The sequence below is a fragment of the Amblyomma americanum genome, chromosome 6 (assembly GCF_052857255.1).
Source record: "Amblyomma americanum isolate KBUSLIRL-KWMA chromosome 6, ASM5285725v1, whole genome shotgun sequence".
In the NCBI taxonomy this organism is placed as follows: domain Eukaryota; kingdom Metazoa; phylum Arthropoda; class Arachnida; order Ixodida; family Ixodidae; genus Amblyomma; species Amblyomma americanum.
Window position 1 is genome coordinate 143,265,401 of NC_135502.1, and position 72,089 is coordinate 143,337,489.

General features: G+C 45.1%; 2 long non-coding RNA genes across 6 annotated transcripts; one reads left to right on the plus strand and one right to left on the minus strand.

Moving 5' to 3' along the window:
• The first annotated feature begins 18,107 nt into the window (after positions 1–18,107).
• Positions 18,108–31,748, plus strand: LOC144095012 (uncharacterized). Of its 3 annotated transcripts, XR_013306661.1 has the most exons (8): positions 18,108–18,919; positions 19,326–19,396; positions 22,950–23,056; positions 23,186–23,366; positions 25,649–25,762; positions 26,005–26,160; positions 29,888–29,995; positions 31,677–31,748. It is a non-coding gene; the product is annotated as an uncharacterized LOC144095012 (long non-coding RNA). The 3 variants fall into 3 exon arrangements; XR_013306660.1 differs by lacking the exon at positions 18,108–18,919 and having other exon boundaries at positions 18,927–19,396; XR_013306662.1 differs by lacking the exon at positions 18,108–18,919 and having other exon boundaries at positions 18,927–19,396; positions 26,046–26,160.
• A 2,824-nt stretch (positions 31,749–34,572) lies between these two features.
• On the minus strand, positions 34,573–51,085 carry LOC144094126 (uncharacterized). Of its 3 annotated transcripts, XR_013306414.1 has the most exons (8): positions 47,405–51,085; positions 46,928–46,998; positions 43,264–43,370; positions 42,954–43,134; positions 40,558–40,671; positions 40,160–40,315; positions 36,326–36,433; positions 34,573–34,644 (listed from the first exon to the last, which is right to left on the minus strand). It is a non-coding gene; the product is annotated as an uncharacterized LOC144094126 (long non-coding RNA). The 3 variants fall into 3 exon arrangements; XR_013306415.1 differs by lacking the exon at positions 47,405–51,085 and having other exon boundaries at positions 40,160–40,274; positions 46,928–47,397; XR_013306413.1 differs by lacking the exon at positions 47,405–51,085 and having other exon boundaries at positions 46,928–47,397.
• Positions 51,086–72,089: the final 21,004 nt, after the last annotated feature.

The following is a 72,089-nucleotide window of genomic DNA, read 5'->3' on the forward strand; positions in this document are numbered from 1 at the left end:
CAGAAATAATCAAATTATTGCAGACTCGTGCTAAACTCGCGCGGCTGAAACTCATGTTCCAACTAATTAAACGACATCTAAAACTATTCACTACACACTATATTTCCCTTTACGAAGCAAGATCAACGCGACATAAACATTCACATGTGTTAAGTGAGCATCATTTTCATACTAACTACTTCAATACTCATTTTCCCCATTAGTAATTGAGAATGAAACAGCCTTACTCCATCCATTACTGATAGGTCACCGCTGGCAAAATTTAACATTGATGTTGATAGTACTTGGCGGTATTGACAAGTCACTTCAGGATTGCGTCTGTTCTTTACATTCTTTCTGCTTTTTCATGTACTTTTCTGTTATTATTAAACCCATGGTTATGTATTTCTTTTTTATGTTTAAACATTTCATTCCACCTATACAGAGTTACCAAACAATACAAATACTACGTTAATGTCATTGCAGTGAACGTTCCTAACATTTATTGCTTACCTATTGTCTGTATATTCTAAAAAGTAGCATTTTTTCCACATTTTGTTATTCTTTATATGTAGCTACCCACGCTAGCATTATTTCATGTACAATATCACTGTTTACGTCAAAGTTTTCTTGCATTCGTGTTTTACCATATGTAGTTTTTTATTAACATGCGGACTAGTTCATTGTTCCGATTAATACTAGACCGCTACCTTGTTGACTTAACTATATGCCCTCCTGCCACAATCCCAATTGGGATTAGCAGTGTGTATAAATAAATAAAAATTTATAAATAAGCATGAAGTTTTATCTCAGCGGGAGGTTAATGCAGCTTTCTCCGGAGCAAGCGTAATTTACCTTCTGGCTTGCAACAGGTGGTATCTATATGAGGACGACAGCTTAGGTTATTTATGATTAGTGTACTTACTCGTGTATCAGCCGCCCTCATTTATAGCCCGCACTCCCACTTCCGGCCGCAAGAAGAAAAAAAATTAAAACGCGCTAAAAACACGCAGAGTCGCACAAAGTGCTTCAAAACAGCGCCAGTTTGTTTTTCCCACACCGCATCTATTATCATCTTCGTTGCGTAACATATTTCCGCGACTTTCTGTTTCCGGTCTTCTCGGTGCCTTGCCCAGCGCCATTTGCTCTTTGTTATCTGGTGCTTCGTTAGGAAGCGTGTTTACCGTTTGCGTAACACGCTGTGTTGCTTGTGCAGTCGTGTGGCCAGCTGCGTGCTTTTGAACGCGAACAAAAAGCAATGGGAAAGTGCAGGCAGTCCTACGCTGCAGGCTTCAAACTTCAAGTTGCAAACTTCGCTGAGGAACACAGTAAATGGGAGGTCGGGCGCAAGTTTGACGTCGACGAAAAGTGTGTTCGTTGCTAATGTATGCAGATGCAAGCCCTCGCCGAAACTACCCGAATCCGGAAGGCTTTACCTGGGAAACAGAGCAAGTTCCCAAAAATTGAAGCAAACCTCGCCGAGTACGTTCGCACTACTAGCAGCAACGGCTTCACGGTGTCTACAGAAACGATCCGCATGAAAGCAATCGCTATCTCTCAGCACATGAACATTCGACCTGCAGATTTCAAAGCTAGTCGAGGGTGGCTTCAGTGTTTTATAAAACGGCACCAACTCTCCATCCGTGGTCGAACGACATTGTTTCAGAAGCTACCAGCCGAAAACGAACAGCAAATAATGAAGTTTTATCACTTTGTCAATGCACTTCGGAGGGAGCATGAATGAGTACGACCTCTTACTGAATGGTAGGGCTGATCAGACCCCTGTCCGGTTCGATGCCCCTCAAAATCACAAGGTGGAAGCAAAAGGGGCAAAAAGTGTCTCCGCGCGCACTACTGGCACCGAACGGCAATGTGCACAGTGAAGCTTCGCATTGCCGCTGATGGAAGGAAGCTTCCACCCTACGTTCTCTTTAAGAGAATAACTCTGCCAAGAGAGGAGGTCCCCCTTGTATCGTAGTCCGGGGGCAAGAAAAAGGTTGGATGTCCGACGAATTGGTCACAGACTGGCTGAAAAAAAAAGTGTGGCATTACTGACCAGGAGGCCTACTACGCCGCAAAGCTCTTCTTGTGCTCGACAGCTTCAGAGGGCACCTAACAGACCAAATGAAGACTCGGCTGACAGACTGCCGAACGGATTTGGCCGTAATTTCTGGTGGCCTGACAAGCGTGCTGCAGCCTCAAGATGTTTGCGCTAACCAGTCATTCAAGACTGAATTTCGGTGTTGCTACACCATGTGGATGGCCGTGGCCAACCACGAAACAGCTCCGACAGGGCGGCTGATGCGAGAGCTCTCCTGCAAGTGTGCGCTTGAATTCTGCGCGCGTGGCGTTCGTTGTCAGCGAGCACAATCTCAAAGAGCTTTAGAGTTACGGGGCTGTCAAACGCCATGGACGGCACAGAGGACGACCAGCTCTGGGAGCACGCAATGAGGCGAGCTCGTCCGCAGCGGTGAGAGTGGCGATGAGCTGAGCCTGTCCGACGGCGATCAGCGCGAAAGCGGTGATTGTTGGTGAAATTTATTGTTCATATCTGTCGCCAGCTTTTTAACTACCTCACACAGTAGTGGCAGGGGCACCCCAGTGTGTATATATGTAGCTATAGGCCTGATTCGTGTATAACCCACACCTGATAACATTTGGTGAAAAAAATGTGCGACTTATGCACGAGTATATACGGTATTGAACCTAAATACTTAACTTGCACCGCATGTAATTATTTCAGTTCCGTCTAGCGATTGTGAAGTTTTTAACTTTTTTTATTTGTGAATGTGATGCTTACAGGTTTAGTTGCACTAAGTTTCATACTCCAGCGTAAACGCCACGTCTTAGTAATTTATTTTATCGACTCATTTAAGGGTAGGTGAAGAGGTTTTAGAATTCGACGAGTTTAAAGGGGTGGAACGTGTGAAACTTGGAGGTAACGCATGCGAAGTATGTTTGTGCTAGGATTTGAAATGGTGACGTAATGGCAGAATAAACCCGCATTGGTGGACAGGCTTCTCTGCAGTGCGCAGTGATGGGCAGAGGCCGCAACGATGACGTCACTTGGGGCGGCGCTCCGTTTCCAGATAATAAACGGTTGTTTCAAGCAATTAAACCAACGCCGCCGACGGTGAAGCCCACGACGCATTGTTTGGCAGTGTTGGAAGGCTTACTGCGGCTCGTAGGCGAAGGTAGCGGACATCCCAAATTTCGGCAACAAGGACGTCATTGCGAGTTTCTCTGCATTTCTCTAAATATAATGTAGACGGCAAGATTTTCATCATGATGATGATGATGAGTTATTTGTTAAAAGGCAGCTTGGCATCTTTCCTTTTTTGTTTTGATATGAAATGCTGTGTCATCGGCTTTAAGGTTTCCTTGTTGATTCACCTGGCCTCAAGTATTGTTACATGTTATACTTTAGATTGCTCTCTCCTGTGTATATCTACATAAGTGAATGACAAAAGTAGTCGTGCGCCTGGATTCCCGCCTAAAAAAGCCTTTGTTTTCACTTCCTTGAAAAAAAAACTGCGCCTGTGGTGTCCGGTTCTTTTCTTTACCTCCTCTCCTTGCCCTTTTGCGCAGTTTCTAACCTTCCTGGGATATGAACGAACTGGCCTGCAAGAACATTCTTCTAGGAAGCACACTGCGGAACACAACTCCCCCTCATAGCTTCTCGATGCCCAAACAGTCGCAATGAAACCGTTAAAAGTACTGTAAGTAGTCAGAACATCACTTCTTCTGCTACGTGGAAAACAAAATATCTGCTGCCTGTTTTGAGTTCAGTAACAAGATATCAGTCGCCACGCATCCGCACAGAAACGACACTACAGGGATCTCGATCTCAGTATTGAATCTGCAACTGAGAGAGCGATGTTCCATACCATAGCCGAAAATTCCTTAATTTAGATATAAAATGGCCCCTTTCCAGCAGTTTGGACTATTCCTGCTTTTCTCCCTGCGTCATTTAATAATATTTGTCAATATTTATTGCCTTTCCTCGAAAATAATGAAGACTGGAGTAGAAGCGATGTGGAAAATGGTAATCGTTGCGCGTGTTGGTCTCTTTTTTTTTTTTTTATCCCCGCCACGCATGTTACAAGCAGCGACAAGTGGTGGTATGTTGGCCACCATTATTACATAAGGCTAGATAGTTAACAGGAACTGATGTTCGGAACATACTCAAGCTTATTCAATCGCAATGCAGCCCTTGATGGAAGAAACGGAAACAATAACATACGGAGGGCTCCTTAAGGCTGCTTACGTGCGCTGACGGCGAAATCATGAATGTCTCATTGTGAGTTTGTATGTCGTTGGTTGGAATCCCTATTGCGATCTAGCCTCCAACTTTACTAGGAGCTGTGTGTGCTATGTACAGCTACTTCTACGCTGAACGCTGTGCAACGAACGATTGCGTCACCGTTGTGAAACAAATCAGTGAAAGGCATACCAATAAAGGAACATGTGTTGTCGGTTGGAATCCCGGTCGCGATCTAGCCTCCAACTTGTTTAGCAGGTATGTGCTATGCACAAGGAGAAATCCTATGACATCATCCGGGACGATATATCACGAGCGGTTGTGTCACAATTCTCATACACGGAAGTCGGGACTGGCGCCACATGTAGTTCCGCCAGTTATGCTATATGAGCAAACGGCGTGCCAGTAATAAGGGAGTGGCTGCTCCTCCTATCTCTTGCGCATGCTGTCGCCGCTACGGTGGCTGGACAACGGCTGTTGCGACGACGTCTTTTTGGGACCATCTCTCGGCGTCAACGACAGTAGCCGACAAGTTTCGTCTAATGGGGCTAGTAGTGCCAAATATGCAGCTTTTGTCGAAAATATACACCCCAAGAGATTTAGTGTCTCACCCACGCACTGTCTTCTTTTGCATTGTCAGTGTCGCAAACCATTCGAAAGCGACAAAAAACTTCGTTCGCACCGTTGTGAAGCTTCGGACTTTCAGGGGTACTTGTGAACCGCAATACACGAAGTTCCATCAAACACATTCGGTTGTATATGTTTCACAAAGGGTGTACATAAGTACACCATGAGCTTGTATCTCTAACTGCAATTTTAGAACGCGAGTACACCAAGAGTTTGTATCTCTAACTGCAATTTCAGAACACATAGTGGTGTCAGCTCATCTAGAGGACGGTATTTAATCATACGTTGATGGTATTCGATTTCAAATTGGTCGGTCAGTTTTAAGCATGTCGACTTACTAACTTCATGAACAGGCAAAAAAAAAAACTCAGCATTGAATGTCGTGTAGGTGATGCTATTAAGGTAACCGGGATAGAGCGCTGAACATTGCCGATGCAACGGTACCGTCCGAAACGCATCACCGGAGCCAACGCAATAGTTGCGCCGAGTGCAACGGTGAGCGTAAAGAGGCCATATAGTATAGTATAAATAAAGAAGCAGTTACTAAATAGCGCCCACACAAGCACAACAGTAAGGCTGCAGAATAAAGCAATACGGTTTTCACTGAAGCTCTGTAGTTGACGAAAAATTCAGCCAGGACCAGAGATATAACCAGGGCTGGCGGCCTGTCCCAGGTAATCGCCTCAAGAAATAAGGCGCTACAAAACGCGCGGGGCGCCTGTATCGTCGCCTGTATCGTCGTCCTGTCTCGTCTCGTGTGTTTTGTAGCGCCTTATTTCTTGAAGTGTAACATGCATATCCAACTAGCCCAGCAAGGAACGTTACAGAGGCAATCGCTGTCTAAACTAAGCAAGCAAGGGCTGCTGCTGATGGCAGGGCGAGACCTAATCGATCAACAGCTCGAAGTGAAGCGTCGTTAGTCCAAAATGTTTAGGGGAAATCGATGTATTGGTCATCTGGAAGTGTGGCGAAAACACGTGAGAGGTAGCTGCCTACTTTGCGTTGTCGCAATGTTTAACGCAAAAGCGTTAGCACCTCCCCCCCCCCACCCCCCTCCCGACGGAAAAAAAAATTGTCATGTGCAATGCCGCCGACACCGAAGCCGATGCCAACGCAGGTGGCCGTTTGAAGCATCGGAAGCGGAGCGGCAGGCAACACCGGCCGTTCGGCAACCTAAGTGGGTTGTAATCACGTGACCTTGTGGGGGCATCACAACCTGTCCATCGGATTGTGAGAAAACCGACCCCCATGGCAGGTGGCAGTTAAATTAATGACTGGTGGCGAGAGGTTCCTCGGGAAGAACAACTGGGGTCGCACAAGCCCCACCGGTGGCAGCACTTGCCGTCGCAGAGCACTTGCACATAGCTTAACCGCTGCATCACTGTGCAAGGAGTGGCATGAAGATTCCAGTCAACTATGAATGTAAAAAGAGAATGCCTACTGCCTCATATATGGGCATTAAACTACTAGCGGTAACGCGTCACAGCTTTGAGGCCCAGCTTAAGTGTCCCTTCCGTTCTTTTGTTCAAGACAACCTAAACATCCGAGCTGTCAGCATGTAGCACATTAACAGGTGTAATTTATGGAACAACGAAGCAACGTAATGGGAGGCTCTGTCGATGTGTTCATGGCGCGGTGTAGCTCAGTGTTGGTCTACGTGTCGGCTTTGCCTCGCCATCATTTTGCAGTTGTTTTTAAAACAGGGAGCGCGTAAAACCTTTGTGCAGGGGCAGAGCAGAAATAACTGCAGTACTTTGAGCGTGCTCGAAGGCGGCCGTAAGGAAAGCCTTTTCGCACTGGCGTTGATTGCGTCGTTCTCTCCTTTTCTGCGTTTTCAGCTGAGATTTTGCTTTGCCCAAGATGTGATCGTTATGTTCAGCCAAAATTGCGGCTTGGCGTTAAAGTTACGGTAATCATCATCGCCATCATCATCACCATCATCACCGGGATGACTACACCCACTGCAGGGCAAAGACCTCTCCCATGTCTCTCCAATTAAACCTGTCCTGTGCCAGCTGCGCCCACCCTATGCCCGCGAACTTCTTAATGTCAACCGCCCACCTAACCTTCTGCCGGCCCCTGCTACGCTTGCCTGTTTCTTGGAATCCACTCTGTTACCCTTAATGACCAGCGATTGCCTTGCCTTCGCAATACATGCCCTGCCCAAGCCCATTTCTTCCTCTTGATTTCAACTAGGATGTCATTAACCTGCGTTTGTTTCCTCACCTACTCAGGCCGCTAACGGTCTGTTAACGTTACTCATAATTTTTCTAACCATAACTGAATCAGTTGTGCGCACCTTAAAGTTAACCCTTTTCGTTAGGCTCCACGTTACTGCCCATTAGGTCAGTACCGATAAGATACAGCTGTTGTATACTTGCTCTAATATCTGTGCAAGTTATTGAATTTCCTTGAAAGGTCGTCCACGCTTCCTTTTCCTTTTTGGGCCAATTTTTGGGCGAAATATCCCTGAATGGAACATAGATGAATTGGGGCCTAATATGCCAGCCACGAGGGAAAAAGGGCGGCGCGGGATGGGTCAAAAGCAGTATGAACCGCTTCAGCCTGAAGGCGTTTCTTTTTTTTTTTTCTTGACTCTATAGCGTCACCTCTATGTTGTCTAACGCATCACACGCTATTGAAGAAACGTTAGGATGTCCCGACGGGGGGAGCGCATCAAGGCATCTTTTCCGTCTACCACTTGGTTGCCGCACTAAGTTTGTGGCGCCATCTGGTCTGATTTAAGAAATACTTCAAAGCACCTATCGCTTGCAGCCATCACTAGAGGCCACTAGCGATATGCACGTGTAGTTTTGTTTAAAAGCAATATAGAGTGAATAAGCTAGCAGTATGTCAAGATGTCGCGAATAACTTCAGCTATCGTTGGTACAATTGCGCTTATCAGAAGTTTTTAGAATTTACATTTGTGCCTTTCCATTTGTGATGTTTGTGTACAAGCTGCATTTCTCCATCTGGTTCTAGGGGACTTTAATCGCTGGCTCAGTGCTTCGTTTTATGACCAGCAACTACGAATATCTGGCAACGACTGAATGAATGAAATAGTTCATTTTCTTAATTGTATTTTCAGCAATCTTTTGTTCATTGGCTTCACTGCCACTTGGCGTGAGACCGAGTAATTATCAACTCGTGCACGTAAGGGCATGGTGAATCTCTAGAGATCAAGCCAGCTTTGTAGCCATGGTGTTACCGGCTGTGCTGTCATCAATTAAAATCCGATAAGCAGTTTCAGCAGTTTACTTCTGCTTCTTCTGTGGAGCCCGTGCACTGCATGTTCGGTGCACTAGATCGGTTCGGCTATGTTCGTGTATAGGACGTAATTTGAGGATGGTGTTCGTTATACTGTCAGGGTGCACCCAGTGATGTTTCATGCTCAGCAGAGATTTGACATACAGAGGTTGAAAAATGCCTGTTTTGGGGATTTTTTTCCGTGATTATTTCGGAAAATTTGCATTTATCTCTGCAATCTATTAATTGCATTTTTTCCGTTTATCCATGGTCTTCATCGGAAATAATGAACGTAAAAGTGTAGATAGTAACCAAACACTACTCGTTTCTCGTGTTTGCGTGTTTCTGTTCTGTCATGGAGGACGGATTTTGGGCTGGGGTCACCTGCGAAAAAAACAAAGAGGATGGTTACTGTTCTGTAACGCAGTGTTCTGGAAGAGCTGTAGAGGTATTTTCCTTGCGCACAAATTTCCCTGAGAAATGGAAAACTGTCTGAATGATTTTACCTCAATGATTTTACCAATTGGCCGTGTTAGGGTCGCGGCATTTGGCTTTTAGCACTTCACGCAGTACTGGTGTTGGCACCAGAGGCGCTCAGTGGCTTCCTTTCTGAAAAAAACAAAACAAAAAAAGCAAGCAGTGTATGGCAGTCCCTGTTGTAAGAGAAATAGATGAAAACTTTTGCATTTGTGTTTAAAATATCCAGCAAGTGAACCAATTTCAGTTTCCGCAACGCAGAGAGGAAGCCTTACTTCATAAGTGTACAGACAAGGAGCCATGCCCTCGCTTACCATGGAGGAAGGAAAGCTCAGGAGAGTCCCTCGCTATCCAAGCTGCACGCCAAAAAGTGTGCCGGAAATCACGCGCTTTCTCAAGAACTACTGGGAGTCTGGCCGACGGCGCAGCCAATGGTAACGCTGGGCGCAGCTGCGTCGTCTGCTACATTCTCTCCTGCGCATGCTCAAGCGCGCCAAGACAGCGTCCAAGAATGGTGGAGCATGGGTGAGCGGCTTCAAAAAAGGCCGCCACCGTCTGGAAGACGTTGAAGTAACGAGCGTTAGCTTTATTGGCCTTGCGTAAAACGAATGTCTTTCAGCATCTAGCGGGGCCAGTGAAGAAAACCCTGAAAAGTATACCAACTTTTCCACCTAGCGGAGAGATCGACGCCTAGCGCCATATATCCGAGAAATTACGATGCATCTACCCGTTGTCGAGTTGCGCCGCCAGGTTGCGCCCCCTCGGGATACGTCCCAAACGGAACTTGCTTCATTTGGGGGGTCAAGGTGGTCCTAGAATTCGGCTTGTGGTGAAACATGGTAACGCTTCAATCAGTAATTGCATGTATACAATGTCTACCTAATATTTATGTGTGCGTTTATTTCTATACCACAACCCGTAGGGCTTCATTTGCCTACCAAATTCGGTATACAGCTGTGCCCGGATGGATGCCCCTTGTTGTCGGAGTATATATAGCGGAACGAATGTATGAGTTGTAGGCGGGCGGCGCTACAAGTCTTCTTTATTTTTATTCGAAAAGTGTGCCATGAGGCAAAACTTGAAAAAAAAGGGAAGGAATGCGGGAGATTAAAAGTTAAAAGGAGGGAAGACCCGTTGCGCTGAGGTAGTCGCAGAGGTTGCTGATGAAACGATTGTTCATAGTACACTTAACATAGTCATGTTCGCGGTTCCACCGTAGGCCCACCTCCCCGAGGAGCCGTTTGATAATAGCAGCCGTCGCTGGGCACGTCCACAAGTGCCGCACATTATAAATGTCCGGTGCAGAGATACAGTGAGGCCCCCTGTCAGTTGCAGGCAGATCTTTTGCACGCCACCGATGACGAGCAGATGTCTGAGCCGCCCCTGCTCGAATCCGGCGCATGGATACCTCCTCCTGCCGAGTAGACTACGGGGGAGAGGGTGCGAATACGGAGGAATTAGAGCGCGTGTTTGCTGGCGCAGAACTTCGGAATCGGAAACTTGGGACATGAACGGATCTGGGGGAAGAGGGGAAGGTGGCGAGTCATCTGATGTGTGAAGATGAGTCATTACATCCGCTTGAATATTATGTGGATCCTGAGCATGGCCGCGAATTCAGTGTATGCGCACAGGACATGCGCTACAAGTCTCAATGCGATATGTGCTGTTTTCTAGTTGCTGCCACAGATGGCGCTGTGATCTCACGGTGGTAGTGAAACCCCACGAAATCTCAAAACGTGATGAGCAGTTGCTGCCACAGATGGCGCTGTGATCTAAGGGTGGTAGCAAACGTAATGTGTAAGAGCGACCACTCTTGAAAATGTGACGTAACCGCCTCTCCTGAGTTCTTTGCTTTCTCCATGGCGCTTACCATGCAAGGTCAATTTACATAGTTCGCGAAGGCCGAGTTCGAAGGCGGTTCAGAGCCAAGCGCCTGTGAAATCAGTTGGGGCTGCGGAACTGAAGTGCCAAAATGACATTAATTGGAAAATACAAATGAGGGAGAAGTAATTGGTTATATATTAGTGGTCTGTAACCTATTAAAACACAACTCTACTTACGGTTTTAAAAAGGCTATAGTTGCCTAGATTTGGTAGGAAATTACGACGCCTTCTTTTAAAAGAAAATTTATGATATCGCATTCCATCACAGCAGCAGAGCAGCGGCTCTTACGCCACCCCCCTCGATTGTTCTGCGGCCTGCTTGGCGCTACATGCAGCGTTTCTCGTCAGGCTCCTGACTTCGTTGCTTGTGGCTGCACGCCTTTTATTAGCATTAATTTTGAAGTGCTTGGCTACTTTTTGTCCTCAGGCTACGCTCTCGTCGGCTACGTGTGCGCGCTTGTTTTTTGCTGTACGAGGCACAGTTCAACTCGTATGGTTTTGACTCTGCTGCCTTCGGAAAGACGGAATAGTTCGAGGCGACGAGCTCACAACACGCGTAGAACTAGTGTTCCGTTGAGAAGCGCCAGAGTGAGGACTGCTCCTCTGCCATCACATTAACACCGTAGTGTCTTACAGTCACTTTGGTACAGTGGTATTCCCTTGCCACTGAGTGACTATACCAGTCAGACAGGTGTGCTGTAACGCCTGTGTGAGAGGCGCCACGTGTGACTTTCGAACGGTCGCTTGTTAGTTTGTACGAAAGTGCATTTTACTTTGTGCATTCTGTTAAATTCCTGACACCTGCAGGGGTACTGAGTGATTGCGCTTTGTGTTGACTCTACTGAGTGAAATGCTGCATGGTAATTATTTCTGTTCGTGGTCAAGAAACGCTATGATCAGCGTGTGCTTGGCAGTAATTTGAAATATACCTATGTTTCATATCCCTTTAGATCCTGGGCACAGCTTTAATAATAGAAGAATCTGTAGCGCTGTCTCCGGCAAACACGAGGTGAAGGCCGCCTGGAACGTTTGCGGCACTAGCATTGTCAGTGACGACTAAAATTCCATCGCAGAGGGTGTTGTGCTGATTGAATTTTGTAGAAGTTTTAATAAAATAATAATTGGTTTTTGGGGAAAGAAAATGGCGCAGTATCTGTCTCATACATCGTTGGACACCTGAACCACGCCGTAAGGGAAGGGATAAAAGAGAGAGAGAGAGAAAAGAATACAGGAAGAAGAGGTGCCGTAGTGGAGGGCTCCGGAATAATTTCGACCACCTGGGGATCTTTAACGTGCACTGACATCGCACAGCACAAGGGCGCCTTAGCGTTTTTCCTCCACTTTAATGATATAAGTTTTAATGATAACTTTTAATGACCTGATATTGCCCATATTATCAGAGATCAGAGAATTGAGCGCTGTATGCCACATGTCGCGGTCGTTGCAAAATGTCCTCTCCAAGACGCTCAGATGCTCAGATGCTGTTTCTGCTAGTGTGTTAGGCACACATCGGTCATTAACGTGGTCACCTGTTTTATAGAGAGCTTCCTCGATAATATCCTGGAGCAAGTGCTTGCTTGAGAATTTCCTGTGACTGCGAGCTAACTATTCATATTTCTTTATTCTCGCGAACGATAAACTGGGCGACTTGGTATGGGTTCATGCTTAAGCAGTGGAGAAAACAAGACAAAAAGGAGACGGGCGATGACACGAGCACTGACTAACGAGTGGTTGTTTTATGCCCGGAGAAGTATATAAAGGCGCAAGGCACAGTGAACAATCCAAAAATAAAAAAACAGAGGAGCCCAAAAGCTACGGGCCTTGCCTTCCTTTCTCATGCTGTGAGCCTTGGCTTTGTTTCGTTCGGTCTACGTAGCTTTTCATAGTACTGCCGAGAATATCAGTCCTCTAGGTGTTCTAAAATACAGCCCTAATTTCAGCGGAAAAGTGCAGGGCCATTTACAGCACCCTCTTGTTATTTATGCAACACAGCTCGATCTCTGCTCGTGCAAAATTATTACGTGGGTTTGTTCAGCAGTGTCTTGTTGTGTCGCTATTCTCAATAGTCTGTGTTGTGCTTTTTTACGTAGTAAAATTTGACTTCGGTTGAAAATTCGCCCTATTGTCTCTCTTTATCTGAGCTACTCACTCAATCGGTACAATTCTGTCCCAAACGATTGCTCGCAAACTCTGGTGCTCAAGAACCGCTCCTAAACAAGGAGCTATAGCTATACTTTCTACTGTATGCCTAGGGCATTAAGACAAACAGTTGCGTCCCTAAACTCGTAAACACATTAAAATTCCGCACGGCTTCCGAGGCAAAGACGAAGGAAGGAGACAGACCGAGCGCTTACTGTGTTCAGATAGTCGTAGCCACTCCACGCTCGTCGTGTGTTCTTTCTTCGTCCTTGTCTGATGTGTCGCGCTGAATCTCAAGCCATTCGAGCATTTTCTTCTCGCCAGAAATGATGTTGCTATGACGTCACAATTTGTTTTTAATTATGTCGTTAATAATGAGTTGTCAACTCCTTTCGAAGAGGGCGCTGTCCCCGCACGTCAAGCCCCTATGTTTTGAGCGTCTGTGCAAGATACTCTCCTGCTCTACATCTACCTTATTTGTACCATGTGGAAACTAAAGATTTCTTGAGCTGGAAAGTGAGAATGCTGTTTTTGCGTTTATTTTAACGCGAGAGAGAGCAAGGTGGAGTAGCAAAAATACCTCACAACAAACGTTATATGCCTTAGTGCTCGCAGCGTGATTGATTGAAGAAAAACTAGTGTAAATCATTTGACAGGAATTTTTTTTTTAATTCTAAGATGTCCTGTTAAGTACATCGCTGTGGCCATATGCCATGCGGAGAAGTTAAGATTAGCTGTTTCACCTAAGTTGTGTCACACAAGCTGTTTCACCTAAGTTAAGCCAACGCTGAAAAAAAAAAAGGCGTTCACCAAAGATGCCTGAAGCCAACTTGCCTGTCGCGCTTTGGCGGAACTTAGAGTATAATTTCTAATATCTGCCTGGTTGCTTAATTCCAACCTTGCTTTTCAGATTGCATCAGCGCCGGTGTTTAGTGCGGTAGCACTCGTAATATCCATTCCCGGCATTTAGCCGTTGTGTGTTTGTTTCTTTGTATGTGGGCACCTCACAGAGTGGGCACCTTCCTGTACATGCAAGAGAAAAATTCTTTAAAACTGCCGGGCAAAGCAGTGATTCGGTGTAACGACGGAGCAGAGTGCGTTCCTCCGCCTTTGTAATGCCCTTACAGGGCTTAGGATAAACTGCGTGGTCGAATTGGTAAAGTTGAGTAATTGATTGGGTTTGCTGGATTTGCGTAGTTAGGCCAAATAAGTATCAGATGTGCTAATACTTCGGGTTTTACTTCGGCTCGGGTGTTTGGATGCATTGTTCACGGATGGCAGCTGTTCGAGTAGCGACAATGGACAAATGTTCATATACACGGAATTGGTTATTCTCTACTTTACATTCATTGATCACTGAGCATCTTCATGCCACTACTGCCGCTGTAGTGCAGTGGTTAAGCGATGTGCCACTGCCCTGCGATGCCAGGCGACTGCATCGGTGGGGCCTGTGAGATCCAGGTTAGCGTGCCTCGATGCGCGCGCCCCCTTTCGGCGCTCCGTCGAGGTTGGGGACAACCGCGTCGTCTAGCTGCTACGGCGTCTGACATATTTGTGCCCACTCTTTTCATTGCGCTTTTCGGAGCGCGCACTGGGGCTAAACGAGCGTCCTTGAAAGGAGGCTGCTTTGCGCACGGAGCGACGCGTATCAATATAAACGGAAGACGGGGGACTCAAATGAAAAAAAAAATATATTTTTGCCGAAGTCAAGCATCTCTGTGGCTACCTATCATAAGGCAGTTATTCTTCAGAAGCACACACACACACACACACGCACACATACAAACGATGCTAAAGTGTGGTATTTGAAATCTGTTTGCAACATCCAATACTATACCATATTTTCCAAAACCTGTTCATGCAATTTCGGCATTTTATCGGGCCTTAAAAATAATGATCGTGGTTATAGAAAACGAAGGGCGCCATAACTGTCTCTCTCTTTTAGGAGGACACTTCAACCGCGCCGTGGGCGAAGCTGTAGAATAGGGAGAGAGAGAAGTGCCGTACTGAAGGGCTTCGGAGTACTATCGACCACCTGGGGATAGTTGACGTTCGCTGACATCGCACAGCCCACAGCAGCATTTTGCCTCGATCGAAAGGTTGTCCCCGCAGTCGTGTTCGAACCCGGGTACTGCGGTTTAGTAGTCGTGCGCCTAAAGGGATACTGTATTAAGTTGCTACTTGCTGTGAAATCGCTGAAATTGGATTCAGAAGGTACGATTATATCAAGCTGCACTCTTTATAAAAGCGAAAGCTTTACTAGGGTATGTCGACAAGGTCGTGTCCGCAAAATCTGTCCGTCCTGTCCCCTCACGTATTTCATTTCATTTCTCCATTCTGCCTGCCATCCTTTATTTCCGCTGCCCCAGCTCAGGTGCTTCAGTATCGATGGCAGATGCCGGGGCTAGCAAAAATTTTTTTCTTCCTTTTTATTATTGTGTTAATAAAACCACTTACAACTACTACTTGTGAGGAACTTAGAAGAGGTAGCTGCAAACAAATGGCTGTAATCGAAAGAGGATGATGTGAGGATGCTGCGCATGGAAAAATTATGTCTATAGAGTGATTAGTCAATAAATTAGAGACAAAAATGCCCAAAAGGGGGCGGAACCGGGGTAACGTGCACTGTAAAAAAATTCCGTACCTATAACGTAGACTATGTACGTTTTAAATACAGAACCACTTCTGCTTTCAATGAAACGTAGGGAATGACCGTATAGTCAGTCCAGTATTGAAGGAAACGTCCGTGTTCCTCTGTAATCGTTGCAGGGAAAAATACTAAACATTCAATTTAAGGGATCAAAACTTAACACGACAGGACGGTTGACCCCATCGACTATGTGTTGCACCAAATGCACTAATAACTTGCTTAAAGGCAGCAAAAACAGAAGATGCTTATGATGTGACGCCACTTTTACACGATGAACTGCTGGCCCGCGGACTATAGGCATCACATGACATCCGATTTTTTATTTGTCTGGTTTACTCTTAGCCAACAATGTCCGCAAACTAGCATGGCGAACGACCGTGAGCATGTCTAATGTGATTAACACAATGAAGAGCCGAAGAAGGGTGATAACGCATTACGTTGCTTCAAGGTTGAGTGATTGGTACAAATTGTGAGCAACGTTAAATAACAAAGGCCTTAATTTGCTATAATGTTAAAAGCTGACTTGATGAAAATATTTTTCGCTACATTGCTAGCCACATGATAGAGTAACATTTAATAAAAATGTTACTGCAACATTTGCTTCCTGTGAGAAATGCTGCGTAATGAGGTCAACTGTTAGAAAACATTTAGACACAGACAATGGTTGGACAACTTCTCCAAAGTGAAACTGAACACCAGCTGAAAGTACATTGCAAACATGATGAAAGTGCACAATTTGAAAGCCGAATTTCCATCTGCCATTTGGTAAGGAAATAAACAACTGAGTAAACCAAAAGCATGGGCAAACAAATCTGTGAATGCAGTGCAATGTAGCAGTTACATCTTTGCTACACAACCATTAATCAAAAACACCAACTCCTTCATGGATAACAAAAGCACCGACACAACAACATATTGCTCAATGCAATGTTTAATTTAGCAGGTACCTATTGCCACCCATTCATGCCTGCTCTTCCTGCAGATAAATGAAACGCCACCAAAGAGCAGCCAGCAGCCATAATTGCTGCAGTGACAAGGAGGATGTGCACCATCGATGCTGTTCCCCCATCCTGAGTAGGAAATAATAGCAGTTTTTTCTGGAAATACTCTGAAAGCACGAATTTTCTATCCATCGTTTACTTAGCTTGCACTGACACGACCCATTGTGTACTCGGTACCTTTGACAAACAAGGGGCCAGCCGATAGGCACACAAGACTGTAGAACCTTGCTAACTTGCAAAAAATCAATGCACAAAAAGAAAAAGCTGACAAAAAAATGAGGAATACCTTATTTGCACTTTTTATACAATACTAAGAATGTGGCTAAGATATGGCATGAACATTGTTTTTTTCTGTTCACTTAGAAACTTTCCAGCCTGTGCTAGCATATTACTGTGATGTAAATAATGAAGCATGCCAGCACTGTACAATATGCTGTAACACTTATGAAATACTCCCCTTCAAGGCTACCGCATGCCTCTTACATGCGGTAAAGTTTAAATCTGCCAAACTAGCTAGTCTGCAAGATGAGACGCCAAGCCTCTGACATCTGGCGATGTGTACCTCCCATGTAATTAGAGTGATTGGAGATGCTCCTTTTTGATGGCATTTCAGTTGCTGGGTGTGGAAGGACCAGATATGAAGGGCAACAACTAGACACCAACTTTTTAAGCAACATCACAATAAGCAATGTGCCTTAGCTTTCCTTCTGTCCAAAAAGGAGTTTCATTTTCTATGTTCTGTGTACACACAACTGCTTGCATGTGCACATTTTGGCTTGCTGGGAGGTGCTTTCCTCTGTTAAACTACAGTTTTAACTCTGGCCTCAGTCTTCTGCGCCTTCTTAATTTTTTGCTAGCGTTCACCTTAAGTCGCGTACAAACTCACGCAGATTTCCACTCTTATACGTTTCCAGCTGTCACATCTTCTCTGCCTTCGTCATGTCCACCACTGCATCCAATGCCTTCAAGTCTGCTGTGTATAATCATTTTAATTAATCTGCCTACACATGTATTTATGTTAGTTGCTCTCCTCTCTTCGATGCCAATTGGCCCTGAGAGTAAATAAGTGAAATGGTAGTCTAATCTAGGTCTGAGCAATCACGCATTATGTTGAGTTTATTTTACCACGTTGGCCAGTAGAGAATGGAAGGAAAAAAAGCTGCTAAGTGGAGCTCTACATGCCTCTCGACCCCTACACTGGAAAGCAGAAGACACCAAGGCATACGTAATCACTAACGACAACAGAACATGACAAGTGTGAAGTAATTCAGTAACGTTCGTCACATTTACCACAGTGCATACTCGCTGCTCAGTAATTTATTACCTCATTAGACATTCTTCAAAGAGAGTGTACAATTATGTGTTTTGTTTGAACATGGCACCACAGTACAATGACAATCATTAACCTTGTGCCAACACAACATAAAATAAACTTCTGCCCAGTAAATGCACTGCTTACAGTGCCACCACGGCACCTGTTTAGAAAATAAGCTCAAAATATTAGTGACATTAAATTTGAGCAGACGGTAATCCCCCTACCCCCTCCCTAAAAAAAGAAAAATGGTGCTCTTCCGACGGTACGTTTGTACGCTGTAATATTTGCGAGTCCAACTACGTGTGAAAATCAGATATAGATAACGCCAAAGCATTCGGTTGAATGCGAGGCGCCAGGGCGCGGGCAAACAGTAATCGTCTTCAGGTATCCACTGGTGCCACGCCCTGAGGGCCACTGCTCGGCGAATACCATTCATGGCCACGTTCACATCCAACAAGCTTGTCACAAACATCACACAGGTGATGATGCAGCAGCAGTTCATCATTGCTAATGGCCAGTGCTGAATTTTTTGGCGTGGTGAACGGAATCATCCACCGAAACGCGCGTCGACTGTTACTCGCCAGATTCTTGCAGTCCCACGAGGGAGAGCAGCTTTTCCGTCGGCTTCAAGTCTCCTCTTTCGTGCAGGGCCACTGGCATTGTAACGCACATTCTGCATGATCGTTTTACTACGCACCGATGCCGCCCGGGACAGCGAGCTGTTGTATGTACACTCCAATGCAGCGTTCCGGCCACACACATACACACACACACATACTAAAGACACGCAACGCGCAGGACGCACGCAGCGAACACGGAAGAACAAAAACCCATTCCATAGCGCCTGTTCATTCAACTCCACACTGCGCTAACTGCGCACGTTTCCGACTGCGGGCTCGGCTAGCGCTTCGACTTCGCCATGGCTAGCCATGGCCAAGCTGCGCTGCCGCTGGTGGTAATAACGTTCATGCAACGAAAAGAAAAAAGAATATATCAAACGATTCAGGTTGTCAGCTAAAAAAGCTACCGTAAAATTAAATACATCTTATATGTTTTTGCCGTTGTGCGCCTTTGCGACATCAGCGACGTGAGCTTGAGCGCGAATACGCGAATGGCGCTATGAATTTCCCGTGTTGCTCCGTAAATTGCAAATGGCGCGGCTGCGCCGCTAACTTTTAGACATGCTTGCAGAGGTAGTCGGTGCGAACAGTTGGAAGTTCAGTCGACTGGAATTGCTCAAGGAAAGTCAGCGGCACTGCATTTTTATTGTTTCTGTGCATTGCGAGTGACTTTGGCGGCAGCCACTCGGCAACGTCTCCGGTTTGGCGAACTTGTGAGAAGGTGAGCCTTTGTTCTCAAATTTTGAAAGCGGTTTTTTGTTTGTATTGTAACCCTGCGTCTCGTCGCATGTTATGTTCACGATAACATCAGTACAACGTGCATGCGCTTTCTGTCTCTATTTAGAGTAATATTGGTCGATCAGCGTAAACCTTTGGATTCAATTAAGCACGAACTGTCCATGTTGGTACTGCGTGTCGAATGTGTTTTGAGATGATTCTGAGCGGGAGATGGTGTTCTGATAATTTGTGTACTACCAGATATAGTCTAGACATTTGAAACCATTTATCACACTGAAACAAAGTTGGAAAACTGTTTTGTGTTCATGCATCTGCTGTCCTTAAACTTGACTTTTCGGCAATCATTCGCATGGCTCCTTTGGATCTGGAAAATTGACTACTGTTGCCAGGGGTGCCTGGTAGCAGAGCTCCTGGGGACGCCCAGTGGGTCATTTGTTTGTCCAAGTGCCCAGTACCAAAGGTACCATTCCTGACATTTTTTCCCAGTCCATTGACCTCATATTCCTTGCAAAGATTACAGTATGTAATCAGGTAGTAAAAAAAGTGGTAACTTCTGCATATTTCAGAACAGTTCAGAGAAATGCACATGCAGCATCAGTATTCTCTCGGTAGAATTTCTGAGACCTGGATTCATTTCTTCTAGGACTGTGGCAAGCAGTAGGTCAACTGTACATAAATTTATTTTCCTCTGGTGCAAAGTAAAGAGTGCAAACGTCATAAGACAAGTCTCTAGTCTGTTTCATTCTCACTGCATTTGGCCAAAGCATAATATGAAATGCTGTATGTTTTATGCCCTAGTTTCCTTTACATTGAGCAGTAGATATTGACAGTGAATAGCAAGGCAACTCCACTCACTGACGGTTTTGCCTTCGGCAGCAAAACAGAGAATACCTTACCCCATGTGTTATCTCGACAGACTGAAAACTGCGATGGACAGCTGCGTCCACAGCTGCTATCACCTCGCAAGTGCTTGCGCTCGTAAGACACATAATAACTCTGGATTGCCATTAACATAGCCTTGCTCATTGCAGTTGCCGATAAACACCTCATAAGTGGTACTATTATGCACTCTTTTCTTTGGCACTATGTATGAGCTTCTGTTTTCGCGCTTTCTAGAAATAATGCATGCAGTTTTGAACTGCGAAAAGAGAATTTACGTTTAACTAGATTGTCATGTCAGTCTGTTACAGCCAAATTGTACATTGATGTCAGTGCTGGTGGTTTCTTTTCATTATTTTAGGAGAATGTTATAATTTTACCTATAGCAAATAATAGCCCTCACTAATTAGCTGATCTTGTCATGTCCAGTATTCTGATATGCTAAGCCACCAAAGCATGATTCAGAATGTTGTCAGAACTAAAGGCACTGAGTCTTTCGTGTCAGTAAAAAATGTGCTTTATACCCCTGTCACATGGCATTCCTCGAAGGCCTTTCCAGCAAAGGCACCATTTTTCACCAAAGGAGCGAAAGCTTAAAGGAGCAGCGATGCAGCTACACAGTGCAGCCCAAAGGTGAAAGTCGTTCAGGCTTAGCACCCACTGCTATACTCGAGGTGGCTGAAGTGAGTGTTCTAAAATTAAAGTGGTGTATTCTGTTCATTCGTTGAGCTTTGGCAATTTTTTATTCTGATTGCTTCCTTAAAAGTACTGCAACAGCTACTCTCATCAGCAGGAGCAGGTTTTGTACGTGTATTGCCTTGGCCTCCATGGGCGCTCGGTGTTGCCGCAACACTTTCACTGTCTTAAAATTTGAACATAAAACATAAACACCCGTACAAAAACCAAAGCCAGACACACCTTTCGTATTTGAAAAAAATGTTTTCAAACATTATTAGCTTATGTATTTTTTTTATTGCTTTTACTTTTTGACTTTGGATGGTACTGCGATCACAGCTTCTCGAATGCCGCGTCTTCGGGCTCCGAAGGTCTCGGTTGAGCGCCTTCGCCTCCAAGGCCCTTAGCGACAAAGGCGCAACATTTGTACCGGGTAGCTGCACTCCTTACGCCTTTGGATATGATTCTCAAAGGCCTTTGCGGTGCCCGTGTGACAGGGGTATTAGTGTGGTATGGCTGCTTGAACACCTGTCCCTGGTATCTCACAAACTGAATAAGGAAGGGAAAAGCCTCAGGGTGCTTGCCGACGTTTCGACAAGAGGACTTGTCTTTGTCTGGCAAAGTGTTCATCATTGGTGGGGTTTAAATTAGGTTTTCACTTCGAGGCGAAAGGCCTGTTGTGTGGGACGAGGGTGCGATATGGGAAGGGCGTTACGATTGGGAGCATGAACCTTGACCAGGCATGATAGCTGCTAAAGAAGATTAACCGGTTGACCTGCAGAACTGTGAAAACAAAAAAGCCCAATTCAGTAGAAACGAATCTCGGGGTATGGAGTGTGGATAGTGGGCTTGAATGGCTTTATGTCCAGCCACAACAGGTGGCTTGGTATGGCTGGCTGCCTTTTCCTGAAAAACTAGGATAAAGGAATTAAGGAGCATGGCAGAATAAAGTTCCAGGGGGGGGGGGCAAAATAATTTGAAGTAAAAAGAAAAAATGAGGGCAGGTTCGGAGAAAAGGCAAAACGAAGGGGGAGGGGGAGGAGTATGGCAGCCAAGGTTCCGAGAAGTGATGTCAGGAGGTGCAGGGCGTAAGGTTAAAGTATAACGATAAATTAAAGAAAGCAGGAAAGGAGGGGGAAAATGTGGGTTGGGAAACCTCTGACCATGTGCAAGGCATTTTCAAATAATTATGCCAATTCCGGAATGTACAGAGCTGGCCACATTTAGTGCAAACATGTGAGCGCATGGCCGCACTCTTTAGAGGTCCAATATGTGCGGCGGAGCCACTCATCGCTGCAAAATGGCGCAAGAGGAGATGCACCTGGATGTGGTGCTTCGTGTCATGTTACACTTCGATGTGTGGCCATGTCAGACACAGTGGCCCAAAGAGCACAGCCATGTGCTCGCGTGTTCGCACTAAGAGTGGACAACCCTGTACTTCATTCTAAGTTTCCTCTGTATATGTTGAACCCAGACGAAAACAAGTTGTCTTGTCGAAACGGCAAGCACCCTGAGATTTTTCCTTCCCTTGTTCACTTTTTGAGTGTCAAGAAACCATCTGCCTACTCTCTCTGTACCATGCACTCCACTTCTTGTACGGTTATCTTTGTATGTATACACCAGTGATAAATCATGAAGGAAATCAAGGGATTTGTATTTGTATTGCTTAACACTTACTTTAAAGCTGTATCATGAGGGTATAGTTGAAAATGTACTACGGGGGCTTGGTTGTGTGTCGTGACTGGTTTCGCTTTATCAGGGCTACTTGACAGCCACCATGAAACGCAGGCTTTTGAAAAGTCGTTCCTCATATAAAAGAGCGTTTCCACTGTTACCATGGAAATGTTATTTGCTAAAAACTTCAATCATTGCAGTTCAGGGATTGATATTTTTCAAATAACTAACCTGAAGTTCAAAACCTACAGAAGGAACTATAACTTTTTTCCTGCCTTAAAAACCCAGTACTTATTTGCCAGTTTCAGCAAGCAGAGGTCTGTTTCATGGCACATACTTTCCACTACCTTGCATGAAAATTGTGCAGTACAGGCCCACCATAAAACTAGGGGCATAGTATACTGCTTGTATGCAACTACTTTGGCGTTAGACCATGCATAGCATGGTCCTAAAGTTATTCTTTTCATTTGCAACTGGTTCATAAAAGGCCTATTCTGGCAAAAGGCATTTAGCAAAATTATCTTCCTCTGAATGCTTCTAAGGATAACTTTAGTTCATTCAGGAAAATATATATTGACAATATCTCTTGAAGGCATGATTGTCCATATTAGCTCTTGTTACCTCACAGTATTTAGTTTTGTGCCTCCAGCATCACTGACTTGCATCATATGTTAAATAGAGTAGTAAAAAGCTCGCTGTTAGTTTAAACCACAACTCATGATGGGGCTGTGCACTTTTTGTTGTGTTACATGAAATATACTTATGTATGAAACAATTTCTTTCAGCTGCACCTCACATGATTCAAATTCCATCAGAAGAAAGGCTGCAACACAACATTGCTCACTACCTGTTGCTTTCCCAGCACATAACATGCCATAACAGCACATAGCAGGTAAGATGTGAACAAAAACAGTGCATGTATATGTTCCACACATGCATTTTGTGTTCTACCAACACTATGATATGATTAACTATGTCATGTAAGAGAGAGCACACAAATCATTTTTTGTATATATTGCAGCATGGTTATTTCAAGTTTTAAACTGGCCATTGAAACGACCCATTGTATCACCGCTGGTTACCCGATGGCACTGGGGATCGAACTCCACACCTACCGCTTGCGAGGCAGATGCTCGGACCACTAGGCCACTCCTGCGGTCCCCCCACTGATGTTGCTTACACCAGGCGCTGTTAAAGCCCCGGTATGTATGTTAAATGCATTTTAGAAAACCATTCACTTCCAAAGTACCATTTCATCTTTATAGCAAAACCACAGTTCGCCTAGCTAGACAAACCTGCTGCATACAAGCCAGCAGAAGGGTTGCACATACATGCTTCATGGTGCATTATAACCTGATTTTGAGCAATGATCAAGGTAGGCAGATGGTCATTTCATTGAACACTTGCATGATACATTCGTAGAATCGAAAAGACAAGTACTATTGCAAAATCTTCAAACAGTGTTTATTCTCAGAGAAAACATATCATGAAAAAAGTGCTGGATTAGTTATGGTGCACCTTGTATGGGGAAAGGGGCTCCCACTTTGTGAAAGGCTTAATTTTGGAATAACGACAGCGTTTAAACTAGTTGGGTTACCATGTTTAGATAGTGGATGTGCTCAAAAAGACACTGGAAGTAAGCGCACTGTGTGGAAATCTCTTTCTGTATCCTTGTCTTTTCGAGCGCTTTCACGATCTAAACTTAATTTTGCAAGAGAGCAAGGAAAACAAATATTTAAATTCTGATAATTAAGGATAAAAGATCATGTTTCATTGTGTTGCTTAAAGTGTACATTGTATCACTATTGCTGTATTGCAGCACTTCTGTCGTGGCCTTGCATTGCAGCCTCTTGACTTTTGTTTATATAATAGGCAGTCCTTTTTTTCGTTCGATTGCAACACTTTAGGAGTTACTACAGAGTTGCGTGGTAGCGAACTCTTAGATTAACGGTTTGCATTATTACGCCCGCATAACTTGCTAAGTGTTTCACTGCAGTCTTGTTACTAGAACAGCCTCTTGAAAGTATTCAACCTGGTGGTCATTGAGGGTTACTGTTCACATATCAAAATGCCGGATCAGCTGTATACTCTTTACAGCTACCAGAACTATGGTACATTTCATGACATGCTGGCTGAAGAGTGCTGGAGCACCAGACTGGGGATTTGGATGAAACAATTTTCAAATGTGTGCTCGGTATCACGCTGCTTTGTTCCAGTTGTGGAGAGGTTTTCTTTTCATATTTGTTCTGTCAAACATATAAATTTTGGGCAATATGTTGTTGCCTTTATCTTGTGTTCTCTTTGTTGCTGAGGTTTAGTATTTTTGGCACAAGCACTCCACTCTATTACTTTTCAGTATAATTTAAAATTTGTAGGGCACGTCATGAAGAATAATAATTCTACTTGAATAATCTGCATGTGTTTATGTTCTCATTGTTGATATAAAAACTTAGGTGAGACAGCTTGTATTTTAGCTCTGGCTAGAATTTTTAGGAGAGCCTCAGTAACATAATCACATGACCAACACAAACTTGGTATTATTGTTTGTGCAATGAAAAACAGTTTTAAAATAGTTATTAACAGCTGTCAGTGTAGGACTGGCCTAAAATGTTTTGTGCTCTATGTAGCTCTTCTCTGAGGCAGGATTAATTCATCTGCACCTGCAGCCTGATACCGCCAAGATACCAATTCTTGGGTGAACTTATGATTTTTTTTCACTGAGCAAACTTGCATCATCTTGAAGCATGGAACTTGAGCTGATTCTTAACAGCTCTAGTGTAGCCAATTTCATTATCCTCATTGCTTAGTTTACATTCACCTCAGGACAATGGCCTTTTCCAGTTTAATTATCTGTGTCCTGCACCAGTACATGCCACACTATCAGAAATCACCTAATCTTATCTAGTGAGCTTATAATCAGCTATCTCCTGCTATATTTTCCTTAGGGTGAAATTCATTTTGTTGCGATACAATGCACAAGCTGTTTCCTGGCGTGGTGCTCAGCTTATCTGGAATGAAATGCTTGGGAAATGGGTCTCTGATTTCACCTTGAGTAGACGAAATAACGTGTGCTAAGGCACTCTTTGGCCACAGATGCCCTTGTGCCATTAAAATCCATCAAATTCATTATGTTGCCCTAAGATACCATTGGTGATTCATTCTCTGCATTGTATGCCCTGGCCAGATCCATTTTCTTCTTTTAATTTCTGCCAGAATATTAACAACTTCCTTGTTCATCCCTGTTATGGTTTCACTCGGTCAGTTGTTCTATTAATAATTATAATCACTTTATTGAAAACATATTTTGGGCTAAATGGCATCAAGTTTTCCACTCTGCATAATGATATATATGTTTGGTCTTGTATGTCTGTACTTGTGTGGTAATGTTTATTTTGTGCTCACTGTCTAAACAACCTTATTTGCCTATGATATCCTAAGCCCTTCTATACCTATTTTCCTTCCCCCTGGCTCTTTTTCTTTTCAGTCATTCCTCCTCTTTCCTTTACACCGGCCATTGGTCACAAGGCTGCTGTGGGAACGACACTCAGCACTGGGCCCTTTTTTTTCATGGAACCTGCACTGCTACTATTAGCACATAGTACGTTATCAGTATTTTTGTGATACTGCATTTATTGTTATTTATGAAGTAGTTGGCTAAGGCAATGGTAGCAGTGTTGGATATTGTAATATATTCAGCATATATCTCACTTGCAACATATCAGTGTGTTCACTATTACACTACCCTCTATTTCTTTCAGTTCAGTTATTTGGCTATAGATATATTGTGCTGCTTTCCTAGTTTAGTCCACTCAAACTAAAACTTTGTTCTTTGTGTCACAGGTAGAATCTACAATGATTGCTGCTCTGTGTCTTGTAAGCAGGAGGCAGTGTTCAATGGAGCCATGAACTTTCCTTGGAATTGAAAAGCCTTTGCCGTATTATGCGCTGAACCACGAGTGTGAAGAGGAAAATGTCATGCCTTGGATTTCTGCAGAGGTGAGCCATTGCGGTGAATCCACCAGCGCGAAAGACAGGGATGAGAAAGGAGACAAGACAGGTGCTGACTCGCGACTATAGTTTATTGGCGTGAACAGGGAATATATAAAAAGCCAAGCAATACCATAAACCATGTAGTTACAGATAAGCATACAGGACAACATGAGTCAAAAATCGCCCTCAACATTTCCCTGATCGAGGTAGTCCAACTCATTGTGTGTTAACTCGATAGACAAAACACACATTCTTCACGGAGTCTTAAGATGTGTCTATCCTCGATAATCTCCCATTTAATCTCTCTGAATTTACTGCCAAAATGCGTGTTGCCAAAAGGAAAGGGTAGCAGACTTCACATCCCGTGCAGTGTACAGCAGAGTTACCCCAACCACCTAGCCAAGCCCCTACCCTCTTGTGTTCCTGTAGTCTTACATTCATACACCTTCCAGTTGCACTACGTAAACCAGACTACAAGATAATAATATTTGATACCACATTCATTTTACAAGGTACATATACATTTCACTCTACACGTGTACTTTTCTCGAGCCACATTCACAGAATTATTCTTAAAATTTTACATGCTTTAGACAACGTATTAGGGGCCGAGAAAGCCACTTTTACATCATACCTTCTGGCCACATTTTTCAAATTTTGCGACAATTTATGTACATACGGTAACACAACTGGTCTTTTGGCATCTCGCTGGCTGGCCCCAGCCAGATTGTGCCGGTCGCCGCAAAACTGTCTCAGCTTCTTTAACAATTTATCATATGCTCTTGCAGTAACAAGGTTTGGAAATCCTGCGTTCGTTAACCTTAAAATCTGCTCTTGGAAACTAGTCGTCATGCTGTGAAAGCATAATTTCATCAATTCTGAGCCCGCGCTAGAAAGTGCAATGCTATCTTTCACTAGCTTGGAATGGTCGACATGTAGCCAGGTAGCAGCTTAACACTCGCCAGCACACATGAAGTGTGCTGAACATCAAGGTAAGGTCCAGAAACCACAGCTCTTTTTCTTGGGACATTTGCTCCAAGGTAAACCTGAGATAAAGGCCTTGCTCCTTAAACAACTTGAGAAGATGTACAGGTCCCGAACTATCACAACCTTTATAAAAGACCAGAAAATCATCGACATAGCAAAAGATTTTTCCCCCAGCCCATGCACATTCTAGACAATTATTCTATCCACCCTACTCAAGAAAATATTGCTTAGCACAAGGTCAACCTTTGAACCACTACATATTCGAGACTTTAGAACACATACCGCACTGCACTACTCTACAAACATGCTCTTCAAATAAATGCTATTCAATAACATGCTCTTCAGATAAATTTCAGAAAAGGATTCATGCAAAATTATCTCTGGTTATTTGCAAAAGCATCTGTCTACTTCGCATCTTGAAGATCCATTTCTTGTACTCAATTCGCAGTGTGGTTGAGTATCTTAAGAATGACAATCCAGCGGATTGTCTTGTGATTAGTGTCGATGTAGAACTATTTTATTCTATCCCGTATGAAGATCTTGTGAAAAGCTTATGAATGTGTATATCGGAGCACAACGATGAGCTCGTGTTTAGGAATGGGTGTGTAACATAAGTCTTTTTTGGCACTTGCCTCCTTTTATTTGAAGTGAAGAGCATGTTTGTGGAGTATGGCAGTGCGGCATATGTTCAAAAGTCTGCTAAATGTATCGATTCGAAGGTTGCCCCTGTGCTAAGCAATATTCTCTTAAGCAGGGTGGAAGGAATGATTGCCAAGAAATTGCATGGGCTGGGGGAAATCTTTCGCTACGTCTATGATTTTCTGGTATTTTACAAAGGTTGTGATTGTGTGGGACCTGTACATATTGTGAACTTGTTTAAGGAGCAAGGCCTTTGTCTTAAGTTTACCTTGGTGAAAATGTCCCAACAAAAAGAGCTGCGGTTTCTGAACCTTACCTTGATGTTCTGCACACGCCATGTGTGCTAGCGATATTCACCCAGGAGTGTTAAGCAGCTACTTGACTGTTGGTCGAACGATTCTAAGCTAGTGAAAGATAGCAATGCGTCGTCAAGTCTAGGCTCGGTATTGGTGAAGCCATGCTTTTACAGCGTGACAACTGGTTTCCAAGAGAAGATTTTAAGGCTAATGAAAGCATGATTTCCCAACCATGCTATTGCAGAAGCGTGCGATAAATTGTTAAAGCTGAGCATATAAGATTGGGCAAGTTGGTCTGACATGCTAAAGATAAGAATGGCGCAGCATCAAGTAACGAGGACAACAGGAGAGCACACCCACGCACAAGTGCCATCCTTGGAGCGGATGCAGAATCTAAGAGCGTGTACTTGACATTCAGCGTTGGCAGCCAAGGATCGGGCTCGTTCAATCTTTAGCGTTCAAATCCGTGTTTCCTCGTTTCCTTGACTGTCAACGCTGAATGTCAAGCACGCGCTCTTGGATTTTGTATCTGCTCCAGGGTTGGCACTTGTGTGTGGGTGTGCTGTCCTGCTTTCCTCGTTACTTGATGCTGTGCCATTCTTCCCTTTAGCATGTTTAAAGCTGAAACCCCTTCGCAGGGACTGGCATGATCAGGCTGGGGCCAGCCAGTGAGATGCCAAAAGACTGACTGTGTCGTTGCAGATTGTTGCAAAATTTGAAAACTGTGGCCAGAAGGTATGACGTAAAAATGGTGTGTTCGGCCCCTAATAAGTTGTCTACAATCTGTAAAATTGTTAATAATTTTGTGAATTTCGTTAGGGAAAAGCACATGTGTCGAGTGAAACGTGGCAACATATATGTGCCTTGCAACCATTGCATGCATTGCATACCATTATCATGTGGTTGGGTTTATGTTGGTGAAACTGGAATGTGTATCAATGTAAGACTACAGGAGCATGAGAGGTATTTGGATATTGGTAGGGGTTGTAACTTATCTGCATATTACAAGGGATGTGAAGGCTGCTAGCCATTCCTTTCGGCAACACGCATTTTGACACTACGTTCACAGCAGATTAACCAGAAAATTATCGAGGTTAGACACATCTTATGACTCGGTGACGAATGTGTGAGTGTGCTGCCCATAGCGTTAACATGCAGCGGGTTGGACTGTCTAGATGAGAGGAATGTTAAGGGCAATCTTTTACTTATGTTGTGATGTAGCTTATGTGTAATTGTGTAGTTTGTGGCGTGTGGCTTTTCTGTATATACACTGTTCACTTCAATAAACTTCAGTTGCGAGTCAGTGCCTGTTTTGTTTCTTTTCTCGTCCCTGTCTCGTGCTGATAGATTCAAGTACTTGTAGAGTAGATTCACTGAATTGTGTACTTGCAGAGGCTTGTGAAAAAACGAGAGGAATTTTCTTTCCTTTATGCGGAATGGAAGGTTGAAATTTTTTACTTAAATGTTTGCAGCATTAAATTCTATTCGGAAAGGTAAAACCCACTTTATTGTACATTTTGTGTGCAATGGTGCCGGTGGCTGCATGCAACTGAAAACATTCGTCCAGGTTATCTAGCTAGCGTCCTTCTTCCTTGTGCCACATTTTCTGAAATAATATTTTGTCAGATTTATTTCAATCAGAATTTCTAAGAACATATTGGTGATCACATAATTTGGTGATCACATATGACATAATTCAAAGCGTGATCATTGGTATTTTTTAGTCTGGGGCAGTACAATGAGAAGTACATAGTATATAGTAAAATTAAATATGACCAGTCTAACATAAACAAAACTACTTTTTTTTAAAGGAAAATTTTGCTACCGAAGTGCTGGAGTGACATGGCATTATGAAGACGTGGACAGTGTGCTGTATTCATGATGGCACGAGAACTTGCGTACAGTGCTTCAGGTAACTGGTGAGTACCTTGGTTCTGTGCTTCTGCTAATGTAGCCAAATTATGTTTTTAATCTAAGAGCGTATCTGAAAACTTAAGCAAAACTTGAGTAGTATTTAGATATTCTTGCACCAGATACCACTGTGGGAATTAGTTATTAATGATGTGTCTCACATGTACCCTTGTCTGCTGAATATAGTCAGCATGGCTTTCGAGCTGAGTGCCTCCGACGTATGAAAAAAAAATGGCCACTGGGCTGCTCCACAACGCGTGGAGCAGCCCAGTGTAGCACATTCAGGCTTCATGGAGTGGAGAATGAAGGCAGTAAATAATTTAAGAGTAGAAAACACAGCACAAACCACAGGACCAGGAAACTGACAGGACACACCGACCCTGATGACACTCTTTGCATGAAGGGTGTTATAAAGTTGCCTGTCATGTAGAGCAAGATGGAGGTCGCACAGGACGGGTGTTAAATATGAGTTGATGCAGACACCTGTCATTACGTAGTACTCACTGTAGAACTCGAGCAAGAAGCAAAGGTAACAGCTGAGCATGGCCTCTCTTGTGCTTTCCTCTGCAAGCAATCTAGAATTGCACTTAGAAATCTTTTATGCTTTCTCTTGACATATACATCATTGCTGCATGTGGCGAGGAAAAGTACATACCCTTGATGTCAAGTGACAGTGAACTCACAGGGCTGGTAACAGCTCACTGAGGTGTTGTGGTATGTCTACAGGGCACCTCATGAGAACAAAGAGCCCTTGAAGAAATTCTCTCAAAGTTTGTTGCCACATGGACCTCTTCGTAATCAATGACTCTAAAAGGCAAGCCTTCCTTTAGTGTCACAAAAAAAGGCCTAGGACATGAGTCTTTTTGCTTCTCCATTAGTGCCAAAATGTTTGCTAGCGAGATCTTTCGCAGATATATAATTATTTCACAAAATGTCAAGAAGGAGACTGAAGCTGCACCAAGCAGTACCAGTAAAAAACTTATCACAGCTGTTCAAAAAGCAGAAAGACTCATGCCTTCATCCTTATTTTGCATCAGACACATGAGGACACTTCGTCTTTCTGGGTCATCATTTTAAAAAGGTTCACATGGCAACGGCCTTTGGTTAAATTTCTGCCAAGAGCCCTTTTTTTGAAACTTGAGCATCCGTTCCTTGTGAGGCACACTGCAGAGATATTGGAATGCCATAATAAAAAGCGTCATAATCTGCCGCAACGGGCATGCCCGGGGACTTTCACTTCGTCTTGTCTTGCCTATAACAAATTGAATGGACGATAAATTCGGCAAGCGTCTCCCACCTTTTTCAGATGTTACCAATGTTCCTTGCTCGCTAAGTTGTGCATTTAGTACTATGTACAGAAAGGCAGCTGCATTGAATTGCATCTGGCCCCCATCCTGAGCTACTTTCTATTTGCACAAAATGATAAGCAACTGTAAAGACTTTCATGCGCACAGTGCCGCCCGGGAAAGCGCATTTTGTCTGCTTCTTTCTGGACCTGTGGTTTTTACTGTTTACTGTTATGAGAAATGAATTTTGGGCAATAAATTATAACGGGTTGGTTCTCGGTGAATGGCTTTTGAAAGCTTCTACGAAAGCCGATTGTTCAATAGCGGATGGTTGAAATGTATTTGTGAAATTTATATTTGGTGTTGTGTGACCACTAAATGAGGATTTTTTTATGCTTTTCAGATGGATCCGACAGCAATGTGCAGATTTACAATGTGTGTATTTTGCCATGAAAATAAAACGTATGTACTTGTACTCACCCAAACACTTACCACTCTTTCATTCTAAGCTGCATTCTTTGTACGTATGCACTACATAATATGCGTAAAGGAAAGCCTTGTACATAATACTTATTTCTTCGGCACCTGGACGGCTATATCTGCAGTGAACATTGCGGGCAGAAGCTATACGAAGACGCATGTTCATGTACTACAGAAAGTACATAATTACAATACTGATAATTTCCGCTCTAGATGAAATGACTTCCGAGTAAACGGAGGACGTATGCATACACATTGCGGAAACTTCAATAAGAACAAAACATAAGCATTCGTTGTGAAAAAACGATTTCAGTCTCGTGCATAGCATGGCGTAACTTTCCGTTACCAAGAATGTGACAGTCGTCATACGGAGTCTCTGTTTCTGACATTTAGTCCGTACCTCATGTTGCGGAAAACCCTCCGGCAACGCATTACCAGCGGGTTTCTCTGTACTGCGGAGCATTTTTTTTTTACAGTGTGCGGCGCCAACTTTGGAAAACCGGAAGTGTGGGCGGGGCCAACGCGTGACGCCAAATTTGAAAACTCAAAATGGGCAATTGATGGAACTTGATTAAGTAAGACAATTAATTGTGGTAAATGGGAAATTGGATGAATTTACATCAGTGCTTAATCGAGTAAATGTGAGAAGAGATATGTGAAGCAAAGACAGGTAAAGAGAGGAAAAGAGGGGCAAAGAGAAACGAGGAGGCGTCAATGCTTTCGCATTCTTCCAATGGGGGTTACCGCGGTGAACTTAAAATTTTCACGTATATTTTTGTACGGATGGCATTATTTTGTAGAGTTTAAGAGCGCGCGCCAGTTGCCGCCCGCGCAGGCGGGAGGCGTACGCGTGGCGTAAAGCCCGGGATACATGCGACGTTTTTTCCGACGATGTTCGCGCGGCAGAAAACGTCGCGGCGGCGCGACGCCCGGCCGGAGATACATGGAGCGAAGAAGCGGCAGCCCGCCGCCGCGTATCTCTCAGCGCGAAAGCAATATGATCAACGAGTGGCAAATAGCATTGAGCGGGGACCTCTTTGAGAGCAGCGACGCTGACTCCTTATTCAGAATAACGAAATTGTTCATTTAGACACCACTGTACTGATTGCAGCACGCGTGCGTAGATATCTACAAGGTTTTGCTCGCTCGAATGCATGCGGTCGCGTACCTTTCGATGCCCGCTCAGCCGTGGCTACCATCGGCTGCGGTTTTCTTCGGCACCTTCGCTTCAGGGAGGAAAAGCGGTCATTTCGATCCAAGATTCGGTCGTGTTCTCCAAAAAAATGTGACATTTCATGTCTCGTGAAGCGTTTATTTTCACGATAACATTTTCGTGCAATAAACACAGCAGAGCTCGTCGGCCATGGCGGCCATGTTGGCGGCGGCGGTGGCGGAGGCGGCCAAACCGGTTTGGCCGCCTCCGCCACCGCCGCCGCCAACATGGCCGCCATGGCCGACGAGCTCTGCTGTGTTTATTGCACGAAAATGTTATCGTGAAAATAAACGCTTCACGAGACATGAAATGTCACATTTTTTTGGAGAACACGACCGAATCTTGGATCGAAATGACCGCTTTTCCTCCCTGAAGCGAAGGTGCCGAAGAAAACCGCAGCCGATGGTAGCCACGGCTGAGCGGGCATCGAAAGGTACGCGACCGCATGCATTCGAGCGAGCAAAACCTTGTAGATATCTACGCACGCGTGCTGCAATCAGTACAGTGGTGTCTAAATGAACAATTTCGTTATTCTGAATAAGGAGTCAGCGTCGCTGCTCTCAAAGAGGTCCCCGCTCAATGCTATTTGCCACTCGTTGATCATATTGCTTTCGCGCTGAGAGATACGCGGCGGCGGGCTGCCGCTTCTTCGCTCCATGTATCTCCGGCCGGGCGTCGCGCCGCCGCGACGTTTTCTGCCGCGCGAACATCGTCGGAAAAAACGTCGCATGTATCCCGGGCTTTACGCCACGCGTACGCCTCCCGCCTGCGCGGGCGGCAACTGGCGCGCGCTCTTAAACTCTACAAAATAATGCCATCCGTACAAAAATATACGTGAAAATTTTAAGTTCACCGCGGTAACCCCCATTGGAAGAATGCGAAAGCATTGACGCCTCCTCGTTTCTCTTTGCCCCTCTTTTCCTCTCTTTACCTGTCTTTGCTTCACATATCTCTTCTCACATTTACTCGATTAAGCACTGATGTAAATTCATCCAATTTCCCATTTACCACAATTAATTGTCTTACTTAATCAAGTTCCATCAATTGCCCATTTTGAGTTTTCAAATTTGGCGTCACGCGTTGGCCCCGCCCACACTTCCGGTTTTCCAAAGTTGGCGCCGCACACTGTAAAAAAAAAATGCTCCGCAGTACAGAGAAACCCGCTGGTAATGCGTTGCCGGAGGGTTTTCCGCAACATGAGGTACGGACTAAATGTCAGAAACAGAGACTCCGTATGACGACTGTCACATTCTTGGTAACGGAAAGTTACGCCATGCTATGCACGAGACTGAAATCGTTTTTTCACAACGAATGCTTATGTTTTGTTCTTATTGAAGTTTCCGCAATGTGTATGCATACGTCCTCCGTTTACTCGGAAGTCATTTCATCTAGAGCGGAAATTATCAGTATTGTAATTATGTACTTTCTGTAGTACATGAACATGCGTCTTCGTATAGCTTCTGCCCGCAATGTTCACTGCAGATATAGCCGTCCAGGTGCCGAAGAAATAAGTATTATGTACAAGGCTTTCCTTTACGCATATTATGTAGTGCATACGTACAAAGAATGCAGCTTAGAATGAAAGAGTGGTAAGTGTTTGGGTGAGTACAAGTACATACGTTTTATTTTCATGGCAAAATACACACATTGTAAATCTGCACATTGCTGTCGGATCCATCTGAAAAGCATAAAAAAATCCTCATTTAGTGGTCACACAACACCAAATATAAATTTCACAAATACATTTCAACCATCCGCTATTGAACAATCGGCTTTCGTAGAAGCTTTCAAAAGCCATTCACCGAGAACCAACCCGTTATAATTTATTGCCCAAAATTCATTTCTCATAACAGTAAACAGTAAAAACCACAGGTCCAGAAAGAAGCAGACAAAATGCGCTTTCCCGGGCGGCACTGTGCGCATGAAAGTCTTTACAGTTGCTTATCATTTTGTGCAAATAGAAAGTAGCTCAGGATGGGGGCCAGATGCAATTCAATGCAGCTGCCTTTCTGTACATAGTACTAAATGCACAACTTAGCGAGCAAGGAACATTGGTAACATCTGAAAAAGGTGGGAGACGCTTGCCGAATTTATCGTCCATTCAATTTGTTATAGGCAAGACAAGACGAAGTGAAAGTCCCCGGGCATGCCCGTTGCGGCAGATTATGACGCTTTTTATTATGGCATTCCAATATCTCTGCAGTGTGCCTCACAAGGAACGGATGCTCAAGTTTCAAAAAAAGGGCTCTTGGCAGAAATTTAACCAAAGGCCGTTGCCATGTGAACCTTTTTAAAATGATGACCCAGAAAGACGAAGTGTCCTCATGTGTCTGATGCAAAATAAGGATGAAGGCATGAGTCTTTCTGCTTTTTGAACAGCTGTGATAAGTTTTTTACTGGTACTGCTTGGTGCAGCTTCAGTCTCCTTCTTGACATTTTGTGAAATAATTATATATCTGCGAAAGATCTCGCTAGCAAACATTTTGGCACTAATGGAGAAGCAAAAAGACTCATGTCCTAGGCCTTTTTTTGTGACACTAAAGGAAGGCTTGCCTTTTAGAGTCATTGATTACGAAGAGGTCCATGTGGCAACAAACTTTGAGAGAATTTCTTCAAGGGCTCTTTGTTCTCATGAGGTGCCCTGTAGACATACCACAACACCTCAGTGAGCTGTTACCAGCCCTGTGAGTTCACTGTCACTTGACATCAAGGGTATGTACTTTTCCTCGCCACATGCAGCAATGATGTATATGTCAAGAGAAAGCATAAAAGATTTCTAAGTGCAATTCTAGATTGCTTGCAGAGGAAAGCACAAGAGAGGCCATGCTCAGCTGTTACCTTTGCTTCTTGCTCGAGTTCTACAGTGAGTACTACGTAATGACAGGTGTCTGCATCAACTCATATTTAACACCCGTCCTGTGCGACCTCCATCTTGCTCTACATGACAGGCAACTTTATAACACCCTTCATGCAAAGAGTGTCATCAGGGTCGGTGTGTCCTGTCAGTTTCCTGGTCCTGTGGTTTGTGCTGTGTTTTCTACTCTTAAATTATTTACTGCCTTCATTCTCCACTCCATGAAGCCTGAATGTGCTACACTGGGCTGCTCCACGCGTTGTGGAGCAGCCCAGTGGCCATTTTTTTTTCATACGTCGGAGGCACTCAGCTCGAAAGCCATGCTGACTATATTCAGCAGACAAGGGTACATGTGAGACACATCATTAATAACTAATTCCCACAGTGGTATCTGGTGCAAGAATATCTAAATACTACTCAAGTTTTGCTTAAGTTTTCAGATACGCTCTTAGATTAAAAACATAATTTGGCTACATTAGCAGAAGCACAGAACCAAGGTACTCACCAGTTACCTGAAGCACTGTACGCAAGTTCTCGTGCCATCATGAATACAGCACACTGTCCACGTCTTCATAATGCCATGTCACTCCAGCACTTCGGTAGCAAAATTTTCCTTTAAAAAAAGTAGTTTTGTTTATGTTAGACTGGTCATATTTAATTTTACTATATACTATGTACTTCTCATTGTACTGCCCCAGACTAAAAAATACCAATGATCACGCTTTGAATTATGTCATATGTGATCACCAAATTATGTGATCACCAATATGTTCTTAGAAATTCTGATTGAAATAAATCTGACAAAATATTATTTCAGAAAATGTGGCACAAGGAAGAAGGACGCTAGCTAGATAACCTGGACGAATGTTTTCAGTTGCATGCAGCCACCGGCACCATTGCACACAAAATGTACAATAAAGTGGGTTTTACCTTTCCGAATAGAATTTAATGCTGCAAACATTTAAGTAAAAAATTTCAACCTTCCATTCCGCATAAAGGAAAGAAAATTCCTCTCGTTTTTTCACAAGCCTCTGCAAGTACACAATTCAGTGAATCTACTCTACAAGTACTTGAATCTATCAGCACGAGACAGGGACGAGAAAAGAAACAAAACAGGCACTGACTCGCAACTGAAGTTTATTGAAGTGAACAGTGTATATACAGAAAAGCCACACGCCACAAACTACACAATTACACATAAGCTACATCACAACATAAGTAAAAGATTGCCCTTAACATTCCTCTCATCTAGACAGTCCAACCCGCTGCATGTTAACGCTATGGGCAGCACACTCACACATTCGTCACCGAGTCATAAGATGTGTCTAACCTCGATAATTTTCTGGTTAATCTGCTGTGAACGTAGTGTCAAAATGCGTGTTGCCGAAAGGAATGGCTAGCAGCCTTCACATCCCTTGTAATATGCAGATAAGTTACAACCCCTACCAATATCCAAATACCTCTCATGCTCCTGTAGTCTTACATTGATACACATTCCAGTTTCACCAACATAAACCCAACCACATGATAATGGTATGCAATGCATGCAATGGTTGCAAGGCACATATATGTTGCCACGTTTCACTCGACACATGTGCTTTTCCCTAACGAAATTCACAAAATTATTAACAATTTTACAGATTGTAGACAACTTATTAGGGGCCGAACACACCATTTTTACGTCATACCTTCTGGCCACAGTTTTCAAATTTTGCAACAATCTGCAACGACACAGTCAGTCTTTTGGCATCTCACTGGCTGGCCCCAGCCTGATCATGCCAGTCCCTGCGAAGGGGTTTCAGCTTTAAACATGCTAAAGGGAAGAATGGCACAGCATCAAGTAACGAGGAAAGCAGGACAGCACACCCACACACAAGTGCCAACCCTGGAGCAGATACAAAATCCAAGAGCGCGTGCTTGACATTCAGCGTTGACAGTCAAGGAAACGAGGAAACACGGATTTGAACGCTAAAGATTGAACGAGCCCGATCCTTGGCTGCCAACGCTGAATGTCAAGTACACGCTCTTAGATTCTGCATCCGCTCCAAGGATGGCACTTGTGCGTGGGTGTGCTCTCCTGTTGTCCTCGTTACTTGATGCTGCGCCATTCTTATCTTTAGCATGTCAGACCAACTTGCCCAATCTTATATGCTCAGCTTTAACAATTTATCGCACGCTTCTGCAATAGCATGGTTGGGAAATCATGCTTTCATTAGCCTTAAAATCTTCTCTTGGAAACCAGTTGTCACGCTGTAAAAGCATGGCTTCACCAATACCGAGCCTAGACTTGACGACGCATTGCTATCTTTCACTAGCTTAGAATCGTTCGACCAACAGTCAAGTAGCTGCTTAACACTCCTGGGTGAATATCGCTAGCACACATGGCGTGTGCAGAACATCAAGGTAAGGTTCAGAAACCGCAGCTCTTTTTGTTGGGACATTTTCACCAAGGTAAACTTAAGACAAAGGCCTTGCTCCTTAAACAAGTTCACAATATGTACAGGTCCCACACAATCACAACCTTTGTAAAATACCAGAAAATCATAGACGTAGCGAAAGATTTCCCCCAGCCCATGCAATTTCTTGGCAATCATTCCTTCCACCCTGCTTAAGAGAATATTGCTTAGCACAGGGGCAACCTTCGAATCGATACATTTAGCAGACTTTTGAACATATGCCGCACTGCCATACTCCACAAACATGCTCTTCACTTCAAATAAAAGGAGGCAAGTGCCAAAAAAGACTTATGTTACACACCCATTCCTAAACACGAGCTCATCGTTGTGCTCCGATATACACATTCATAAGCTTTTCACAAGATCTTCATACGGGATAGAATAAAATAGTTCTACATCGACACTAATCACAAGACAATCCGCTGGATTGTCATTCTTAAGATACTCAACCACACTGCGAATTGAGTACAAGAAATGGATCTTCAAGATGCGAAGTAGACAGATGCTTTTGCAAATAACCAGAGATAATTTTGCATGAATCCTTTTCTGAAATTTATCTGAAGAGCATGTTATTGAATAGCATTTATTTGAAGAGCATGTTTGTAGAGTAGTGCAGTGCGGTATGTGTTCTAAAGTCTCGAATATGTAGTGGTTCAAAGGTTGACCTTGTGCTAAGCAATATTTTCTTGAGTAGGGTGGATAGAATAATTGTCTAGAATGTGCATGGGCTGGGGGAAAAATCTTTTGCTATGTCGATGATTTTCTGGTCTTTTATAAAGGTTGTGATAGTTCGGGACCTGTACATCTTCTCAAGTTGTTTAAGGAGCAAGGCCTTTATCTCAGGTTTACCTTGGAGCAAATGTCCCAAGAAAAAGAGCTGTGGTTTCTGGACCTTACCTTGATGTTCAGCACACTTCATGTGTGCTGGCGAGTGTTAAGCTGCTACCTGGCTACATGTCGACCATTCCAAGCTAGTGAAAGATAGCATTGCACTTTCTAGCGCGGGCTCAGAATTGATGAAATTATGCTTTCACAGCATGACGACTAGTTTCCAAGAGCAGATTTTAAGGTTAACGAACGCAGGATTTCCAAACCTTGTTACTGCAAGAGCATATGATAAATTGTTAAAGAAGCTGAGACAGTTTTGCGGCGACCGGCACAATCTGGCTGGGGCCAGCCAGCGAGATGCCAAAAGACCAGTTGTGTTACCGTATGTACATAAATTGTCGCAAAATTTGAAAAATGTGGCCAGAAGGTATGATGTAAAAGTGGCTTTCTCGGCCCCTAATACGTTGTCTAAAGCATGTAAAATTTTAAGAATAATTCTGTGAATGTGGCTCGAGAAAAGTACACGTGTAGAGTGAAATGTATATGTACCTTGTAAAATGAATGTGGTATCAAATATTATTATCTTGTAGTCTGGTTTACGTAGTGCAACTGGAAGGTGTATGAATGTAAGACTACAGGAACACAAGAGGGTAGGGGCTTGGCTAGGTGGTTGGGGTAACTCTGCTGTACACTGCACGGGATGTGAAGTCTGCTACCCTTTCCTTTTGGCAACACGCATTTTGGCAGTAAATTCAGAGAGATTAAATGGGAGATTATCGAGGCTAGACACATCTTAAGACTCCGTGAAGAATGTGTGTTTTGTCTATCGAGTTAACACACAATGAGTTGGACTACCTCGATCAGGGAAATGTTGAGGGCGATTTTTGACTCATGTTGTCCTGTATGCTTATCTGTAACTACATGGTTTATGGTATTGCTTGGCTTTTTATATATTCCCTGTTCACGCCAATAAACTATAGTCGCGAGTCAGCACCTGTCTTGTCTCCTTTCTCATCCCTGTCTTTCGCGCTGGTGGATTCACCGCAATGGCTCACCTCTGCAGAAATCCAAGGCATGACATTTTCCTCTTCACACTCGTGGTTCAGCGCATAATACGGCAAAGGCTTTTCAATTCCAAGGAAAGTTCATGGCTCCATTGAACACTGCCTCCTGCTTACAAGACACAGAGCAGCAATCATTGTAGATTCTACCTGTGACACAAAGAACAAAGTTTTAGTTTGAGTGGACTAAACTAGGAAAGCAACACAATATATCTATAGCCAAATAACTGAACTGAAAGAAATAGAGGGTAGTGTAATAGTGAACACACTGATATGTTGCAAGTGAGATATATGCTGAATATATTACAATATCCAACACTGCTACCATTGCCTTAGCCAACTACTTCATAAATAACAATAAATGCAGTATCACAAAAATACTGATAACGTACTATGTGCTAATAGTAGCAGTGCAGGTTCCATGAAAAAAAAGGGCCCAGTGCTGAGTGTCGTTCCCACAGCAGCCTTGTGACCAATGGCCGGTGTAAAGGAAAGAGGAGGAATGACTGAAAAGAAAAAGAGCCAGGGGGAAGGAAAATAGGTATAGAAGGGCTTAGGATATCATAGGCAAATAAGGTTGTTTAGACAGTGAGCACAAAATAAACATTACCACACAAGTAAAGACATACAAGACCAAACATATATATCATTATGCAGAGTGGAAAACTTGATGCCATTTAGCCCAAAAATATGTTTTCAATAAAGTGATTATAATTATTAATAGAACAACTGACCGAGTGAAACCATAACAGGGATGAACAACGAAGTTGTTAATATTCTGGCAGAAATTAAAAGAAGAAAATGGATCTGGCCAGGGCATACAATGCAGAGAATGAATCACCAATGGTATCTTAGGGCAACATAATGAATTTGATGGATTTTAATGGCACAAGGCATCTGTGGCCAAAGAGTGCCTTAGCACACGTTATTTCGTCTACTCAAGGTGAAATCAAGAGACCCATTTCCCAAGCATTTCATTCCAGATAAGCTGAGCACCACGCCAGGAAACACTTGTGCATTGTATCGCAACAAAATGAATTTCACCTTAAGGAAAATATAGCAGGAGATAGCTGATTATAAGCTCACTAGATAAGATTAGGTGATTTCTGATAGTGTGGCATGTACTGGTGCAGGACACAGATAATTAAACTGGAAAAGGCCATTGTCCTGAGGTGAATGTAAACTAAGCAATGAGGATAATGAAATTGGCTACACTAGAGCTGTTAAGAATCAGCTCAAGTTCCATGCTTCAAGATGATGCAAGTTTGCTCAGTGAAAAAAAATCATAAGTTCACCCAAGAATTGGTATCTTGGCGGTATCAGGCTGCAGGTGCAGATGAATTAATCCTGCCTCAGAGAAGAGCTACATAGAGCACAAAACATTTTAGGCCAGTCCTACACTGACAGCTGTTAATAACTATTTTAAAACTGTTTTTCATAGCACAAACAATAATACCAAGTTTGTGTTGGTCATGTGATTATGTTACTGAGGCTCTCCTAAAAATTCTAGCCAGAGCTAAAATACAAGCTGTCTCACCTAAGTTTTTATATCAACAATGAGAACATAAACACATGCAGATTATTCAAGTAGAATTATTATTCTTCATGACGTGCCCTACAAATTTTAAATTATACTGAAAAGTAATAGAGTGGAGTGCTTGTGCCAAAAATACTAAACCTCAGCAACAAAGAGAACACAAGATAAAGGCAACAACATATTGCCCAAAATTTATATGTTTGACAGAACAAATATGAAAAGAAAACCTCTCCACAACTGGAACAAAGCAGCGTGATACCGAGCACACATTTGAAAATTGTTTCATCCAAATCCCCAGTCTGGTGCTCCAGCACTCTTCAGCCAGCATGTCATGAAATGTACCATAGTTCTGGTAGCTGTAAAGAGTATACAGCTGATCCGGCATTTTGATATGTGAACAGTAACCCTCAATGACCACCAGGTTGAATACTTTCAAGAGGCTGTTCTAGTAACAAGACTGCAGTGAAACACTTAGCAAGTTATGCGGGCGTAATAATGCAAACCGTTAATCTAAGAGTTCGCTACCACGCAACTCTGTAGTAACTCCTAAAGTGTTGCAATCGAACGAAAAAAAGGACTGCCTATTATATAAACAAAAGTCAAGAGGCTGCAATGCAAGGCCACGACAGAAGTGCTGCAATACAGCAATAGTGATACAATGTACACTTTAAGCAACACAATGAAACATGATCTTTTATCCTTAATTATCAGAATTTAAATATTTGTTTTCCTTGCTCTCTTGCAAAATTAAGTTTAGATCGTGAAAGCGCTCGAAAAGACAAGGATACAGAAAGAGATTTCCACACAGTGCGCTTACTTCCAGTGTCTTTTTGAGCACATCCACTATCTAAACATGGTAACCCAACTAGTTTAAACGCTGTCGTTATTCCAAAATTAAGCCTTTCACAAAGTGGGAGCCCCTTTCCCCATACAAGGTGCACCATAACTAATCCAGCACTTTTTTCATGATATGTTTTCTCTGAGAATAAACACTGTTTGAAGATTTTGCAATAGTACTTGTCTTTTCGATTCTACGAATGTATCATGCAAGTGTTCAATGAAATGACCATCTGCCTACCTTGATCATTGCTCAAAATCAGGTTATAATGCACCATGAAGCATGTATGTGCAACCCTTCTGCTGGCTTGTATGCAGCAGGTTTGTCTAGCTAGGCGAACTGTGGTTTTGCTATAAAGATGAAATGGTACTTTGGAAGTGAATGGTTTTCTAAAATGCATTTAACATACATACCGGGGCTTTAACAGCGCCTGGTGTAAGCAACATCAGTGGGGGGACCGCAGGAGTGGCCTAGTGGTCCGAGCATCTGCCTCGCAAGCGGTAGGTGTGGAGTTCGATCCCCAGTGCCATCGGGTAACCAGCGGTGATACAATGGGTCGTTTCAATGGCCAGTTTAAAACTTGAAATAACCATGCTGCAATATATACAAAAAATGATTTGTGTGCTCTCTCTTACATGACATAGTTAATCATATCATAGTGTTGGTAGAACACAAAATGCATGTGTGGAACATATACATGCACTGTTTTTGTTCACATCTTACCTGCTATGTGCTGTTATGGCATGTTATGTGCTGGGAAAGCAACAGGTAGTGAGCAATGTTGTGTTGCAGCCTTTCTTCTGATGGAATTTGAATCATGTGAGGTGCAGCTGAAAGAAATTGTTTCATACATAAGTATATTTCATGTAACACAACAAAAAGTGCACAGCCCCATCATGAGTTGTGGTTTAAACTAACAGCGAGCTTTTTACTACTCTATTTAACATATGATGCAAGTCAGTGATGCTGGAGGCACAAAACTAAATACTGTGAGGTAACAAGAGCTAATATGGACAATCATGCCTTCAAGAGATATTGTCAATATATATTTTCCTGAATGAACTAAAGTTATCCTTAGAAGCATTCAGAGGAAGATAATTTTGCTAAATGCCTTTTGCCAAAATAGGCCTTTTATGAACCAGTTGCAAATGAAAAGAATAAGTTTAAGACCATGCTATGCATGATCTAATGCCAAAGTAATTGCATACAAGCAGTATACTATGCCCCTAGTTTTATGGTGGGCCTGTACTGCACAATTTTCATGCAAGGTAGTGGAAAGTATGTGCCATGAAACAGACCTCTGCTTGCTGAAACTGGCAAATAAGTACTGGGTTTTTAAGGCAGGAAAAAAGTTATAGTTCCTTCTGTAGGTTTTGAACTTCAGGTTAGTTATTTGAAAAATATCAATCCCTGAACTGCAATGATTGAAGTTTTTAGCAAATAACATTTCCATGGTAACAGTGGAAACGCTCTTTTATATGAGGAACGACTTTTCAAAAGCCTGCGTTTCATGGTGGCTGTCAAGTAGCCCTGATAAAGAGAAACCAGTCACGACACACAACCAAGCCCCCGTAGTACATTTTCAACTATACCCTCATGATACAGCTTTAAAGTAAGTGTTAAGCAATACAAATACAAATCCCTTGATTTCCTTCATGATTTATCACGGGTGTATACATACAAAGATAACCGTACAAGAAGTGGAGTGCATGGTACAGAGAGAGTAGGCAGATGGTTTCTTGACACTCAAAAAGTGAACAAGGGAAGGAAAAATCTCAGGGTGCTTGCCGTTTCGACAAGACAACTTGTTTTCGTCTGGGTTCAACATATACAGAGGAAACTTAGAATGAAGTACAGGGTTGTCCACTCTTAGTGCGAACACGCGAGCACATGGCTGTGCTCTTTGGGCCACTGTGTCTGACATGGCCACACATCGAAGTGTAACATGACACGAAGCACCACATCCAGGTGCATCTCCTCTTGCGCCATTTTGCAGCGATGAGTGGCTCCGCCGCACATATTGGACCTCTAAAGAGTGCGGCCATGCGCTCACATGTTTGCACTAAATGTGGCCAGCTCTGTACATTCCGGAATTGGCATAATTATTTGAAAATGCCTTGCACATGGTCAGAGGTTTCCCAACCCACATTTTCCCCCTCCTTTCCTGCTTTCTTTAATTTATCGTTATACTTTAACCTTACGCCCTGCACCTCCTGACATCACTTCTCGGAACCTTGGCTGCCATACTCCTCCCCCTCCCCCTTCGTTTTGCCTTTTCTCCGAACCTGCCCTCATTTTTTCTTTTTACTTCAAATTATTTTGCCCCCCCCCCCCCCCTGGAACTTTATTCTGCCATGCTCCTTAATTCCTTTATCCTAGTTTTTCAGGAAAAGGCAGCCAGCCATACCAAGCCACCTGTTGTGGCTGGACATAAAGCCATTCAAGCCCACTATCCACACTCCATACCCCGAGATTCGTTTCTACTGAATTGGGCTTTTTTGTTTTCACAGTTTTGCAGGTCAACCGGTTAATCTTCTTTAGCAGCTATCATGCCTGGTCAAGGTTCATGCTCCCAATCGTAACGCCCTTCCCATATCGCACCCTCGTCCCACACAACAGGCCTTTCGCCTCGAAGTGAAAACCTAATTTAAACCCCACCAATGATGAACACTTTGCCAGACAAAGACAAGTCCTCTTGTCGAAACGTCGGCAAGCACCCTGAGGCTTTTCCCTTCCTTATTCAGTTTGTGAGATACCAGGGACAGGTGTTCAAGCAGCCATACCACACTAATACCCCTGTCACACGGGCACCGCAAAGGCCTTTGAGAATCATATCCAAAGGCGTAAGGAGTGCAGCTACCCGGTACAAATGTTGCGCCTTTGTCGCTAAGGGCCTTGGAGGCGAAGGCGCTCAACCGAGACCTTCGGAGCCCGAAGACGCGGCATTCGAGAAGCTGTGATCGCAGTACCATCCAAAGTCAAAAAGTAAAAGCAATAAAAAAAATACATAAGCTAATAATGTTTGAAAACATTTTTTTCAAATACGAAAGGTGTGTCTGGCTTTGGTTTTTGTACGGGTGTTTATGTTTTATGTTCAAATTTTAAGACAGTGAAAGTGTTGCGGCAACACCGAGCGCCCATGGAGGCCAAGGCAATACACGTACAAAACCTGCTCCTGCTGATGAGAGTAGCTGTTGCAGTACTTTTAAGGAAGCAATCAGAATAAAAAATTGCCAAAGCTCAACGAATGAACAGAATACACCACTTTAATTTTAGAACACTCACTTCAGCCACCTCGAGTATAGCAGTGGGTGCTAAGCCTGAACGACTTTCACCTTTGGGCTGCACTGTGTAGCTGCATCGCTGCTCCTTTAAGCTTTCGCTCCTTTGGTGAAAAATGGTGCCTTTGCTGGAAAGGCCTTCGAGGAATGCCATGTGACAGGGGTATAAAGCACATTTTTTACTGACACGAAAGACTCAGTGCCTTTAGTTCTGACAACATTCTGAATCATGCTTTGGTGGCTTAGCATATCAGAATACTGGACATGACAAGATCAGCTAATTAGTGAGGGCTATTATTTGCTATAGGTAAAATTATAACATTCTCCTAAAATAATGAAAAGAAACCACCAGCACTGACATCAATGTACAATTTGGCTGTAACAGACTGACATGACAATCTAGTTAAACGTAAATTCTCTTTTCGCAGTTCAAAACTGCATGCATTATTTCTAGAAAGCGCGAAAACAGAAGCTCATACATAGTGCCAAAGAAAAGAGTGCATAATAGTACCACTTATGAGGTGTTTATCGGCAACTGCAATGAGCAAGGCTATGTTAATGGCAATCCAGAGTTATTATGTGTCTTACGAGCGCAAGCACTTGCGAGGTGATAGCAGCTGTGGACGCAGCTGTCCATCGCAGTTTTCAGTCTGTCGAGATAACACATGGGGTAAGGTATTCTCTGTTTTGCTGCCGAAGGCAAAACCGTCAGTGAGTGGAGTTGCCTTGCTATTCACTGTCAATATCTACTGCTCAATGTAAAGGAAACTAGGGCATAAAACATACAGCATTTCATATTATGCTTTGGCCAAATGCAGTGAGAATGAAACAGACTAGAGACTTGTCTTATGACGTTTGCACTCTTTACTTTGCACCAGAGGAAAATAAATTTATGTACAGTTGACCTACTGCTTGCCACAGTCCTAGAAGAAATGAATCCAGGTCTCAGAAATTCTACCGAGAGAATACTGATGCTGCATGTGCATTTCTCTGAACTGTTCTGAAATATGCAGAAGTTACCACTTTTTTTACTACCTGATTACATACTGTAATCTTTGCAAGGAATATGAGGTCAATGGACTGGGAAAAAATGTCAGGAATGGTACCTTTGGTACTGGGCACTTGGACAAACAAATGACCCACTGGGCGTCCCCAGGAGCTCTGCTACCAGGCACCCCTGGCAACAGTAGTCAATTTTCCAGATCCAAAGGAGCCATGCGAATGATTGCCGAAAAGTCAAGTTTAAGGACAGCAGATGCATGAACACAAAACAGTTTTCCAACTTTGTTTCAGTGTGATAAATGGTTTCAAATGTCTAGACTATATCTGGTAGTACACAAATTATCAGAACACCATCTCCCGCTCAGAATCATCTCAAAACACATTCGACACGCAGTACCAACATGGACAGTTCGTGCTTAATTGAATCCAAAAGTTTACGCTGATCGACCAATATTACTCTAAATAGAGACAGAAAGCGCATGCACGTTGTACTGATGTTATCGTGAACATAACATGCGACGAGACGCAGGGTTACAATACAAACAAAAAACCGCTTTCAAAATTTGAGAACAAAGGCTCACCTTCTCACAAGTTCGCCAAACCGGAGACGTTGCCGAGTGGCTGCCGCCAAAGTCACTCGCAATGCACAGAAACAATAAAAATGCAGTGCCGCTGACTTTCCTTGAGCAATTCCAGTCGACTGAACTTCCAACTGTTCGCACCGACTACCTCTGCAAGCATGTCTAAAAGTTAGCGGCGCAGCCGCGCCATTTGCAATTTACGGAGCAACACGGGAAATTCATAGCGCCATTCGCGTATTCGCGCTCAAGCTCACGTCGCTGATGTCGCAAAGGCGCACAACGGCAAAAACATATAAGATGTATTTAATTTTACGGTAGCTTTTTTAGCTGACAACCTGAATCGTTTGATATATTCTTTTTTCTTTTCGTTGCATGAACGTTATTACCACCAGCGGCAGCGCAGCTTGGCCATGGCTAGCCATGGCGAAGTCGAAGCGCTAGCCGAGCCCGCAGTCGGAAACGTGCGCAGTTAGCGCAGTGTGGAGTTGAATGAACAGGCGCTATGGAATGGGTTTTTGTTCTTCCGTGTTCGCTGCGTGCGTCCTGCGCGTTGCGTGTCTTTAGTATGTGTGTGTGTGTATGTGTGTGGCCGGAACGCTGCATTGGAGTGTACATACAACAGCTCGCTGTCCCGGGCGGCATCGGTGCGTAGTAAAACGATCATGCAGAATGTGCGTTACAATGCCAGTGGCCCTGCACGAAAGAGGAGACTTGAAGCCGACGGAAAAGCTGCTCTCCCTCGTGGGACTGCAAGAATCTGGCGAGTAACAGTCGACGCGCGTTTCGGTGGATGATTCCGTTCACCACGCCAAAAAATTCAGCACTGGCCAACAGCAATGATGAACTGCTGCTGCATCATCACCTGTGTGATGTTTGTGACAAGCTTGTTGGATGTGAACGTGGCCATGAATGGTATTCGCCGAGCAGTGGCCCTCAGGGCGTGGCACCAGTGGATACCTGAAGACGATTACTGTTTGCCCGCGCCCTGGCGCCTCGCATTCAACCGAATGCTTTGGCGTTATCTATATCTGATTTTCACACGTAGTTGGACTCGCAAATATTACAGCGTACAAACGTACCGTCGGAAGAGCACCATTTTTCTTTTTTTAGGGAGGGGGTAGGGGGATTACCGTCTGCTCAAATTTAATGTCACTAATATTTTGAGCTTATTTTCTAAACAGGTGCCGTGGTGGCACTGTAAGCAGTGCATTTACTGGGCAGAAGTTTATTTTATGTTGTGTTGGCACAAGGTTAATGATTGTCATTGTACTGTGGTGCCATGTTCAAACAAAACACATAATTGTACACTCTCTTTGAAGAATGTCTAATGAGGTAATAAATTACTGAGCAGCGAGTATGCACTGTGGTAAATGTGACGAACGTTACTGAATTACTTCACACTTGTCATGTTCTGTTGTCGTTAGTGATTACGTATGCCTTGGTGTCTTCTGCTTTCCAGTGTAGGGGTCGAGAGGCATGTAGAGCTCCACTTAGCAGCTTTTTTTCCTTCCATTCTCTACTGGCCAACGTGGTAAAATAAACTCAACATAATGCGTGATTGCTCAGACCTAGATTAGACTACCATTTCACTTATTTACTCTCAGGGCCAATTGGCATCGAAGAGAGGAGAGCAACTAACATAAATACATGTGTAGGCAGATTAATTAAAATGATTATACACAGCAGACTTGAAGGCATTGGATGCAGTGGTGGACATGACGAAGGCAGAGAAGATGTGACAGCTGGAAACGTATAAGAGTGGAAATCTGCGTGAGTTTGTACGCGACTTAAGGTGAACGCTAGCAAAAAATTAAGAAGGCGCAGAAGACTGAGGCCAGAGTTAAAACTGTAGTTTAACAGAGGAAAGCACCTCCCAGCAAGCCAAAATGTGCACATGCAAGCAGTTGTGTGTACACAGAACATAGAAAATGAAACTCCTTTTTGGACAGAAGGAAAGCTAAGGCACATTGCTTATTGTGATGTTGCTTAAAAAGTTGGTGTCTAGTTGTTGCCCTTCATATCTGGTCCTTCCACACCCAGCAACTGAAATGCCATCAAAAAGGAGCATCTCCAATCACTCTAATTACATGGGAGGTACACATCGCCAGATGTCAGAGGCTTGGCGTCTCATCTTGCAGACTAGCTAGTTTGGCAGATTTAAACTTTACCGCATGTAAGAGGCATGCGGTAGCCTTGAAGGGGAGTATTTCATAAGTGTTACAGCATATTGTACAGTGCTGGCATGCTTCATTATTTACATCACAGTAATATGCTAGCACAGGCTGGAAAGTTTCTAAGTGAACAGAAAAAAACAATGTTCATGCCATATCTTAGCCACATTCTTAGTATTGTATAAAAAGTGCAAATAAGGTATTCCTCATTTTTTTGTCAGCTTTTTCTTTTTGTGCATTGATTTTTTGCAAGTTAGCAAGGTTCTACAGTCTTGTGTGCCTATCGGCTGGCCCCTTGTTTGTCAAAGGTACCGAGTACACAATGGGTCGTGTCAGTGCAAGCTAAGTAAACGATGGATAGAAAATTCGTGCTTTCAGAGTATTTCCAGAAAAAACTGCTATTATTTCCTACTCAGGATGGGGGAACAGCATCGATGGTGCACATCCTCCTTGTCACTGCAGCAATTATGGCTGCTGGCTGCTCTTTGGTGGCGTTTCATTTATCTGCAGGAAGAGCAGGCATGAATGGGTGGCAATAGGTACCTGCTAAATTAAACATTGCATTGAGCAATATGTTGTTGTGTCGGTGCTTTTGTTATCCATGAAGGAGTTGGTGTTTTTGATTAATGGTTGTGTAGCAAAGATGTAACTGCTACATTGCACTGCATTCACAGATTTGTTTGCCCATGCTTTTGGTTTACTCAGTTGTTTATTTCCTTACCAAATGGCAGATGGAAATTCGGCTTTCAAATTGTGCACTTTCATCATGTTTGCAATGTACTTTCAGCTGGTGTTCAGTTTCACTTTGGAGAAGTTGTCCAACCATTGTCTGTGTCTAAATGTTTTCTAACAGTTGACCTCATTACGCAGCATTTCTCACAGGAAGCAAATGTTGCAGTAACATTTTTATTAAATGTTACTCTATCATGTGGCTAGCAATGTAGCGAAAAATATTTTCATCAAGTCAGCTTTTAACATTATAGCAAATTAAGGCCTTTGTTATTTAACGTTGCTCACAATTTGTACCAATCACTCAACCTTGAAGCAACGTAATGCGTTATCACCCTTCTTCGGCTCTTCATTGTGTTAATCACATTAGACATGCTCACGGTCGTTCGCCATGCTAGTTTGCGGACATTGTTGGCTAAGAGTAAACCAGACAAATAAAAAATCGGATGTCATGTGATGCCTATAGTCCGCGGGCCAGCAGTTCATCGTGTAAAAGTGGCGTCACATCATAAGCATCTTCTGTTTTTGCTGCCTTTAAGCAAGTTATTAGTGCATTTGGTGCAACACATAGTCGATGGGGTCAACCGTCCTGTCGTGTTAAGTTTTGATCCCTTAAATTGAATGTTTAGTATTTTTCCCTGCAACGATTACAGAGGAACACGGACGTTTCCTTCAATACTGGACTGACTATACGGTCATTCCCTACGTTTCATTGAAAGCAGAAGTGGTTCTGTATTTAAAACGTACATAGTCTACGTTATAGGTACGGAATTTTTTTACAGTGCACGTTACCCCGGTTCCGCCCCCTTTTGGGCATTTTTGTCTCTAATTTATTGACTAATCACTCTATAGACATAATTTTTCCATGCGCAGCATCCTCACATCATCCTCTTTCGATTACAGCCATTTGTTTGCAGCTACCTCTTCTAAGTTCCTCACAAGTAGTAGTTGTAAGTGGTTTTATTAACACAATAATAAAAAGGAAGAAAAAAATTTTTGCTAGCCCCGGCATCTGCCATCGATACTGAAGCACCTGAGCTGGGGCAGCGGAAATAAAGGATGGCAGGCAGAATGGAGAAATGAAATGAAATACGTGAGGGGACAGGACGGACAGATTTTGCGGACACGACCTTGTCGACATACCCTAGTAAAGCTTTCGCTTTTATAAAGAGTGCAGCTTGATATAATCGTACCTTCTGAATCCAATTTCAGCGATTTCACAGCAAGTAGCAACTTAATACAGTATCCCTTTAGGCGCACGACTACTAAACCGCAGTACCCGGGTTCGAACACGACTGCGGGGACAACCTTTCGATCGAGGCAAAATGCTGCTGTGGGCTGTGCGATGTCAGCGAACGTCAACTATCCCCAGGTGGTCGATAGTACTCCGAAGCCCTTCAGTACGGCACTTCTCTCTCTCCCTATTCTACAGCTTCGCCCACGGCGCGGTTGAAGTGTCCTCCTAAAAGAGAGAGACAGTTATGGCGCCCTTCGTTTTCTATAACCACGATCATTATTTTTAAGGCCCGATAAAATGCCGAAATTGCATGAACAGGTTTTGGAAAATATGGTATAGTATTGGATGTTGCAAACAGATTTCAAATACCACACTTTAGCATCGTTTGTATGTGTGCGTGTGTGTGTGTGTGTGCTTCTGAAGAATAACTGCCTTATGATAGGTAGCCACAGAGATGCTTGACTTCGGCAAAAATATATTTTTTTTTTCATTTGAGTCCCCCGTCTTCCGTTTATATTGATACGCGTCGCTCCGTGCGCAAAGCAGCCTCCTTTCAAGGACGCTCGTTTAGCCCCAGTGCGCGCTCCGAAAAGCGCAATGAAAAGAGTGGGCACAAATATGTCAGACGCCGTAGCAGCTAGACGACGCGGTTGTCCCCAACCTCGACGGAGCGCCGAAAGGGGGCGCGCGCATCGAGGCACGCTAACCTGGATCTCACAGGCCCCACCGATGCAGTCGCCTGGCATCGCAGGGCAGTGGCACATCGCTTAACCACTGCACTACAGCGGCAGTAGTGGCATGAAGATGCTCAGTGATCAATGAATGTAAAGTAGAGAATAACCAATTCCGTGTATATGAACATTTGTCCATTGTCGCTACTCGAACAGCTGCCATCCGTGAACAATGCATCCAAACACCCGAGCCGAAGTAAAACCCGAAGTATTAGCACATCTGATACTTATTTGGCCTAACTACGCAAATCCAGCAAACCCAATCAATTACTCAACTTTACCAATTCGACCACGCAGTTTATCCTAAGCCCTGTAAGGGCATTACAAAGGCGGAGGAACGCACTCTGCTCCGTCGTTACACCGAATCACTGCTTTGCCCGGCAGTTTTAAAGAATTTTTCTCTTGCATGTACAGGAAGGTGCCCACTCTGTGAGGTGCCCACATACAAAGAAACAAACACACAACGGCTAAATGCCGGGAATGGATATTACGAGTGCTACCGCACTAAACACCGGCGCTGATGCAATCTGAAAAGCAAGGTTGGAATTAAGCAACCAGGCAGATATTAGAAATTATACTCTAAGTTCCGCCAAAGCGCGACAGGCAAGTTGGCTTCAGGCATCTTTGGTGAACGCCTTTTTTTTTTTCAGCGTTGGCTTAACTTAGGTGAAACAGCTTGTGTGACACAACTTAGGTGAAACAGCTAATCTTAACTTCTCCGCATGGCATATGGCCACAGCGATGTACTTAACAGGACATCTTAGAATTAAAAAAAAAATTCCTGTCAAATGATTTACACTAGTTTTTCTTCAATCAATCACGCTGCGAGCACTAAGGCATATAACGTTTGTTGTGAGGTATTTTTGCTACTCCACCTTGCTCTCTCTCGCGTTAAAATAAACGCAAAAACAGCATTCTCACTTTCCAGCTCAAGAAATCTTTAGTTTCCACATGGTACAAATAAGGTAGATGTAGAGCAGGAGAGTATCTTGCACAGACGCTCAAAACATAGGGGCTTGACGTGCGGGGACAGCGCCCTCTTCGAAAGGAGTTGACAACTCATTATTAACGACATAATTAAAAACAAATTGTGACGTCATAGCAACATCATTTCTGGCGAGAAGAAAATGCTCGAATGGCTTGAGATTCAGCGCGACACATCAGACAAGGACGAAGAAAGAACACACGACGAGCGTGGAGTGGCTACGACTATCTGAACACAGTAAGCGCTCGGTCTGTCTCCTTCCTTCGTCTTTGCCTCGGAAGCCGTGCGGAATTTTAATGTGTTTACGAGTTTAGGGACGCAACTGTTTGTCTTAATGCCCTAGGCATACAGTAGAAAGTATAGCTATAGCTCCTTGTTTAGGAGCGGTTCTTGAGCACCAGAGTTTGCGAGCAATCGTTTGGGACAGAATTGTACCGATTGAGTGAGTAGCTCAGATAAAGAGAGACAATAGGGCGAATTTTCAACCGAAGTCAAATTTTACTACGTAAAAAAGCACAACACAGACTATTGAGAATAGCGACACAACAAGACACTGCTGAACAAACCCACGTAATAATTTTGCACGAGCAGAGATCGAGCTGTGTTGCATAAATAACAAGAGGGTGCTGTAAATGGCCCTGCACTTTTCCGCTGAAATTAGGGCTGTATTTTAGAACACCTAGAGGACTGATATTCTCGGCAGTACTATGAAAAGCTACGTAGACCGAACGAAACAAAGCCAAGGCTCACAGCATGAGAAAGGAAGGCAAGGCCCGTAGCTTTTGGGCTCCTCTGTTTTTTATTTTTGGATTGTTCACTGTGCCTTGCGCCTTTATATACTTCTCCGGGCATAAAACAACCACTCGTTAGTCAGTGCTCGTGTCATCGCCCGTCTCCTTTTTGTCTTGTTTTCTCCACTGCTTAAGCATGAACCCATACCAAGTCGCCCAGTTTATCGTTCGCGAGAATAAAGAAATATGAATAGTTAGCTCGCAGTCACAGGAAATTCTCAAGCAAGCACTTGCTCCAGGATATTATCGAGGAAGCTCTCTATAAAACAGGTGACCACGTTAATGACCGATGTGTGCCTAACACACTAGCAGAAACAGCATCTGAGCATCTGAGCGTCTTGGAGAGGACATTTTGCAACGACCGCGACATGTGGCATACAGCGCTCAATTCTCTGATCTCTGATAATATGGGCAATATCAGGTCATTAAAAGTTATCATTAAAACTTATATCATTAAAGTGGAGGAAAAACGCTAAGGCGCCCTTGTGCTGTGCGATGTCAGTGCACGTTAAAGATCCCCAGGTGGTCGAAATTATTCCGGAGCCCTCCACTACGGCACCTCTTCTTCCTGTATTCTTTTCTCTCTCTCTCTCTTTTATCCCTTCCCTTACGGCGTGGCTCAGGTGTCCAACGATGTATGAGACAGATACTGCGCCATTTTCTTTCCCCAAAAACCAATTATTATTTTATTAAAACTTCTACAAAATTCAATCAGCACAACACCCTCTGCGATGGAATTTTAGTCGTCACTGACAATGCTAGTGCCGCAAACGTTCCAGGCGGCCTTCACCTCGTGTTTGCCGGAGACAGCGCTACAGATTCTTCTATTATTAAAGCTGTGCCCAGGATCTAAAGGGATATGAAACATAGGTATATTTCAAATTACTGCCAAGCACACGCTGATCATAGCGTTTCTTGACCACGAACAGAAATAATTACCATGCAGCATTTCACTCAGTAGAGTCAACACAAAGCGCAATCACTCAGTACCCCTGCAGGTGTCAGGAATTTAACAGAATGCACAAAGTAAAATGCACTTTCGTACAAACTAACAAGCGACCGTTCGAAAGTCACACGTGGCGCCTCTCACACAGGCGTTACAGCACACCTGTCTGACTGGTATAGTCACTCAGTGGCAAGGGAATACCACTGTACCAAAGTGACTGTAAGACACTACGGTGTTAATGTGATGGCAGAGGAGCAGTCCTCACTCTGGCGCTTCTCAACGGAACACTAGTTCTACGCGTGTTGTGAGCTCGTCGCCTCGAACTATTCCGTCTTTCCGAAGGCAGCAGAGTCAAAACCATACGAGTTGAACTGTGCCTCGTACAGCAAAAAACAAGCGCGCACACGTAGCCGACGAGAGCGTAGCCTGAGGACAAAAAGTAGCCAAGCACTTCAAAATTAATGCTAATAAAAGGCGTGCAGCCACAAGCAACGAAGTCAGGAGCCTGACGAGAAACGCTGCATGTAGCGCCAAGCAGGCCGCAGAACAATCGAGGGGGGTGGCGTAAGAGCCGCTGCTCTGCTGCTGTGATGGAATGCGATATCATAAATTTTCTTTTAAAAGAAGGCGTCGTAATTTCCTACCAAATCTAGGCAACTATAGCCTTTTTAAAACCGTAAGTAGAGTTGTGTTTTAATAGGTTACAGACCACTAATATATAACCAATTACTTCTCCCTCATTTGTATTTTCCAATTAATGTCATTTTGGCACTTCAGTTCCGCAGCCCCAACTGATTTCACAGGCGCTTGGCTCTGAACCGCCTTCGAACTCGGCCTTCGCGAACTATGTAAATTGACCTTGCATGGTAAGCGCCATGGAGAAAGCAAAGAACTCGGGAGAGGCGGTTACGTCACATTTTCAAGAGTGGTCGCTCTTACACATTACGTTTGCTACCACCCTTAGATCACAGCGCCATCTGTGGCAGCAACTGCTCATCACGTTTTGAGATTTCGTGGGGTTTCACTACCACCGTGAGATCACAGCGCCATCTGTGGCAGCAACTAGAAAACAGCACATATCGCATTGAGACTTGTAGCGCATGTCCTGTGCGCATACACTGAATTCGCGGCCATGCTCAGGATCCACATAATATTCAAGCGGATGTAATGACTCATCTTCACACATCAGATGACTCGCCACCTTCCCCTCTTCCCCCAGATCCGTTCATGTCCCAAGTTTCCGATTCCGAAGTTCTGCGCCAGCAAACACGCGCTCTAATTCCTCCGTATTCGCACCCTCTCCCCCGTAGTCTACTCGGCAGGAGGAGGTATCCATGCGCCGGATTCGAGCAGGGGCGGCTCAGACATCTGCTCGTCATCGGTGGCGTGCAAAAGATCTGCCTGCAACTGACAGGGGGCCTCACTGTATCTCTGCACCGGACATTTATAATGTGCGGCACTTGTGGACGTGCCCAGCGACGGCTGCTATTATCAAACGGCTCCTCGGGGAGGTGGGCCTACGGTGGAACCGCGAACATGACTATGTTAAGTGTACTATGAACAATCGTTTCATCAGCAACCTCTGCGACTACCTCAGCGCAACGGGTCTTCCCTCCTTTTAACTTTTAATCTCCCGCATTCCTTCCCTTTTTTTTCAAGTTTTGCCTCATGGCACACTTTTCGAATAAAAATAAAGAAGACTTGTAGCGCCGCCCGCCTACAACTCATACATTCGTTCCGCTATATATACTCCGACAACAAGGGGCATCCATCCGGGCACAGCTGTATACCGAATTTGGTAGGCAAATGAAGCCCTACGGGTTGTGGTATAGAAATAAACGCACACATAAATATTAGGTAGACATTGTATACATGCAATTACTGATTGAAGCGTTACCATGTTTCACCACAAGCCGAATTCTAGGACCACCTTGACCCCCCAAATGAAGCAAGTTCCGTTTGGGACGTATCCCGAGGGGGCGCAACCTGGCGGCGCAACTCGACAACGGGTAGATGCATCGTAATTTCTCGGATATATGGCGCTAGGCGTCGATCTCTCCGCTAGGTGGAAAAGTTGGTATACTTTTCAGGGTTTTCTTCACTGGCCCCGCTAGATGCTGAAAGACATTCGTTTTACGCAAGGCCAATAAAGCTAACGCTCGTTACTTCAACGTCTTCCAGACGGTGGCGGCCTTTTTTGAAGCCGCTCACCCATGCTCCACCATTCTTGGACGCTGTCTTGGCGCGCTTGAGCATGCGCAGGAGAGAATGTAGCAGACGACGCAGCTGCGCCCAGCGTTACCATTGGCTGCGCCGTCGGCCAGACTCCCAGTAGTTCTTGAGAAAGCGCGTGATTTCCGGCACACTTTTTGGCGTGCAGCTTGGATAGCGAGGGACTCTCCTGAGCTTTCCTTCCTCCATGGTAAGCGAGGGCATGGCTCCTTGTCTGTACACTTATGAAGTAAGGCTTCCTCTCTGCGTTGCGGAAACTGAAATTGGTTCACTTGCTGGATATTTTAAACACAAATGCAAAAGTTTTCATCTATTTCTCTTACAACAGGGACTGCCATACACTGCTTGCTTTTTTTGTTTTGTTTTTTTCAGAAAGGAAGCCACTGAGCGCCTCTGGTGCCAACACCAGTACTGCGTGAAGTGCTAAAAGCCAAATGCCGCGACCCTAACACGGCCAATTGGTAAAATCATTGAGGTAAAATCATTCAGACAGTTTTCCATTTCTCAGGGAAATTTGTGCGCAAGGAAAATACCTCTACAGCTCTTCCAGAACACTGCGTTACAGAACAGTAACCATCCTCTTTGTTTTTTTCGCAGGTGACCCCAGCCCAAAATCCGTCCTCCATGACAGAACAGAAACACGCAAACACGAGAAACGAGTAGTGTTTGGTTACTATCTACACTTTTACGTTCATTATTTCCGATGAAGACCATGGATAAACGGAAAAAATGCAATTAATAGATTGCAGAGATAAATGCAAATTTTCCGAAATAATCACGGAAAAAAATCCCCAAAACAGGCATTTTTCAACCTCTGTATGTCAAATCTCTGCTGAGCATGAAACATCACTGGGTGCACCCTGACAGTATAACGAACACCATCCTCAAATTACGTCCTATACACGAACATAGCCGAACCGATCTAGTGCACCGAACATGCAGTGCACGGGCTCCACAGAAGAAGCAGAAGTAAACTGCTGAAACTGCTTATCGGATTTTAATTGATGACAGCACAGCCGGTAACACCATGGCTACAAAGCTGGCTTGATCTCTAGAGATTCACCATGCCCTTACGTGCACGAGTTGATAATTACTCGGTCTCACGCCAAGTGGCAGTGAAGCCAATGAACAAAAGATTGCTGAAAATACAATTAAGAAAATGAACTATTTCATTCATTCAGTCGTTGCCAGATATTCGTAGTTGCTGGTCATAAAACGAAGCACTGAGCCAGCGATTAAAGTCCCCTAGAACCAGATGGAGAAATGCAGCTTGTACACAAACATCACAAATGGAAAGGCACAAATGTAAATTCTAAAAACTTCTGATAAGCGCAATTGTACCAACGATAGCTGAAGTTATTCGCGACATCTTGACATACTGCTAGCTTATTCACTCTATATTGCTTTTAAACAAAACTACACGTGCATATCGCTAGTGGCCTCTAGTGATGGCTGCAAGCGATAGGTGCTTTGAAGTATTTCTTAAATCAGACCAGATGGCGCCACAAACTTAGTGCGGCAACCAAGTGGTAGACGGAAAAGATGCCTTGATGCGCTCCCCCCGTCGGGACATCCTAACGTTTCTTCAATAGCGTGTGATGCGTTAGACAACATAGAGGTGACGCTATAGAGTCAAGAAAAAAAAAAAAGAAACGCCTTCAGGCTGAAGCGGTTCATACTGCTTTTGACCCATCCCGCGCCGCCCTTTTTCCCTCGTGGCTGGCATATTAGGCCCCAATTCATCTATGTTCCATTCAGGGATATTTCGCCCAAAAATTGGCCCAAAAAGGAAAAGGAAGCGTGGACGACCTTTCAAGGAAATTCAATAACTTGCACAGATATTAGAGCAAGTATACAACAGCTGTATCTTATCGGTACTGACCTAATGGGCAGTAACGTGGAGCCTAACGAAAAGGGTTAACTTTAAGGTGCGCACAACTGATTCAGTTATGGTTAGAAAAATTATGAGTAACGTTAACAGACCGTTAGCGGCCTGAGTAGGTGAGGGAACAAACGCAGGTTAATGACATCCTAGTTGAAATCAAGAGGAAGAAATGGGCTTGGGCAGGGCATGTATTGCGAAGGCAAGGCAATCGCTGGTCATTAAGGGTAACAGAGTGGATTCCAAGAAACAGGCAAGCGTAGCAGGGGCCGGCAGAAGGTTAGGTGGGCGGTTGACATTAAGAAGTTCGCGGGCATAGGGTGGGCGCAGCTGGCACAGGACAGGTTTAATTGGAGAGACATGGGAGAGGTCTTTGCCCTGCAGTGGGTGTAGTCATCCCGGTGATGATGGTGATGATGATGGCGATGATGATTACCGTAACTTTAACGCCAAGCCGCAATTTTGGCTGAACATAACGATCACATCTTGGGCAAAGCAAAATCTCAGCTGAAAACGCAGAAAAGGAGAGAACGACGCAATCAACGCCAGTGCGAAAAGGCTTTCCTTACGGCCGCCTTCGAGCACGCTCAAAGTACTGCAGTTATTTCTGCTCTGCCCCTGCACAAAGGTTTTACGCGCTCCCTGTTTTAAAAACAACTGCAAAATGATGGCGAGGCAAAGCCGACACGTAGACCAACACTGAGCTACACCGCGCCATGAACACATCGACAGAGCCTCCCATTACGTTGCTTCGTTGTTCCATAAATTACACCTGTTAATGTGCTACATGCTGACAGCTCGGATGTTTAGGTTGTCTTGAACAAAAGAACGGAAGGGACACTTAAGCTGGGCCTCAAAGCTGTGACGCGTTACCGCTAGTAGTTTAATGCCCATATATGAGGCAGTAGGCATTCTCTTTTTACATTCATAGTTGACTGGAATCTTCATGCCACTCCTTGCACAGTGATGCAGCGGTTAAGCTATGTGCAAGTGCTCTGCGACGGCAAGTGCTGCCACCGGTGGGGCTTGTGCGACCCCAGTTGTTCTTCCCGAGGAACCTCTCGCCACCAGTCATTAATTTAACTGCCACCTGCCATGGGGGTCGGTTTTCTCACAATCCGATGGACAGGTTGTGATGCCCCCACAAGGTCACGTGATTACAACCCACTTAGGTTGCCGAACGGCCGGTGTTGCCTGCCGCTCCGCTTCCGATGCTTCAAACGGCCACCTGCGTTGGCATCGGCTTCGGTGTCGGCGGCATTGCACATGACAATTTTTTTTTCCGTCGGGAGGGGGGTGGGGGGGGGGGGAGGTGCTAACGCTTTTGCGTTAAACATTGCGACAACGCAAAGTAGGCAGCTACCTCTCACGTGTTTTCGCCACACTTCCAGATGACCAATACATCGATTTCCCCTAAACATTTTGGACTAACGACGCTTCACTTCGAGCTGTTGATCGATTAGGTCTCGCCCTGCCATCAGCAGCAGCCCTTGCTTGCTTAGTTTAGACAGCGATTGCCTCTGTAACGTTCCTTGCTGGGCTAGTTGGATATGCATGTTACACTTCAAGAAATAAGGCGCTACAAAACACACGAGACGAGACAGGACGACGATACAGGCGACGATACAGGCGCCCCGCGCGTTTTGTAGCGCCTTATTTCTTGAGGCGATTACCTGGGACAGGCCGCCAGCCCTGGTTATATCTCTGGTCCTGGCTGAATTTTTCGTCAACTACAGAGCTTCAGTGAAAACCGTATTGCTTTATTCTGCAGCCTTACGGTTGTGCTTGTGTGGGCGCTATTTAGTAACTGCTTCTTTATTTATACTATACTATATGGCCTCTTTACGCTCACCTTTGCACTCGGCGCAACTATTGCGTTGGCTCCGGTGATGCGTTTCGGACGGTACCGTTGCATCGGCAATGTTCAGCGCTCTATCCCGGTTACCTTAATAGCATCACCTACACGACATTCAATGCTGAGTTTTTTTTTTGCCTGTTCATGAAGTTAGTAAGTCGACATGCTTAAAACTGACCGACCAATTTGAAATCGAATACCATCAACGTATGATTAAATACCGTCCTCTAGATGAGCTGACACCACTATGTGTTCTGAAATTGCAGTTAGAGATACAAACTCTTGGTGTACTCGCGTTCTAAAATTGCAGTTAGAGATACAAGCTCATGGTGTACTTATGTACACCCTTTGTGAAACATATACAACCGAATGTGTTTGATGGAACTTCGTGTATTGCGGTTCACAAGTACCCCTGAAAGTCCGAAGCTTCACAACGGTGCGAACGAAGTTTTTTGTCGCTTTCGAATGGTTTGCGACACTGACAATGCAAAAGAAGACAGTGCGTGGGTGAGACACTAAATCTCTTGGGGTGTATATTTTCGACAAAAGCTGCATATTTGGCACTACTAGCCCCATTAGACGAAACTTGTCGGCTACTGTCGTTGACGCCGAGAGATGGTCCCAAAAAGACGTCGTCGCAACAGCCGTTGTCCAGCCACCGTAGCGGCGACAGCATGCGCAAGAGATAGGAGGAGCAGCCACTCCCTTATTACTGGCACGCCGTTTGCTCATATAGCATAACTGGCGGAACTACATGTGGCGCCAGTCCCGACTTCCGTGTATGAGAATTGTGACACAACCGCTCGTGATATATCGTCCCGGATGATGTCATAGGATTTCTCCTTGTGCATAGCACATACCTGCTAAACAAGTTGGAGGCTAGATCGCGACCGGGATTCCAACCGACAACACATGTTCCTTTATTGGTATGCCTTTCACTGATTTGTTTCACAACGGTGACGCAATCGTTCGTTGCACAGCGTTCAGCGTAGAAGTAGCTGTACATAGCACACACAGCTCCTAGTAAAGTTGGAGGCTAGATCGCAATAGGGATTCCAACCAACGACATACAAACTCACAATGAGACATTCATGATTTCGCCGTCAGCGCACGTAAGCAGCCTTAAGGAGCCCTCCGTATGTTATTGTTTCCGTTTCTTCCATCAAGGGCTGCATTGCGATTGAATAAGCTTGAGTATGTTCCGAACATCAGTTCCTGTTAACTATCTAGCCTTATGTAATAATGGTGGCCAACATACCACCACTTGTCGCTGCTTGTAACATGCGTGGCGGGGATAAAAAAAAAAAAAGAGACCAACACGCGCAACGATTACCATTTTCCAAACGTTTGTATGCGCCGATAATGGCGGCCGGGTTCTCCCGTGCGCGCCGCATTCTTGAGGCAAAGCCACTCCCTAGCAATTGCTGGGGAAGGCGACCAGAGCGCGCGTTTGCTGCGCTCGCTTCGCTGCCTGGAACCAGAAGTCCAGCGGCAAGGCACAACGGATCCCCGTGCGCCTGCCGCGGAAGGTGACGAGAGCGTGCGGCTCCAACCGCTCACGACGCTGGCCGGATCCCGAAGAGGTTCTCTCCGGTTCCGCAGAATTCCGCGTAACCTACGAGGTGGCGCTCCCGTCGCCGTTCCCTTTCCCCCATGAGGGAGACTTCCCTCCTCGCCCAGCCGGTGGCTGTCCGTCCCGACGGCCGACGATGAAGATGGGCCGCATCGAAACGGAGGGGGGGAAACAGGTTCTCCACATCCCTACCTCCTTAAACGTCGGCCTACGGTTGAACCCGTCCATGGATGCCATCGACGAAGGGGCCACGAGCGTTGCGATGATGACTGCAAGACAGCTCGTACCGGCGGGGTGCCGGGGTCATCCGATGAGCAGCAAGGTCACCAAGCACCCGTCCTTGTCCCGCGGCAGGCATCCAAAATTAGCGTGTCGGGAGGGTGTTCGCGCCACGCGCCTTTGTTGGAAGGTAGAGGGGCTGGCCCCCCTCTCGTAGCCGCTGCAAACTGCTCGCCGGAGACTGTGCAGCTCGATGACTCATGGCCGCAAGGCAGCAGGCAGAGACCCATACAATGGACAGCAGGCCGGGGCAGCTTCTCTTGAACTCTGCATATCGCTCCTAGGATCTCCAAAAGTTTGCATCAAAAACAATGGAGACCGCGTAAACTCACCATTTGGTAAAGTGCGGAGCAATGCAAGTGCCAAACAATCCTATCCGGCACCGCCCAAACGCTCGGTTCATTTGAACGTAGCTGGCTCACTTCGGACGAAGCACATTCGCGGTTCGCTTTCCGGCATGGTGATGTTAAGCTCACTTGAGCTGCGTTAGCGTCTCTGGTTCCGCGAAATTATAAATTTGCTTCGCAGCCCAAAAAAGTAAGTTCGTTCGAACAAAGTCAGCTTTCTGTAGTTGAGCGAGACCTCTCGGCTCTAGCGAGGTTAAATATACAAGCAAGCCCGTTTGCGCGTGCTTGTGCCACGGTACGACTGTGTCCTCCCAAAAGCGAGAGGCAGCTCCCGAAGAGCCTTAGGCCTACTCGCTCTTACACTTCCGGGTGCCAACAAAGGGCCAAGGACAATAGCTAGAACACAACGCCACGAGGAGATACGTCTCTGCCAAGGTGACCCTAACGCGAATGGCGCCTACCGCTTCCCGCGGTGTCGCAGCGCCCCGGTGCTTTTCCTGTAATCACGACTGCAATCCAAAACAGCTGACTACGGCACCCGGCTCCCAGAGCCAAAGAGACAGAACAGAGAATATTTACAACTATGTACAAGAAAAATCGGGCCACCCTCCAGACTTCCGCATTCACTCGCTTCTGGCTTGCTGTTCTCCGTGGACGTCTCGGTCTCGCTCTCCATGAGCGGACCTCGTAGGTTCACCTTCCACAGGTGTACCGATGAAGTGCTCATCAAAAGCTTAGCATGCACGGCAATCCTCCCATGCTGCTATTACGCTCATCTCGCTGTCAAAAAAGCATCTTTGCCTTGCTAGCAACTCCGAATTCGGGTCAGGCCTAACGCTGTTCCAAATCCGGGCGGGCATTCCACGAACCGAACTGACTGCCGTCCCTCGTCCCAAGAGCTTGCCACACGTTGGGACGCCATTGTGGAAATACGGGGGAAACAAAGCCTTTCGCCCCGCCCGCACTCCCACTCCGCGGATGCAGCGTTCCCGCTCGCTAACCGCGGAGGGGTTCGTGCTCGAGGGACAAAGGGAAGGGACGACACAGCGTTAACACTCATATGCTATTTATTACACTTGCAATTAATACACAGAGTGGGCCAGCTAGCTACCAAAACATCAACGAGGCATTCCTCGGAAATAGAAGGCTACGTAAGAAGGACTTCCGACTTACCGGCTGGGGCAGGGGCGCGACTTCGGAGGTATCGGCGGCGAACGTTTGTATGCGCCGATAATGGCGGCCGGGTTCTCCCGTGCGCGCCGCATTCTTGAGGCAAAGCCACTCCCTAGCAATTGCTGGGGAAGGCGACCAGAGCGCGCGTTTGCTGCGCTCGCTTCGCTGCCTGGAACCAGAAGTCCAGCGGCAAGGCACAACGGATCCCCGTGCGCCTGCCGCGGAAGGTGACGAGAGCGTGCGGCTCCAACCGCTCACGACGCTGGCCGGATCCCGAAGAGGTTCTCTCCGGTTCCGCAGAATTCCGCGTAACCTACGAGGTGGCGCTCCCGTCGCCGTTCCCTTTCCCCCATGAGGGAGACTTCCCTCCTCGCCCAGCCGGTGGCTGTCCGTCCCGACGGCCGACGATGAAGATGGGCCGCATCGAAACGGAGGGGGGAAACAGGTTCTCCACAACTGAAACCGCACCATATTGTAGCGATCGCTGCATTACGGTAGCATTTTGAGCCTTCAACGTGACAGCGCGCAACCCTGTGGCGGCGCACCACCCTCTGTCTGCGCAGCGACGCTGTCACGTGGTTGTTCACGTGGTGCGGAGCTGGTTCCGGCGGCGTGGCGCCGAGGCTGATCACTTTGGCTGCGTTCCAATAGTCCCAAGTAGACGGCTACTTAGACGTCTAGCCGGACAGCCGCCATCTTAGGACGCGTTCCATTTCTCGGCGAAGCAGTCTCATAAGACTGCTTCGCCGAAGTCCACATCGATGCAGGCTAACTTGCTGTCTAAAGATGGCGGAGCTGATGTACGCGGATGAGCGAGTCGTGCTCTTGCGGGCGTCGGATTGTACACGGAGTGTAGGAAAGGAAAAATGTGAGTCATTCCATTATGTTATTTGGTACGCAAACTTGTGGCTAATTAATCTTCGTGGACGTGCGATTCCTAGCAGTGAATCACGCAGGAGAAAATCGTGCACTTGAGAGCTTTGCTACAGCAGCGGACGCTGTAGGTCTGTTTACGTGACGATGCCGGATCTTAATACCTTGATTTTAGAGAATACTCGTCGCTGTCGTTGGTTTCCTCGACGGGCGTTAAGACGGCTGGCGTGACGGTTAACAAATGTGTTCTTCTCTTGCTGTGTTAGTGGCATCAACTCTTTCGCGTGCATTATTTTTTATCTCTACACTCTCAGAACAAATACACCGGCATGTTGCGAATTGATTTTAGTCTTTGCAGGATTAAAGATCGCTGCTGTATTTAGGTCTCTCGCTGTCTCCGAGTGCCACGTACGGCAGACAGCAGGTTTAATGTCACGTATGTGTTTTCCTGTTGCAATCGCATTTCGCGCATATTGATTACAGTCTTTCGTATTCTTTCTTATGTTTACAGGGCCGTTTGGACGAGCACGTTCGAGGAGCATGTACAGTTTAGCATCAATAATAAAAGAATAATCGCATATCTCTTTAGCGTCGTCTTTGGAGAGCGGCCCCGTCTGCTACAAGTAGACTAACCGATAGGCACATCCACCAGTCCGGTTTACGCGCAAAGTCATTGCAGAAGAAATGTGTAAACTTGTTGAAAACACGTTTTTAATTATCGTTATTGCTCAGTTTGTGAAAAATAGTAGTACAACTGTTCATAAGCTTTAGTTGCATTATTATGCCGCGAGGCGGCGTGAGCAGTAGACAAGTTCCAATACATGGACATGTAGACTGCTTCCTAGACGTCACACTAGACGTCTTGTTAGACGTCTAGAGTATTGGAACGCAGCCTTTGTTCGTCGCGTGGTTGGACACGTGACCAAGTTCCACTTATGGCGCGTTCACACTTGGACATTCGGCGGCGAGAGCGAGCGGAATCCGCTGCCGCGGGAGAGATTCCGCTGAAATACCCACCGGAAAGGCCGATGAGTCCTGGACCGAATTCTGCCGCCGGAAAAAAATCCGCCGAATCTCGTCAGCAAATAGGAAGGCGAGTACCCGCGGCGACAAACATGGCGGCGTCCTTCGATGCAGGACGCCTCGCTTCGGACTGAATTCGTCGCTGTTACTGCCTTTTTCAGCGCGTTCACTGGCCATAAAAGAGCCAGCGGTCTTTCGCTTTGTGTCATCACACCCATAAGAAAACGTGTGAGTGACAAATTTGCTTTATTTTTATTTTGGGTGACGATTCTTCCCCTTTTAGGCTTAAGAGGAGCGTCGGTTTGTTGACAAGTATAGTTTCCCTCATAAGCACCAGATGGCCCCACTAGGCTAATCATCGTTTTAAAAGCGGTAATGTTAAAAATGGCGTAACGTCCGGCAAAATAGCTGCATTTAGCGTACGTAAGCGTGCATACGGTTATGATACGTAGACAGCGTCGATTAACCTCTTGCCATATCTGTGCACGCCGTGAGCAGACGACACACAAACAATGAGCGGAGACGCGGAGCTCGGGAAGTGTGAACGTGGCAGCATTTCGGCGGCCGCGGATTCCGCTTGCTCTCGCCGCCGAATGACCAATTGTGAACGTGCCATTAGCCAGCTGTAGCTATCGCGTCACTCCAGGTTTAACCAGAACTAAACCACCACCAATTTTTTTTTTGACCCAGCCGTTGGAAAGCCCCTTTTCTCTTTATTTTTCTTTTGAACTGGTGTACCTGGCGGCGGCGCCCCAAACTACTGCTCCTTGGACGCTGCGACGTCATGTGTCTCCTTGCCTCCTTGCCCGCTCAGCCCGGCCACTTCGGCGTGACGGCGTGCGCCTCCTGCAGCTGCGTGACGTAGGGGACGCGCTGGGAGTGCCGTCGTTTGTGTCCAGGGTGTTTTGAGCTCGAATTTTATCCACGCGGCTGCCAGACCTGCAAAGGCTGGGTTTGCCAAGTTATTGTTCAGCTAAAGGTTGTGGCATTAGTGCGATGGGGGAAGGGACACGCCATGCCACGCCTTCCCAAAGCCTGCTAAGCTCTGAAGAATGGATCCGTGTGGCGCACGCAGCTAGCCTTCGCGACAAACCTTCTAGGTCCAAATTTTTATCTCGGCAATTTATTCTACAGCGACTACAACACAAGGCTTGCTGTTTTCTATCCTGAACATGTCACTGAAATGAGAGTGCCTCAAACCTGACGCTTTCCCGTGCCCAATGTTACGTGCAGAATTGAGCAGTATGAGAGGAAACAAAGCGTTTAGCTCAAACTTAGCAATTTTCAGGTCATTTCATCGTTATATTTTCCAATCGCTTCTACATGATATATGCGAAGAGGAAAATAAGTTCGGAAACACAAGAAAACTGTCGTTCGCTCCTATTGCTCACGACTGTACTTGTGAGGGAGATGCGCTTGGGGATCTGGAGCCAGGTAGGAGGAAGCGGTAGCGGCGGTCAATGCGCGCTAACACGAGCGCTACGCCGTCGTCTTCCAGGTCAGCTATGCGTCATCTCGCAATTCTAGGTGGCAATGTTCCCTAGAAGACGAAGACCGAAAGCATGACAGCCGCGCTTTGGCGAAGAGAGGACCTAAAGAACATGAAAATTAGATGTCACATATAAAGAGCGCAGAGGATGCTGCAAAAAATTGTGCGCTCTTTAGCACATGTTCAGTGCATGTAATTACAGAGAATATGGCTAAACGCGCAGCATTTGTTGCATATGTGTTTTCCTTGTTAAGAGAGAGTTCGGAAGTATTTTCACTGGTTTCAGTTCTTTTCGCTGATTCAAGCACCCTTAGACGGAAAGACATCCCGGATGCGACGTGTAACAGTAATAAACGCCATAAACATACTCGTCTCCCTTACTCTAAATTTCCATGCGGTACATTCCCGAAACCATCTCCTAGAGGCATTATATAAGTGTGTACTTGAAATGGTAGAAAAAAAATATATATTACGCGTTTTCTCATACCAGCACGCGCAAATATAAGAAAAACTGAGCGGAGAGCTTTTCCGCTCATGTCCGATACAGTCAGAAAGTAAAAACGGTGGCGTTATTATGTAACAACGTTGGTCATTTACTAACGACACCAATTCAGCTAGAATCGCCTGCCAGATCCTGTTCGTGCGAGTTACGCACCCAAGTATCACATGGCAGCTAACTACGTATAGTAACAAGGCTCCAGTCTCAAAAATTTTCGTTTACTTTTTCGCTATGCCCATGCAGTTAAATTCGCTGCTGTTATGTGTCGAGCACTCACACCGCTGTTGGCGTCGCTTACATGATGTATGAGGCCAATTTCATAGTGCCGCGGCTGCTCTTTTTGTGTGGCTTGAGCACTGCATGAAGGTTATGTCTTCATTTACCTTCGGAAAAAAATGTTTTAATACCTAATTCAGGAAAACTTTTCTGGGTCATACCATCTTGGATTATAACATGCAAAGCTATTAGTGCCGGGTGCGCACGCATGGGTAAAATGTCATCCTCCAGGCTCATTTTAGTCTTCGTCACTGGATGAAGCGGCGTTGTATCCGTATCTCTAGCCCACGGTCACTTCGATGTCTGAATGATATAATAGCTACTACCACTTCCAGTTTGGAGACTGTAACAGCAATTTCCTGCATGTTTCCATCCAGTCAACTCAGAACTACCAAGCGCGACGCTGAACCGACGCCAACGCGGTGCGAAGGGAGCAGGCCGCCGCGACACGCGTGACGTCACGCGTACGCCCCTCGCCTGCGCGGGCGGCAACTGGCGCGCGCTCTTAAACTCTACAAAATAATGCCATCCGTACAAAAATATACGTGAAAATTTTAAGTTCACCGCGGTAACCCCCATTGGAAGAATTCGAAAGCATTGACGCCTCCTCGTTTCTCTTTGCCCCTCTTTTCCTCTCTTTACCTCTCTTTGCTTCACATATCCCTTCTCACATTTACTCGATTAAGCACTGATGTAAATTCATCTAATTTCCCATTTACCACAATTAATTGCCTTACTTAATCAAGTTCCATCAATATCGCGTCAATATCTGGCGGGGCCAGATCGGCGGCGGCGGGCGTTTTTTTCGAGACCGGGCGTCAAATGCGCGCCGTCGGGCGAAAATCGCCCAAAAAACGCTCCATGTATCCCGGGCTTAACGCGTCTCGCGGCGGCCTGCTCCCTTCGCACCGCGTTGGCGTCGGTTCAGTGTCGCGCTTGGTAGTTCTGAGTTGACTGGATGGAAACATGCAAGAAATTGCTGTTACAGTCTCCAAAGTGGCAGTGATAGTAGCTATTATATCATTCAGACATCGAAGTGACCGTGGGCTAGAGATACGGATACAACGCCGCTTCATCCATGGGTGACGAAGACTAAAATGAGCCTGAAGGATGACATTTTACCCATGCGTGCGCACCCGGCACTAATAGCTTTGCATGTTATAATCCAAGATGGTATGACCCAGAAAAGTTTTCCTGAATTAGGTATTAAAACATTTTTTTCCGAAGGTAAATGAAGACATAACCTTCATGCAGTGCTCAAGCCACACAAAAAGAGCAGCCGCGGCACTATGAAATTGGCCTCATACATCATGTAAGCGACGCCAACAGCGGTGTGAGTGCTCGACACATAACAGCAGCGAATTTAACTGCATGGGCATAGCGAAAAAGTAAACGAAAATTTTTGAGACTGGAGCCTTGTTACTATACGTAGTTAGCTGCCATGTGATACTTGGGTGCGTAACTCGCACGAACAGGATCTGGCAGGCGATTCTAGCTGAATTGGTGTCGTTAGTAAATGACCAACGTTGTTACATAATAACGCCACCGTTTTTACTTTCTGACTGTATCGGACATGAGCGGAAAAGCTCTCCGCTCAGTTTTTCTTATATTTGCGCGTGCTGGTATGAGAAAACGCGTAATATATATTTTTTTTCTACCATTTCAAGTACACACTTATATAATGCCTCTAGGAGATGGTTTCGGGAATGTACCGCATGGAAATTTAGAGTAAGGGAGACGAGTATGTTTATGGCGTTTATTACTGTTACACGTCGCATCCGGGATGTCTTTCCGTCTAAGGGTGCTTGAATCAGCGAAAAGAACTGAAACCAGTGAAAATACTTCCGAACTCTCTCTTAACAAGGAAAACACATATGCAACAAATGCTGCGCGTTTAGCCATATTCTCTGTAATTACATGCACTGAACATGTGCTAAAGAGCGCACAATTTTTTGCAGCATCCTCTGCGCTCTTTATATGTGACATCTAATTTTCATGTTCTTTAGGTCCTCTCTTCGCCAAAGCGCGGCTGTCATGCTTTCGGTCTTCGTCTTCTAGGGAACATTGCCACCTAGAATTGCGAGATGACGCATAGCTGACCTGGAAGACGACGGCGTAGCGCTCGTGTTAGCGCGCATTGACCGCCGCTACCGCTTCCTCCTACCTGGCTCCAGATCCCCAAGCGCATCTCCCTCACAAGTACAGTCGTGAGCAATAGGAGCGAACGACAGTTTTCTTGTGTTTCCGAACTTATTTTCCTCTTCGCATATATCATGTAGAAGCGATTGGAAAATATAACGATGAAATGACCTGAAAATTGCTAAGTTTGAGCTAAACGCTTTGTTTCCTCTCATACTGCTCAATTCTGCACGTAACATTGGGCACGGGAAAGCGTCAGGTTTGAGGCACTCTCATTTCAGTGACATGTTCAGGATAGAAAACAGCAAGCCTTGTGTTGTAGTCGCTGTAGAATAAATTGCCGAGATAAAAATTTGGACCTAGAAGGTTTGTCGCGAAGGCTAGCTGCGTGCGCCACACGGATCCATTCTTCAGAGCTTAGCAGGCTTTGGGAAGGCGTGGCATGGCGTGTCCCTTCCCCCATCGCACTAATGCCACAACCTTTAGCTGAACAATAACTTGGCAAACCCAGCCTTTGCAGGTCTGGCAGCCGCGTGGATAAAATTCGAGCTCAAAACACCCTGGACACAAACGACGGCACTCCCAGCGCGTCCCCTACGTCACGCAGCTGCAGGAGGCGCACGCCGTCACGCCGAAGTGGCCGGGCTGAGCGGGCAAGGAGGCAAGGAGACACATGACGTCGCAGCGTCCAAGGAGCAGTAGTTTGGGGCGCCGCCGCCAGGTACACCAGTTCAATAGAAAAATAAAGTGAAAAGGGGCTTTCCAACGGCTGCGTCAAAAAAAAAAAATTGGCGGTGGTTTAGTTCTGGTTAAACCTGAAGTGACGCGATAGCTACAGCTGCTAATGGCGCGTTCACACTTGGACATTATGCGGCGAGAGCAAGCGGAATCCGCGGCTGCCGAAATGCTGCCTCGTTCACACTTCCCGATCTCCGCGTCTCCACTCATTGTGTGTCGTATGCTCACGGCGTGCACAGATATGGCAAGAGGTTAATCGATGCTGTCTACGTACCACACCCGTATGCACGCTTACGTATGCTAAATGCAGCTATTTTGCCGGACGTTACGCCATTTTTAACATTACCGCTTTTCAAACGATGATTAGCCTAGTGGGGCCATCTGGTGCTTATGAGGGGAACTATAGTTGTCAACAAACCGACGCCCCTCTTAAGCCTAAAAGGGGAAGAATCGTCACCCAAAATAAAAATGAAGCAAATTTATCACTCACTCGTTTTTTTATGGGCGTGATGAGACAAAGCGAAAGACCGCTGCCTCTTTTATGGCCAGTGAGCTGAAAAAGGCAGTAACAGCGACGAATTCAGTCCGAAGCGAGGCGTCCTGCATCGAAGGACGCCGCCATGTTTGTCGCCGCGGGTACTCGCCTTCCTATTTGCTGACGAGATTCGGCGGATTTTTTTCCGGCGGCAGAATTCGGTCCAGGACTCATCGGCCTTT